Here is a 72,089-nt window from a genome sequence, read left to right on the forward strand (position 1 = left end):
GGTATGCAGTGGCGTGTTCACTAAACAGGTATACAGTGGCGGGTCCACTGAACAGAACAGGTATACAGTGGCGGGTTCACTGAACAGGTATACAGTGGCAGGTCCACTGAACAGAACAGGTATACAGTGGCGGGTTCACTAAACAGGTATGCAGTGGCAGGTTCACTGAACACAACAGGTATGCAGTGGCAGGTTCACTGAACACAACAGGTATGCAGTGGCGGGTTCACTGAACAGGTATACAGTGGCGGGTCCACTGAACAGAACAGGTATACAGTGGCTGGTCCACTGAACAGAACAGGTATACAGTGGCGGGTCCACTGAACAGAACAGGTATACAGTGGCGGGTTCACAGAACAGGTATACAGTGGCGGGTCCACTGAACAGAACAGGTATACAGTGGCGGGTCCACAGAACAGGTATGCAGTGGCAGGATCACTGAACAGGTATGCAGTGGCAGGATCACTGAACAGGTATGGAGTGGCAGGATCACAGTACAGGTATGCAGTGGGCTGAGGGCTCACTGAACAGAACAGGTATGCAGTGGCAGGATCACTGAACAGGTATGGAGTGGCAGGATCACAGTACAGGTATGCAGTGGGCTGAGGGCTCACTGAACAGAACAGGTATGCAGTGGCAGGATCACTGAACAGGTATGCAGTGGCAGGATCACTGAACAGGTATGCAGTGGCAGGATCACAGTACAGGTATGCAGTGGGCTGAGGGCTCACTGAACAGAACAGGTATGCAGTGGCAGGATCACTGAACAGGTATGGAGTGGCAGGATCACAGTACAGGTATGCAGTGGGCTGAGGGCTCACTGAACAGAATAGGTATGCAGTGGCAGGATCACTGAACAGGTATGCAGTGGCAGGATCACTGAACAGGTATGCAGTGGCAGGATCACAGTACAGGTATGCAGTGGCAGGATCACAGTACAGGTATGCAGTGGGCTGAGGGCTCACTGAACAGAACAGGTATGCAGCCAGGAAGAAGTTAAGCCTAACTAATCTTTCCCTATATGAGAGACTGCAGCAGCTCGCCCTACTCTCACTAATGCAGGCACACGAGTGGCCGTAATGGCCGCCGCTGCCTGCCTTATATAAGGGGGGGTGGGGCTCCAGGGGCTAGTGTAGCCTAATTGGCTACACTGGGCCTGCTGACTGTGATGTAGAGGGTCAAAGTTGACCCTCAGTGCATTATGGGGCGAACCGAACTTCTTCCGCAAAAGGTTCGCGTGCGGTACCCGCACGCGAACCACCTACGTTCGCGCGAACCACGTTCGCCGGCGAACCGTTCGGCCCAACTCTACTGACGATGCAGGAAGATGGATCCCAGCGACGTCCCCCTGATGATGAGAGTTCCCCGATCCATTTTCCTGGTGGTCGGGACACGTGACATAACATGATGGCACGCGACAGGCGTGAACGAGAATTCAAACGATCGTGCCACTGTGCACAGGAGTTGTCGGGGATCTTAACCATCTGATCTGTCGTTACAGTGGTTATGGATACGCATTACCGAACTTAGTTCCTGTAATCGCGCGCCTGTACCCACGTCTCAAGATCGCGGAAATAGTCACTCGTCACTCAAAAAAAACCGCCAGTCATCTGAAAAATCATTGTGGAAATTGGGCAATAAGGCCGCCTTTCTGTACCCTTACATGACCTTACTGTACCTGTTGGAATAAATTATCACTGAAGCATTGAGACTGGTGCCGGACCTGCTTTTCTTCTTGGTTGTCAATCATTGTAGAAATTGGGTAGTGGGTACGGATTTTACATAGGTGCAGTACTAGCAGGTTCTCACTCTGATTTGAGCTGTGAGTGGTGTTGCTTGCCTGATAGCAAGGGGGGTGGGGGGGGGGGGGGGATGAACTCAAGACTTATGCCTGGTACACACCATGTAATATCCCATCAGACTGACAGTAAATTTGACAATTTTTGGCAGGTCTGACCTGATATCTGATTGTTTTTTTTCCCGATTTTCTCATCACTTCTATACAAAATCAATCAGAAAACCAATCAGAAATCAGATCTGAAAATTGCATGGTGTTTATCAGACATTAGGGCAGTTAGCTAAGGATCTGTAGGCCCCGATGCAAGTTTTACAATGGGACCCCCCAAGCACTCTATACATAGCAATTGATGCCGCGCACCAAAACCTGCCAATGGCATTGGCAACTACAGTGTCAGAGGTGCAAGAAGGGGATGGGGAACAGTTTGTTAATGATTGCCACATTCAAAGTATCTATAGAAGTGATTATTATGAGCACAGGACCAATAGAGAGCTAGTAGTACTAATACTGTAGTTAAGGGAGGGCCCTTTGGGGCCCCGATGCGGTGGCTACCTCTGCACCCCCTATTGCTACGCCACTGTCTGTAAAGGATAGTGCTGTAAGCTGGAATAGACATGCAAGGTCACTGGGTCCAAATTCAAACCAGAGCAGCCCTTGTCCTCTTGACATGATGACCCCTTGGATCCCCACTGAGATAAGCAGACAACTTGTACAACAGCCACAACTGGGAAACACTATTCCAAGGCATGAAAAGGAAACTCATTGTTTCTCCACAGGTGTGACCACTGAGCTGTGTATGGCTGATTACCTTCTCCCAGTTCTGCACATCTGCTCATTACCTAGTTATCAACTAACTGTACGCGCTCTACTATAGATATGGGAAGCATTACAACAAAAACAATAGCAACTAAACAATATATCTAAATCTAATGGAAAAGCCACGCTATAAGTCACAATTTCTTACAACAAGTTTATGAAAGATTGCAGTCAAAGCCCAGTCTTTTCAGTAAAAGCAGCTCCAGACACCGGGACCCATAGCTCCTTAGCTACGCCACTGCTTACCAGATCCTATCAGACCCAAATTATAAGGTCTAATATAGTACAGAACAGATCAGCAGCTCTCTCTCTCTCTCTCTGCTAATCTCCCCTTCTTTCTCAGGTGTGCATCTCCACTGTACTTGGCTCTAGGTGGTTCAATCAGGTTTGTGCATATGGGCACTTGTTAGAGGGATCCAAGAGAAGTGGCTCGCTTTGTGTAAATACAGGACCCCATCCACCACCATACATCCGCCGCGCCCAACCGGTTTCACTTACGATAAGCTTCCTCAGGGGCCACCCTTACAATGAACTTGCTCAGGGGCTAACCTTACGATAAGCTTCCTCAGTGGTTATCCTTACGATAAGCTTCCTTGGGGCCATTCTTACAATAAGCTTCCTCAGTGGTTATCCTTACGATAAGCTTCCTCAGGGGCCACCCTTACAATAATCTTCCTCACAGGCCACCCTTACGATATGCTTCCTCAGTGGTTATCCTTATGATAAGCTTTCTCAGGGGCCACCCTTACAATAAGCTTCCTCAGGGGCCACCCTTACAATAAGCTTCCTCAGGGGCCACCCTTACAATAAGCTTCCTCAGGGGCCACCCTTACAATAAGCTTCCTCAGTGGTGATCCTTAAGATAAGCTTCCTCAGGGGCCAGCCTTACGATAAGCTTCCTCAGGGGCCACCCTTACGATATGCTTCGTCAGTGGTTATCCTTACAATAAGCTTCCTCAGGGGCCACCCTTACGATAAGCTTCCTCAGGAGTCATCTGATAATAAGCTTCTTCAGGTGGCTCCATGCTCTGGATGCACTGTTTGTTATATAGTACAGTATGTTAGCATAGGAACCCATAGTTTGTAGTTATGCCTCTGATGTGTGAGAAGGCCAGGAAAGGCCTGATGGTGCACAGCATTATGGCCACGACCGAGGACTCTAGCAAGCTGGACAATAGTGCTTCTCAGGGCCGGGCCGAGACAGAGGCGAGAGAGGCTCCAGCCTCGGGGGCCATTGTAGAAGGGGGAGCCCAACTCACTCAGCTATCATTCCACTATTGTGTTTGAATCAGAGAGAAATAAGAAAAGGAGATACATGGCAGTGACTGCAAGGAAGGCAAAAGCTCTATTTTGGAGATCAAGGAGTTGAGGAGGTTATGGGCCCTGGGGCAACTCTTAGTCTAATAGCAATCAGTGTGTGACGTCTGAGGTGGGAGGGATGGAGGGCGCACTTTGGTGTTTCAGCCTTGCGTGCTGGAGGACCTTGTCCTGGCTCTGGTGCTTCTGCTCTTACCTCCATATTAATGATAACAAATTACCAATTATACAAATCTTAAAGTGCATTGGAACTCTTGCAAAGCACACCATGAAAAGTCTTTATTCCACATATAGTTGCTGAAGAAATTCACTTCTCTGTGTTCTGTGTTTGTTTAGTCAGATCAAACTGTCTTATTAGTTCTCATCAGCAACTGCGAATAGACTGCAGGCACTCTGCCTAAGCAGCTCTTCTCATACAGTAAAAACTAAGGCTTAACCCTTTCAATGCTCCCTGAAAAAAGTGAAGCCAAGTTAAAACATCAGTTTTTTTGTTTAGGATTTCCATAAACTGTAATGAAGATTTTTTTTCCCTATAAATGTTATCATGTTGTGTCTAATCTTTTAGGACAGAGAGGAAGCTCTGAGTTTGGTCCCACTTTAAGTACCATATTACCGAATATGTCTGATATGTATGGGAGTCTGAGTGATCCACCTTAAAGCAAACCTGAACTGAAAATTAATCAAAATATACATACACACATCATACTTACCTCCCTTGTGGTCTGCTTATCAATCTCTTTCTCCTCTCCTGAATCCTGTTTGTCCTCTGTGATCAATGGAATTCTCCGTCCTCTATTTTAAAAATGGCCCCATAACAGCTTCCTGGTCAGCACACTGGTAAACTGTAACATCGCCCACTTGAGCCGAAGGGAAGTATGGACATTACCTTGCTCATCAGTTGTCCTTTCAGTTATAACTGACAGCAACTGATATATTTCTTGTTAAATCTGTTTTTCTTGTTATAGAAGGTATAAACAGCATAAACATGGCATGTAGTCAAACAGAAGAGAAACGATACACAATGACAACAAAGCTTGCTCTACAACATCAATGAAGGCATAACAGATGAGACCAGTTAGAATAGACTAGCTGCACGGTATAGCATGTCACAAAACAGAGCAACTGATATATTTAAAGAGGAACTCCAGTGAAAATAATGTAATAAAAAAAGTGCTTCATTTTTACAATAATTATGCATAAATGATTTAGTCAGTTTTTGTCCATTGTAAAATCTTTTAAATCCCTGATTTACATTCTGACATTTATTACATTCTGACATTTTTACTGTTGGCAGGTGATGTAGCTGCTGCATGCTTTTTAGCAGTTGGAGACAGCTGTAAACAGCTATTTCCCACAATGCAGCAAGATTCACAGACAGGAAACTGCCAAGAGTACGTACTCAGAATTTCTTTGTGGGAGGGGTTTCACCACAATATCAGTCATACAGCGCCCCCTGATGGTCTGTTTGTGAATAGGAATAGATTTCTCATGTAAAAGGGGGTATCAGCTACTGATTGGGATAAAGTTCAATTCTTGGTCGGAGTTTCTCTTTAAGTTCTGACAAAATCTTGTCAGAAATGAAAGGAATTTTTGTAAAAAGAAAATGATGAGCTTCTGAGAGGAACTGAAGATGAGATAAGTATGTCATATTCATTTGCAGGTACATCGTATGTTTATTTAAAATTTTACTCAGTTCAGTACCTTTAAAGTTTGAGAATAGCTAGCACAGACTTTGTAGGCTCGAGAATTCTTGAGACGATAAAAGAGTGATGTGCAGCATAAGATGTGACCACGTGGCTGGTAAATAAGGGGTATGGCAGCTACCCTTGGACCTGCTGACCTCAAGGTCCCCTAAGCTCCAGCACCATCTGTACCCTCTGCCAAAACACCCTGGGCTGCACTCAGTTTAATTGCATTACATGGCACAGAAGTGCTGCTCAGAAATTATCAACCACTAAAATGATTTAGTATTCTTAAGTAGGGCAGCAAAGTTGCCCCCTGAGTAAGACATACTTAGCTTAGAGTGTATTTTCAGCAGTCGCGCTGTTTAATATTGTAGTCATGCTCCCAGGCATACATTTGTTTAACTATTAAACATGTCCTCAATCATGAAACGTCTGTTCCCAAGCACTCGACTTCAGGAAGTGACATAAATCATGCAGGGCAGCCACCACTCTCAGCAGTAGCACAAGCACAACAATACATAACTCTGTGGTGGCAGTGACCCCTATCACCAGCATCGGGAGAGCCAGTAGCCTATCCAGAGGGGAAGGGAATACTGACTCATGTTATTGTTACCCTTGTTACCCTTTCACAACATTTTACTACATTAAAGAAGCATCCTCTGCCTCATAGTTCAGAATAGAACATATATTGGATGATAAGCTTCAAAGGCCCAGAAGTGTGGTATGTTGCTTGGTGGATAGTTAATGAGTGTAGTTTTATATACCTCTTGTAACTAGGCAAAATTGAGAAGGCCACACCCCCGGGACAAAAATTGTGGTCGGCCCCCCTGTTTAGCCAATTGAACCCCCCTCCCCCCAACAGAGCAGAACGTGGCAGCAGAAGTGGCATGCCTCACTTGTCAGTAGAGCGCGCAACATTTCCTCTTCACTCCTCCCTTCAGTAGTGCCATACAGTGTAATTCCTTGTGCAGGGACGCAACCAGACCAGCGCTACCATAGAGGCAAAGGAGCAATTGCCCCAGGGCCACAGAGCCAAGAAGTCTACCGCTCAACTTAACTGTTGCTTCCTAGGGGCCCAGCAAAGTCTTCGGCAGAGTAGCATCTCACCAGTCCCAATGGTGCACACCTCTGTCAGTCTGTGGCTCCCTGTGCTCCCATCCTTATCAACCACTGGCTTCATCTTCTCTGTGATCTGCGGGCCATGATATCCGATATTATAAAACCCCTGTGTCTCTGCGTCCCCCTCCTGTCCCCTCCCCCTACTGCGCATCTCTAGCATGCGGGCGGCCGTTGGGAAAGGAGGACGGGCCAGAGGGGGCGGGTGTGTGTGGTGCGCGTGGGTGTGCACACTTACATTACGGCGGTGGCTGCAGTCACAGGGGAGGGAGGGGGTTGTGAGTGAGGCCTAGAGTTTGTTATGTTAACGGGCTTAGATCTGCTAGTTATGTGATAATATACATCAGGTCATGGAGGAGAGGTGTCCCTGTGAGGATAAAATGCATGGAGTCACGGACCGGCAGAGGCGCACACCCGCTAGAACAAGTGAAACGCTGCTTTGCCAAAGACTCTGCAGGGTCCCCAGGGAACACAGTTAAGTTGGGTGGGTGGGGGGGGAGGGCAGGGGGGACAGCAGCTGGCTCAGGTACCCGGGAGGAAGTTTAGCTGTAACAAAGGGCATCTCATGCCGCTTTCTGGTTTGGAGCTGTCTATCAGGGGGGCCCCCGGATTTATTTTGCCTGGGAGCCCGATTGTTACTAGATCCGGCCATGGGTATAACTAGAGGGGAGCAATGGGGCTCAGAGCAGGGGTGTATCTAGAGGGGAGCAGTGGGGCCCAGAGCAGGGGTGTAACTAGAGGGGAGCAGTGGGGCCTAGAGCAGGGGTGTAACTAGAGGGGAGCAGTGGGGCCCAGAGCAGGGGTGTAACTAGAGGGGAGCAGTGGGGCCTAGAGCAGGGGTGTAACTAGAAGGGAGCAGTGGGGCCCAGAGCAGGGGTGTAACTAGAGGGGAGCAGTGGGGCCCAGGGCAGGGGTATAACTAGAGGGGAGCAGTGGGGCCCAGAGCAGGGGTATAACTAGAGGGGAGAAGTGGGGCCCAGAGCAGGGGTGTAACTAGAGGGGAGCAGAGCAGGGATGTAACTAGAGGGGAGCAGTGGGACCCAGAGCAGGGGTGTAACTAGAGGGGAGCAGTGGGGCCCAGAGCAGGGGTGTAACTAGAGGGGAGCAGAGCAGGGGTGTAACTAGAGGGGAGCAGTGGGGCCCAGAGCAGGGGTATAACTAGAGGGGAGCAGTGGGGCCCAGGGCAGGGGTGTAACTAGAGGGGATCAGTGGGGCCCAGAGCAGGGGTGTAACTAGAGGGGAGCAGTGGGGCCCAGGGCAGGGGTGTAACTAGAGGGGAGCAGTGGGGCCCAGGGCAGGGGTATAACTAGAGGGGAGCAGTGGGGCCCAGAGCAGGGGTATAACTAGAGGGGAGCAGTGGGGCCCAGAGCAGGGGTGTAACTAGAGGGGAACAGTGGGGCCCAGAGCAGGGGTGTAACTAGAGGGGAGCAGTGGGGCCCAGAGCAGGGGTGTAACTAGAAGGGAGCAGTGGGGCCCAGAGCAGGGGTGTAACTAGAGGGGAGCAGAGCAGGGATGTAACTAGAGGGGAGCAGTGGGGCCCAGAGCAGGGGTATAACTAGAGGGGAGCAGTGGGGCCCAGGGCAGGGGTGTAACTAGAGGGGATCAGTGGGGCCCAGAGCAGGGGTGTAACTAGAGGGGAGCAGTGGGGCCCAGGGCAGGGGTGTAACTAGAGGGGAGCAGTGGGGCCCAGAGCAGGAATGTAACTAGAAGGGAGCAGTGGGGCCCAGAGCAGGGGTGTAACTAGAGGGGAGCAGAGCAGGGGTGTAACTAGAGGGGAGCAGTGGGGCCCAGAGCAGGGGTATAACTAGAGGGGAGCAGTGGGGCCCAGGGCAGGGGTGTAACTAGAGGGGATCAGTGGGGCCCAGAGCAGGGGTGTAACTAGAGGGGAGCAGTGGGGCCCAGGGCAGGGGTGTAACTAGAGGGGAGCAGTGGGGCCCAGGGCAGGGGTATAACTAGAGGGGAGCAGTGGGGCCCAGAGCAGGGGTATAACTAGAGGGGAGCAGTGGGGCCCAGAGCAGGGGTGTAACTAGAGGGGAGCAGTGGGGCCCAGAGCAGGGGTGTAACTAGAGGGGAGCAGTGGTGCCCAGAACAGGGGTGTAACTAGAGGGGAGCAGTGGGGCCCAGAGCAGGGGTGTAACTAGAGGGGAGCAGTGGGGCCCAGAGAAGGGGTATAACTAGAGGGGAGCAGTGGGGCCCAGAGCAGGGGTGTAACTAGAGGGGAGCAGTGGTGCCCAGAGAAGGGGTATAACTAGAGGGGAGCAGTGGTGCCCAGAGAAGGGGTATAACTAGAGGGGAGCAGTGGGGCCCAGAGCAGGGGTGTAACTAGAGGGGAGCAGTGGTGCCCAGAGCAGGGGTGTAACTAGAGGGGAGCAGTGGGGCCCAGAGAAGGGGTATAACTAGAGGGGAGCAGTGGGGCCCAGAGCAGGGGTGTAACTAGAGGGGAGCAGTGGTGCCCAGAGAAGGGGTATAACTAGAGGGGAGCAGTGGTGCCCAGAGAAGGGGTATAACTAGAGGGGAGCAGTGGGGCCCAGAGCAGGGGTGTAACTAGAGGGGAGCAGTGGTGCCCAGAGCAGGGGTGTAACTAGAGGGGAGCAGTGGGGCCCAGAGCAGGGGTGTAACTAGAAGGGAGCAGTGGGGCCCAGAGCAGGGGTGTAACTAGAGGGGAGCAGTGGTGCCCAGAGAAGGGGTATAACTAGAGTGGAGCAGTGGGGCCCAGAGCAGGGGTGTAACTGGAGGGGAGCAGTGGGGCCCAGAGAAGGGGTATAACTAGAGGGGAGCAGTGGTGCCCAGAGAAGGGGTATAACTAGAGGGGAGCAGTGGGGCCCAGAGCAGGGGTGTAACTAGAGGGGAGCAGTGGTGCCCAGAGCAGGGGTGTAACTAGAGGGGAGCAGTGGGGCCCAGAGAAGGGGTATAACTAGAGGGGAGCAGTGGGGCCCAGAGCAGGGGTGTAACTAGAGGGGAGCAGTGGTGCCCAGAGAAGGGGTATAACTAGAGGGGAGCAGTGGTGCCCAGAGAAGGGGTATAACTAGAGGGGAGCAGTGGGGCCCAGAGCAGGGGTGTAACTAGAGGGGAGCAGTGGTGCCCAGAGCAGGGGTGTAACTAGAGGGGAGCAGTGGGGCCCAGAGCAGGGGTGTAACTAGAAGGGAGCAGTGGGGCCCAGAGCAGGGGTGTAACTAGAGGGGAGCAGTGGTGCCCAGAGAAGGGGTATAACTAGAGGGGAGCAGTGGGGCCCAGAGCAGGGGTGTAACTGGAGGGGAGCAGTGGGGCCCAGAGAAGGGGTATAACTAGAGGGGAGCCCACCTTGATCACAGGGGAGCCCAGGGTATGAGGGGACCCCAACTACTAACCTTCACTCCGATACAGGGGACTATCCTTCAGATCAGGTGTTTTTGTGGTTACATTTGTCATGGGTGTGAAGATCAGGGTGGCCACACTTGTTTTATGATGCTTGTGAGATGGGCTCCAAGGCCATAAACTGTAACAAGGAAACAGTGGCATAACTAAAGAGCTTGGGGCCCCAGTGCGAGTTTTACATGGGGGCCACAAGCACTCTATTGATATGGAGCCCCAAAACCTATTAAGGACAGCTGCAGTGTCAGAGAGGTGTATTTAGGGTAAGTAAATAGTTGGTTAAGGATTACCACTATGCAATGCACCTATAGAGATGTTCATTACCAGCATAGCACGAATTAAAAGCTAATACTATGGAGGAAGGAGGCCCCTTGTGGGCAACCTGTGCATCCTCTATTGCTACGCCACTGTAAAGAGTGGCAAGGGAAGAAGTATGAACATTGGGAGGGCCCCTTCAAAAGTTCGCTGGGGGACTCCATGATTTGTAGTTATGCCCCTGCTTGATGGATGACCCACACCTTTCCCGATTCAGTCCCATCAATTCATTTCAGCTGTTCCAGAAATGTGTGAGGAACTCAGCCCACCAGGACAGCATTGATACAGCTCTAGGCCATATGACTGGTCCTCTTTAGGATGGATCTGCTGCTAAATCCCATCTGTCTGTTAGGCTGCCGTGGTGGTCCTCAGGCAGGGGCCCCAACCGTCCCGTTTTCGCCGGGACGGTCACGGGTTGGGGGAGGGGTCCCGCTGTCCCGGGATACCCCCCCTTGTGTCCCGGCTGGCAGCGGGGCCGGAGGTGACAAAAATGATCGAGGCCCCAGCCGGCGGCTTTGGTGTGTGGGATGCAGGCATGGTCGGAATAGCCCATTTCCGTTTCCGGCACAATTCCGCATTCCGTTACCTCTCTCTCTCTCTCTCTCTCTCCATCCATCCATATCATGCAGTAGGGAATTGCAGATTTTCAAAACAGCGTATATACCATAGCTGGGATTTGAACCCAGAACCTAGTGTGTAGTAGGTATCTGTCTTAACCTCTAGACCATGACCCACACTACATGCTAAAGCTGGCGGTAGCATAAACCATACTTCCATTATGATCAATTCGATAGAAAAAGTAGCATGATTAAGGATTTGTACTTTTTGAAAAGCATGCTTATATACCATAGCTGGGATTTGAACCCAGGACCTAGTGTGTAGTAGGTATCTGTCTTAACCTCTAGACCATGACCCACACTACATGCTAAAGCTGGCGGTAGCATAAACCATACTTCCATTATGATCAATTCGATAGAAAAAGTAGCATGATTAAGGATTTGTACTTTTTGAAAAGCATGCTTATATACCATAGCTGGGATTTGAACCCAGGACCTAGTGTGTAGTAGGTATCTGTCTTACCCTCTAGACCATGAACCACACTGCATGGTAGTAGGTATCTGTCTTACCGGGTCTACATGAAAAGGGCGCCGGTAAAAAAGGGCGCCTGGTGGAGCCCATATATATACCAACTTCGGCTACAAAAAAGGCGCCTAGTGTAGCCCTTATAAAGTTCGGCTACAAAAAAGACGCTTGGTGTAGCCCATATAAAAACTTGGGCTACAAAAAAACCAAGGCGCCTGGTGTAGCCCATATAAAAACTTCGGCTACAAAAAAACTCGGGGATGTGTTAATTACTATTCCCCCTCCAGGCCACCATGGATAGTGGGGGAATGAAATAATTCGGCTTCTAGCGCTTGTAGCCCATATACAAACTTCGGCTAGAAAAAAACTCCGGGATGTGTTAATTACTATTCCCCCTCCAGGCCGCCATGGATAGTGGGGGAATGAAATAATTCGGCTTCCAGCGCTTGTAGCCCATATAAAAACTTCGGCTACAAAAAAAAGTCAATAATATGGGCTACAGAGGGGCACCTTACTGTAGCCGGAAAAAATATGGGCTACAAAGGGGAGCCCGCTTGTAGCCGAAAACCTTGTAGCCGAAAAAATATGGGCTACAAAGGGGAGCCCACTTGTAGCCTATATCAAAACTCGGGCGCCCTTTTCTACACCTTGTAGCCCATATTTCCAGAAACAACATTGATGTCTATGGCGGCGCCCTTTTCATACAGGCAGCTCGGGCGCCCTTTTCAACCGATCCCGTCTTACCCACTAGTAAGGCTGAGGCTGGAGAGGCTGCAGCCTCAGGGCGCAGTGTAGGAGGGGGTGCACAATTCATTCAGCTGTCATTCCCAATTGTGTTTGAAGCAGAAAGAAATAAGAAAAGGTGATACATGGCAGCGACTGCAAGCCAGATAAGTAGAGATTAAGGTGTTGGGGGTGGGTGGGGGGGGGGGCCCTGGGGCACCTCTTAGTGTAATAGCAATCAGTGTGTGACAGCTGGGGTGGGAGGGATGGGGGGGCGCACTTTGCTGTCTCAGCCTTGGGTGCTGAAGGACCTTGTCCCACCTCTGACCACACTACATGCTAAAGCCTGGCCCTGAGTGTGGTTGATGGTCTAGAGCAGTGGTCCTCAAACTAAGGCCCGTGGGCCGAATGTGGCCCCTTAAGGCTTTCTTACCGGCCCCCCACACAGAAAATGTATTGCTTATAAATGCAGTCAGCTACATCTTTAAATATTGGTGGTCCACATATGGAATAGCAGTGCAGCACCCCCCATCCACATGAAAGCCAGAAAGCAGAAATTTTGCTGGTTTCCAATCAAATTCCACATCAGGTGACACTGCTGTCCAATTGGCTTGCAGATTGTCACCTGGGTATGCTTCACTGTCTGGTCCGCAAAGACTTCTACATCATTTTATGTTTACTCCGGCCCACCAGCGGTCTGAAGTATGTTGACCCGGCCCTCAACCCAAAATGTTTGGGGACCCCTGGTCTAGAGGGTAAGACAGATACCTACTACACACTAGGTCCTGGGTTCAAATCCCAGCTATGGTATATAAGCATGCTTTTCAAAAAGTACAAATCCTTAATCATGCTACTTTTTCTATCGAATTGATCATAATGGAAGTATGGTTTATGCTACTGCCAGCTTTAGCATGTAGTGTGGGTCATGGTCTAGAGGTTAAGACAGATACCTACTACACACTAGGTCCTGGGTTCAAATCCCAGCTATGGTATATAAGCATGCTTTTCAAAAAGTACAAATCCTTAATCATGCTACTTTTTCTATCGAATTGATCATAATGGAAGTATGGTTTATGCTACCGCCAGCTTTAGCATGTAGTGTGGGTCATGGTCTAGAGGTTAAGACAGATACCTACTACACACTAGGTCCTGGGTTCAAATCCCAGCTATGGTATATAAGCATGCTTTTCAAAAAGTACAAATCCTTAATCATGCTACTTTTTCTATCGAATTGATCATAATGGAAGTATGGTTTATGCTACCGCCAGCTTTAGCATGTAGTGTGGGTCATGGTCTAGAGGTTAAGACAGATACCTACTACACACAAGGTCCTGGGTTCAAATCCCAGCTATGGTATATAAGCAGGCTTTTCAAAAAGTACAAATCCTTAATCATGCTACTTTTTCTATCGAATTGATCATAATGGAAGTATGGTTTATGCTACCGCCAGCTTTAGCATGTAGTGTGGGTCATGGTCTAGAGGTTAAGACAGATACCTACTACACACTAGGTTCTGGGTTCAAATCCCAGCTATGGTATATAAGCTGTTTTGAAAATCTGCAATTCCCTACTGCATGATATGGATGGAGAGGAGGAGAGGAGGAGAGGAGGAGAGAGAGAGAGAGAGAGAGAGAGAGAGAGAGAGAGAGAGAGAGAGAATGTGCCCCCCAGTGTCCCCCTGTATGCAGAGATAACAGCGCAGCGGAGCGGGCAGTCTTACCATTCCTCCTCGTACCGGGCATCTCTCTTGGTTCCATCTACTTCCTGTGACGTCACAGGAAGCGGAGAAGAGATAGAGATGCCCGGTACGTGAGGAGGAATGGTAAGACTGCCCGCTCCGCTGCGCTGTTATCTCTGCATACAGGGGGACACTGGGGGGCACATTCGGAGGGAGGGAGGGACAATATTATCCCCCAGACCCGCATCCCACACACCAAAGCCGCCGGCTGGGGCCTCGATCATTTTTGTCACCTCCACACCCATGGGCACCCTCACCCATCTCTTTAATAAATAATTGCATATATATATATATATATATATATATATATATATATATATATATATATATATATATAATGATTGACTAGGGGTGTGTCAGGGGGTGTGGTTGGGGGTGTGGCTTAAGTGTCCCGGTTTCTCATCTTAAAAAGTTGGGAGGTATGCTCAGGGCAAGATGGGAAGGTTGTTAGGGGGAAACTAAGTCTTGTGTGCATATTCACCTTACTTCTTACAACATGAACAGAAGCAGTAGCATAGCTTAGGAACTCTGGGCCCCAGTGTGAGTTTTCCATTGGACCCCCTCAAGTGTTCTATACATAATAATTGATATGGAGCACCTAAACCTGCCAAGGACAGCTGCAGTGTTACGCTAGGTGCACACCATACAATTTTGTGTTAGATAGATGGCTCAATAGATAATTTCCGACATGTCTGATCTTATTTTCGATCGTTTTTCTGATCGATTTCTCCTGTGTACCCAGCATTAGAGAGGTGTAAGCTGGGGAGGAGAACAGTCTATTAATGATTACTACTAATCAAAGCACACATAGAGGTGACCATTACCAGCTTAGCACCAATACAGAGCTAACAAAGTGGTTGAAAGATGGTCCCTCTGGTCCAGGGGCCCTGGTGCGGTTGCTACCTCTGCATCCCCTGTTGCTACGCCACTGAACAGGATATCCTGTTCCAGCCCCCAGACTCACATTACTTTACCAAAACCAGACATTCCCGTGTATCTCTCGGCAATGAGGCTGTAAACTTGGTTGCCTGGCAACGGCAGCCTTTTCCTCAGGTGGTCCAGCTCCCTGCAGGCAGACAAAAATAGGGACTGGCTACATACATGCCTGGACTACCTTTGTGTTATGTGTAACTTTTCAATGTAACACAGTATGTTAGTGCCATGTAAATATCGGAAATAAATAAACACGCATTTTAAACTGAGTAACAGAGTAGTCTACTTCACCATTTGCAAGAGGCGCTGATTTTATAAGGAAAACATTCCACTTCAGCCATTCGTCACTGATAGACGGAGATGAGGGCGGGCGGGGCGGCCAGCGCTGTGCTTACATCTGGGGATGATGGCCAGTCTGTCAGTGTGCAGATGGGGCTGATCTGGGATCAAACATGCCTGAGGATGTGCCGAATGATTGCCGGGCCTAATCAGTTATTTCTCCACTGAAATCTGTACAAAGCCTCTTCCGCCGCGCAGGGTGGTCCGATGTGGTAACGCGGCTGCATGCAGATTTCACTGTAATACGTTCTCTTTGTATAACTTGTACAGTCCGTAGTATATTACCAGTTGTATAAAAAAGGCAATATTGAAAACTTTTTACCCTATAAAAAAAGTAAAAAGCAATTTTGCCTACGGGCATAGCTAGAAATCATTGGGTGCTTAAGCCCCCCTCCCCCCAAACAATTATAAGGCACCTTTGTCCCCCCTTCCTCCACACACGCACCAATTTTAGATATAAAGCATTGCCCCCCAGTATTAAGTAGACCTCCAGTATCATTAGCCAGAAGTACCCCCCCAGTATTAGATATCCTCAGGTAACCTCCAGTATCGTTAGTCAGAAGTACCCCCCAGTATTAGATATCCTCAGGTAACTGTGAGAACGCGGAAGAGCCGCCGCCATGATCCAGCGGCAGGCGGCTCTTTCCGCGCACAGACGCGTCCCTCACACGGAGAGGCAGCCGCCTCTCCTCAGCATGAGCCGGCTGTCTCCGGGCAGGGACGCATGGAGAGTGCAGAAACCGCCGCGTCGGACGCGGCGGTTGGTCCGCATGCCCCCGCTGCGGAGTCACCGCAGAGCGGGGCTGCTGTGGCTGGGACTCGTAGTCCCTCAGGATTTAGAGTGACGCGCGCGCGCGCACTCAGACAACAATTTATGACATCCTGAAGGGAGTCAGCTGACCAGGCTGGTCAGCTGACTCTAGCACCTCTCCCCATTGGTCCAACACTTAGGGAGGTGCTGGAGAGGCACACAGGTATATATATTGCTGGCTGTTCACTTGCTCGTTGTCTGGCGTTGCGTTCACATACGTGGGAGCACCCAGATCCGTTAGTCAGATCCGTTAGTGTGCCGGGACCAGCTGGAGCTGTAATCCTACACTAAGCTAGATTCTATTGATAGCTTAAAGTACTAGTTTGATTGTGATTATCTGTTATGACCTTTGCCTGCCTCGACTATCCTCCTGAACTCTGACCTTGTACCTCGTTATATCTGATACCCCGTTGCTGAACCCTGCCTGTACTTTGACTCCGCTTCTGCCTCCTGAATTTGTACCCCGATATTTCTGACACCCCGTTGCCGAACCCTGCCTGTACTTTGACTCCGACTCTGCCTACTGATATTGTACTTATCTGTCCGTCTGTTTACGACCTGGCTTGTCCGACCTCGAGAACCGACCTCACGATTGGAGGCGGTTCCCTGTCCTGTTAGTGACACTTCCGCCTGAGTGTCACTTTCGGGCTTTCCTCCCCACTGTCAGTCTGACTCCTCCCGTCTTGGAGAGCTCAGACCTGCGGAAGGAATCTGTGCAGTCCTCCTTGCTGCACTGAGGCTTGTCCTCTGTATTACTGTTGCACCAATCACAACACTCTACCCAGGTGACCAGAGGTTAGCTAGTATATTGGATTATCGGTGATACTGCAGATCACATATAATCTGATATACGTCTGTATTTCCCGTGATACTGCAGATCACCGGTAATCAGACCTCTCTGTGCTTCACCGAGCGTTACACAACGCCAGACCACCAAACAGATGGAATCACGTGCGGATCCTCTGACTGTGCTTGCCACTTCGGTGGATAACATTCATCAAGCACTGGGCCAGCACAAAGCCTTAATCGATGCCTTATCAGGCTCTGTGAAAACCCTCCAGACGTCAGTTGATTCCGTACGATCCCCTAATAGCGATGACATACGTATGCCTGTACCTGAGAAGTTTTCCGGCCACAAGTCTGACTTCCGGAATTTCAGGAGTAGAGTGTTGTCATATTTCGAATTGAGACCCCGATCCTCGGGGACTGAGACCCAACGGGTCATCTTTATTAAGACGTTGTTGACTGGGGACTCCCAGTCCTGGGCATATAACCTGCCTCCTACCGATACCGCTCTGACCTCGGTAGAGGAATTCTTTAAGGCCATGGCCATAATCTACGACGACCCTGACCTTGCTGCGTCCTCAGAGCGGAAGCTCAAACTTTTGCGGCAAGGCAGAGGTTCGGTCGAGGATTATGCGGCAGAGTTCCGTAGGTGGTCAGTCACCTCTAGGTTTGACAATTTTGCCCTAATGGACTACTTTTTGTCTGGATTGTCTCAACGTTCAGGTCTTCAGGGGAGATTACACCCATGTGCCTATTTTTCCCGGAGATTCTCTCCGGCAGAGAGAAACTACGATATAGGCAATAGGGAGCTTCTAGCTATCAAGCTAGCTTTCGAAGAGTGGCGTCATTGGTTGGAAGGTGCGGAGCACACGATTACGGTTTATACCGACCACAAGAATCTCGAGTACATCGAGGGGGCTAAAAGGTTAAGCCCTCGGCAGGCTCGATGGTCGTTATTTTTTTCGAGGTTCACATTCTTGATTACGTACACTCCAGGTAGCAAGAATACCAAGGCGGATGCACTCTCTAGGTGTTTCGAGCCAGAGACAGCACAGCCCTCGAGTCCTGAATCCATTATTCCACAAAAGTCGGTGTTAGCCGCTACCGAAACTTGGGAGAACTGGAGAGAAATTTTGGGTCCTTTTCAACAGGATGTCCCAGAAGGGAAGCCCGAGGGAGTTTTATTTATCCCATTGCCCTTCCGTCTCCAGATTTTGGAGATGGTCCACTCACACAAGAATGCGGGACATCCTGGGGCGTCTAGAACGCAGGATCTCCTGGCCAGGTGTGCGTGGTGGCCCTCTCTGGCAGCTGACTGCAAAGAATTTGTTAGGGAATGTGCGGTGTGCGCAAAAAGCAAACCCTCCCGGCTGGCATCTGTTGGTACTCTGCAGCCTTTGCCCACCCCGAGTGAGCCATGGACCCATTTGTCCATGGATTTTGTGGGGGAGCTTCCTAGGTCAGAGGGCAAGTCGGTCATATGGGTGGTAGTCGACCGCTTTAGTAAAATGGCCCATTTCGTGCCCTTGAAAGGACTCCCCTCGGCCCAGGAATTGGCCGACCTATTCATCATCCATGTCTTTCGGTTGCATGGCATTCCGGAAGACATAGTATCCGATCGGGGAGTCCAGTTTGTCTCAAAATTTTGGAGGGCATTCTGTCACCAGATGGGCATGGGGCTGTCATTTTCATCGGGCTATCACCCACAGACAAATGGCCAAACTGAGAGGGTTAACCAATCGTTAGAGCAATTTTTACGTTGTTACGTGGCTGAAGCGCAGAGCGATTGGGTCAAGTTTTTGCCCTACGCAGAGTTTGCACACAATAACTTAAAGAGTTCTTCCTCGGGTTTCTGTCCATTCCAGATAGTGACCGGGAAGTTACCTAAGTTTTCTCCGTTGCCGGTTGCGTCCAGTACGTTCCCAGCCTTGGAGGCCTGGCAGAGGACATTTAGGGACATGTGGTGGACCATAAAAGACAACCTTGTGAGAGCATTTCAAAGTCAGAAAAGTCAGGCTGACAAAGACGCTCATTAGAGTGGAATTTTCAACCAGGAGATTTGGTTTGGGTTTCAACTCGCCACCTGACATTGAAACAACCTTCTGACAAGCTTGGTCCCAGGTTTGTGGGTCCATTCCCGGTAATTAGGAAGATTAACAAAGTTACCTATACCGTTGACCTTCCCACCTGCATGCGGGGGGTAAGGTCCTTCCTCGTGTCCCTTCTCAAACCCGCAGTCCAGGTGGGTCCTGCTCCTCCTCCTCCCGTAATGGTGGATGCCCAACCTGAATATGAAGTGGAAAAAGTTTTAGATTCACGCCTGGTACAGAACTCTGTACAGTACCTCATACATTGGAAAGGGTACGGTATTGAGGAGAGGCAATGGGTACCTGAGAACCGTATGCATGCAGAAGACTTAGTGAGGGAGTTTCATGCTTTACATCCAGAAAAACCTGGAAGGAGCTGTCCGGAGTCCACTCCTCGGGGGGGGGGGGGGGGGGGGTACTGTGAGAACGCGGAAGAGCCGCCGCCATGATATACTATCCAGTATAGATAGTCAGAAGTACCCCCAGTATTAGATATCCTCAGGTAACCCTCAGTATAGGTAGATATAAGTACCCCCCAGTATTTTATATCCTCAGGTAGCCCCCAGTATAGGTAGCCAGAAGATCCTTTCCAGTATATGTAGTCTGAAGTAGTGCCCTCCCAGTATAGGTAGCCAGAAGAAGCCCCACCCCCTTAGTAAAGGTTCCCCCCTCATTATTGGTACCTACAGGGGATTCTCAGAATAGGTAGTCAGAAACAACCCCCCTCCCCAGTATAGGTACACCCCCAGTATAGGTAGTCAGAGGTAGCTAGTGTCACTCCTCCTCCTTCTGCCTGGCCCACCTCATTCTCGCTGCTTGGGTCTGCGCCCCTGAAGTTAGGTCATTGCTGCATGGCTTCATGGTCTCTGTGATCCACTTAGCTCCACCGCCAACTACATTCTGTTCTCAGGCTCCACCTACTCCAGTCCAAATGTCCTTAAGAGGCACTGAAAATTACATAATGAATTGCTTATTGTTTACTATATTTATTTATAGATTATTTAGTCAGTGTTTGTCCATTGTCAAATATTTCTGAAATTTATTACAGCTGGTGACATAATTAGCCCTGCCAGATGATCTCTTCGGAATGTTCTATGCACAGAGGGAGACATTGCTTGCTTGGCATTTGGAAAAAGCCATTATTTCCCACAGGGCAATGAGGTTCACAGAGAACAAACTGTCAGGACCATGGTCATGACATCACACTTTGGGAGGGGTTTCAACACAATATCAGCCACACAGACCCCCTCTGAGGATCAATTTGAGAAAAGGTAAAGATTTCTCATGGAAAAGGGGGTATTGACTACTGATTGGGATGAAGTTCAACCCTTGATTAAACTTCCTCCTTAAATGTTTCCCTCTTTAAATGTTTCAACCATGTAATGGCAAGGATTAGTCTAGACATTGCAAGGAGCTACATAGAGATGAGCCGAAATTTTCGAAATTTCGAACTGCTTTAATTACGAATGCGAAATTTAACATTACGACCCAAATTCGTAATTTCGTAATTAATTTTCAAATCGTAATTTACAATTTCGTAATCGAAATTTCACTCCCGTAATGACGAATTTCGTGTCTCCAACCAAAATTTTACTTGTTCAGGTTTGTAAGGGTTTCTATCCCTCTAGATGCCTAAAATGAATAGCACAGCCAGTCGTCGTCCTCCTCCTCCTCCTCCTCCTTCTCTCTCTCTCTCTCTCTCTCTCTCCAGAGATTTGTAGTATTTCAAAACCATACTCACATTCATGACATGTCCAGGGATCAAACCCAGGCCAACCACATGGAAGACAGCTATGCTCACCACCATACCACCAAACACACACTAAATAGACTGCTAACCTAAATCTTACTTGTAGACAGTCATATGAGACACATGCTGGGTGCAGGGCTTTGTGATTGGACCATGCGATAGAGTGAGGTGCAAAAATGAAATCATGCCTAGCAGAGGATGGTTTCACAGTGCTAAATGCTAGCCTGGCTGTGGTGCAATTGGTTAGTGTGTCTGGCTGGTAACAGCAAGGTTACAGGTTCGATTCCATCCAGGCATGTCTTTTCCTTTTGAGTTCAACAGTTGTCCAAACACCGAGCACAAAGTTTTGCATGCGTAAAGTTTTACGCACGCAAAATACCCCATGGGGTTCAATGGCGCAGCGCGCGCACGCAAAAGGAAAAGACATGCCTGGATGGAATTGAACCTGTAACCTTGCTGTTACCAGCCAGACACACTAACCAATTGCACCACAGCCAGCCTAGCATTTAGCACTGTGAAACCATCCTCTGCTAGGCATGATTTCATTTTTGCACCTCACTCTATCGCATGGTCCAATCACAAAGCCCTGCACCCAGCATGTGTCTCATATGACTGTCTACAAGTAAGATTTAGGTTAGCAGTCTATTTAGTGTGTGTTTGGTGGTATGGTGGTGAGCATAGCTGTCTTCCATGTGGTTGGCCTGGGTTCGATCCCTGGACATGTCATGAATGTGAGTATGGTTTTGAAATACTACAAATCTCTGGAGAGAGAGGGAGAGAGGGAGGAGGAGGGTTGGTTGGTTATTCATTTTAGGCATCTAGAGGGATAGAAACCTTTGCAAACTTTAAAATACTAAATTTCGTAATCGTAATTACGAAAATTTGCGTAATTTGCGAAAATTACGAAATTTCGATTACTGCTAAAATCGTAATTGTAGTAATTTCGCGAAATTTCGGAAATTCGTAATTAGGTCATTACGCTCATCCCTAGAGCTACACAATGAACATAGTGGTGATTATCTCTGATGACTTTTCCACCCTGGAAGCTCTGAGGTAAGTAACCTTTCATGTTGTGTCTCAGTAGAGAGTGAGGCCTCCAGTACTGCGGCACACACCGCCACATTCCATGTCGATGGGCCATGACGCTATTGAAGTCATGCTTTTTCTGCAACTTCCTTTGATACACTAGTTTCTCTCAGAACTCAAAGCATAAAAGGATTTCCGCTATAGAGCTATGCTCTCTGGTTTGTAAGCATCTCATCCGTGTAGGCATGGTTTTCTCCCTAACTCCCCCCCCCCCCCCCCCACACACACACACACACACGCACATACACAAACTATAGCAGCTTTTTTTCTATGTCAAGCCATTGTGCTACTTCAAAAAAGCTTAGGGGCTCACCTAGGTCCACAGCAACGGATCTGAACAAGAGCAGCAGCTGCAATGTTTGGAATAGCCTCTACATGAATGACTAAAGGTGTACATACATTACTCAATTTTGGTAGACGCTACTCCCCACCAAATCTTACTAAAAAAAGTCAGGTGACCATCAGTGGTGGGCAAAACCTGCTTTCTTGCCTAGGGCCCCATTTCATCTTAATCTTTTTCTGTGGGGGATACTCTATTATATTCCATTGTATTCAACCAATGGAAATTGGTCAATATCAGGTCGAATCGACCAATTTACCCGATTGAAAATTTTGGTCGATCGTAAAGGAATCTGCTACATGATTTTGACACAGAATCGATTTTCGGTGTCCGATCATGGAGGCACAACATCGTTCAGATCAATTAGTGTAGGAGAATCGCCAGTATCTGGCTTGCAGTGTGTGGGACACTAGTCGATTGACTTTTGATCAACTGTAGTGATGGTGATGCGCTGGTGATGCGCTGATCCCACTTTTTTTGCGCAATTCTCAATTTTACTGGTAGCGCGCCCAGGCTATGCATATGCATAGGTAGAATTTAGTTAGTGTTAGGTCCCCTCCCATGGAGGAAAGACTTCTTCGACAGTGGGAGGGACGAGTACCTAACAAATTGCAAATTGTTAGTGAAACTAACATCCTCCAAGTGGTAGACAGGTCATGTGTATGCTCATTGTGTATTTGAATCCCATGAGTGGGGTGTGCACTTTTTGCAGGTAAGCATTCATCTGTTTTTAAGTAGCGCTGTTCATTTCTTTGCTATGTTTGATTTATTTCTGGTCAGCTGCTCCCACTTAATAGTTTTCCTTTGGTGTATATGCAGAGCCTCTGTTTGGGTTCAAGGTGCGTTTGCAGTTTCTGGGGGGGCTCAGCGCATCTCTGAGCTGAGGCCATTCAGAGGCGGCCTGGTGATGCGCTGATCCCACTTTTTTTTTTTGCGCAACTGTAGTTAATTGCTTAATCACTCAACGGAAAATTGAGTAATAATCTACCTTAAGGTGTACCGAATACCTTAAGGGGTCTGAGTCTGATCTGTGGACTATGCCAAATGAGTTGAGAATGGCCGGAGACTAGATAACCCCTAGAAATACAGCAGTTTAGTTTTATCCAGCACTAGAATAACCTATTTTGTGGGTCTAATACCAGAGGCATAGCCAGGGTTTTCAGTGCCCGTGGACAAAGACTAGGGTTTTTGTGCCCCCTCTGGTCACGCAATAAAATGGGCGTGGTCATGCAGTGTAATGTGGGCGTGGTCATGGGTAGAGCCAAATGTACAAATACTGCACAAGATGGCAGTATAAGTAGCCAAATGTGCCCCCCTCCACCATATAGGTAGGTAGCAAGATGTGTTACCCTTCCCCATCCCCATTTAGATAGCAAGATGGTCCCCCCTTTCCCCATTTAGATAGCCAAATGTGCTATTCCCCTCCCCCCCTCATAGATAGCTAGATGTGCCTCTTTTCCTCCCCCCAGAGATAGCTAGATTCTTCATTTCAGTTTTGAGAAGTACAATTAATTTTTCTGATTGATTGAAACATTTGAAGCTGAGCAATGTACCACACACACACACACACACACAGGCACACACACAAACAGGCACACGCACACACACACACACACACATAGGCACACACAGGCACACACACATACACATACCATACACACGCACACACCATACACACACACACACCATACACACACACACACACCATACACACACACACACACACACACATACACATACCATACACACGCACACACCATACACACACACACACACATACACACACACACACACCATACACATACACACACACACACCATACACACACACACACACCATACACATACACACACACACACCATACACACACACACACACACACACACACACACACACACACACACACACACACACACACACACACCATACACACACACCATACACACACACACACACACACACACACACACAACGTTAGCCCCTCTAGATCAAAGTTTCATTAACGCTGGTCCCCCACTCTGCAGCTGCACTACGTGCTATCAATATTATGTGAGCGCTTTGGGCTCGTGGGCTAGAAGTGCTATTACTGGATCTAGTCCGGAAGTCATGTTATGTGGATCAGAATGTCAGACAAAGTTTGACACTTTAGTCCCCCTCGGCACCATGCTGCACAATAGGGTAATTATGCTTTTGCACATGCAATGGGGTGGAATTACAGTGCGCGACCTGGTGCCATTCTCCTTCCTTCCTGATGCCAGGTTGTCTCCTCTGAGAGGTTCACCCATGTCCTCCTTCCTTTCCCCACACAGCAGAAAAAAAGTAAATGCTGGGGGGGACTTGGGGGACCAAATAAATGGATTGGAAAGGCTTAAAGTGTACCAGAGATTAACGTTATAGGCATATTTATACTTACCTGGTGCTTCCTCCAGCCCCATGAGGTCTGTTCGGCCACTATCTGGCCCAGTAATCTGGCCAGTCATGGCCAGTCATGCCCTTAAGCACATTTATGGCTTGGCCGTGGACACACCCCCGTCAGGCCCCTGTTCCCAGCTGTGGGAGAGCGATGGGGGTGCGTGCGCAGCCAAGCCGTGCATGTACTTAAAGGGAACCAGAGATGAACGTTTCACATAAAATAAACATATCAGTCGATAGCTTGTAAAGAATAAATGCTCTACCTGATAATTTCGCCACTCTGGTGTGCCCTTTTTAGTGTTTTTTATCCATTATTGCTGCAGGAAAAATCAAATATGGCCGCCGGCTCATATCCCTTCTGCTTCTGGGTTATGAGTTGTTCTGGATGTGCTGTCTAGGCTATATGAGACTAGGCTTCTATCTAGGCTATATGAGAAAGGCTGTAGCCTTTCATCTGTGTGCTTTCATTTTGGTATGATGTGCAGCTGCCTGTAGGAAGTCTCTCTCATAGGAATGAAACTGCAGTCATCATCAGTATCTATGCAGACAGAGCGCACACAGATCACACAGATCATATTGCCACACGTGTCTGTTTCAGAGATTCTCTCTCAGCAGCAGCAGCCCCTCCCATGTCATCACAGCTCTCCGTATGCAAAGCAGGAAATCTGAGCCAGGAGGTGACAGGCTTGGGCTTGAAAAGGCTCCACAGAAGAGTGACTCAGCTATAATTATCTCAGGTCAAACCTAGACTGAGCCAGTCAGGGATTCTTATCACAGCTGCTAATAGACTAATTAAGCAGATAAGAATGAAACTAAAAGCAGGGTAGGTGTTTACTGTCATGTTCCCACTGATAAATGTAATAAAATACACGAGGATGCTTTGTCTCTGGTTCTCTTTAAGAGTGTGGCTCAGGCTGGCCAGATTACTGTTACAGATTCAAAAGATTGGCTGGAGGATGGCGAGGGACCCCACAGACCTCATGGGGCTGGCAGAACCCCCAGGTGAGTGTAATTAAGCAGGTTGTTTCTGTGCATGACGCTCAGCACTGAGTGCCGTAACTAGGGCCATAACAGCAATAATATGCTGCGCGGGACGCGTAAGGATAATCCGGGGCGGGGCTCCAGCGGTTGCTGGACCCCGAATTACATCTCCCTCTGAGTTGCTAAAACTGTAAGGGGGAATAGCATTTAACGGTGCAGGGAGGGTCGACTCGTCATTCGACGGCGACGCACACATACATACAAATGTGAAAATATGCCTGTAACATTGATCTCTGGTTTTCTTTAAAGAATTGGGGACAGACGATCAGTAGGGCAGCCGGGGAACAGGCATTGTTTAAAAATACTGGTAACCCAGCAGACAATGAGTGACAGTAGTAAAGACCAGTCAGAGATTCTATCTCTTTTGTACTCTACAACAAAGTTTTACCTGATGAGTGTCTGCCTGGACAGGAGGTGATGTAAGTTCTCACAGTTGGGGACCTACAGCAGGAATAAAAATCGAAAAGATTTTATGAGGAGTGTCCTGTCAATGAAATTTGGGTGACAAACCTCAGGAACTGGGAAAGGCAAAATAAACAGAAAACACCAGGAGCACCAGATAGTGTAGTATTTCCAGGCAATTAAATAATGTGTGAAACAAATACTACTCACAAAACTGGGTTACTGTACTGTAGATCTGAGGAAGCCGACATGTCCTGCAAAACGCTTTGTCTTTCCCTGTGTCCAATAATATAATTTTCTTCATACCTCCAATCTGGGGTAAGATTGTTTCATTACCCACTTTTACCAATTGCATACTACATTGGGACTCCTCCCATTCTCTGTTCTAACCTTTTACTTCATTATCCAACATGAAAAATATATATTTTTTCCTTTGGTGTTGGTTTTAAAGTTTACAAATTTAAGCACAGGCCTATTTTTTCATCCCACAAAAAAGCTTTTGTGCCTGCATGTAGTGGTGGCTTTGTCACGTTTACAGGTGCATTAAGGCACTGGATGTCTGTGGAGCATCGAGATAAGGACAGAGAGAGAGCTGAAGTAATGCAAGGTGGGGAAAGTAACCAGTAGGCCATGAAGAGCGGACAATGAGAAAGAGGCCATTGTCTCAGGATGTAATGGGCTACATTAGTATTCAAAGATTCCTACATATTGTGAACAGAATGGATGTCTCGTTTGTGTGAAAAGAATGTATTTAACCTTGAAAGAAAGATTCATGAATCCAAACAGGTCAGCTTATAAGCAGAACAGAGTATCACATAATGCAGATTCCTCTGTGTCTGCTCTCCTCTGTTAGGTGCCTATTGTCCATCCGAACAAAGTCAGTTTTGTCTCTGGATGATCTCAGAAAAGGCCGGGACACAGGCCTGTCAGAAAGGCAATGCCCCAGTTTGGGATTCCCATTAAACTCTATTCTTGTCCTGTGACCTATTTTGTTATAGGGCAAGACAGTCTGCTGGTGGCAGAGCTCCACAGTGATGAGATCTGTGCTGGAAATATGCCCTAGTCTGCCTCAGAACACGTCCTACATTACAGAGGGATTCAGGACTAGAGACGGCCCGAACGGTTCCAGTCGAACTTTTGGGGGTCTGCGATTGCGTAGATCCGCAAACTTTTCCGAAAGTTCGGTTCGCCCCCATAATGCACCATTAGGGTCAACTTTGACCCTCTACATCACAATCAGCAGGCACATTGTAGCCAATCAGGCTACACTCCCTCCTGGAGCCACCCCCCCCCCCTTATAAAAGGCAGGCATTGCCAGTCATTTTACTCACTCGTGTGCCTGCAGTAAATAGAGAAGGGACAGCTGCTGCTGCTGCAGACTCTCATAGGGAAAGATTAGTCAGGCTCTTGTAGGCTTGTTAGCTTGCTCCTTGCTGATTCTTATTGCTAAAATAGTACCCCACAACAGCTCTTTTGAGAGCTAATCTTATTCTTGTGATATTTTTTTTTCTGTGTGTCCCACTGACACTTGTGTTGCATAGACAGCCTTGATAATTCATACTGTGTGTGCCACTGCCAGCCAGGCCCAGCACATTCAGTGAATACCTGTGTGTGTAACAGGTGCACATTGTAATACCCAGTACTGCATATACCTACCTACCTGTTGTTCACAGTGCACCCACCTACCTACGTGAGTTGAGCGCATGCAGTGTCACTGTGTCTGTCTGCTACGTCTGTGTGTGACAGGTGCACATTGTAATACCCATCACTGCATATACCTACCTACCTATTGTTCACAGTGCACCCACCTACCTACGTGAGTTGAGCACACGCAGTGTCACTGTGCCTGTCCACTACCTGTCTGTGTGTGACAGGTGCACATTGTAATACCCATCACTGCATATACCTACCTGTTGTTCACTTCAGTGCACCCACCTACCTACATGAGCACACGCAGTGTCACTGTGCCTGTCCGCTACCTGTCTGTGTGTGACAGGTGCACATTGTAATACCCATCACTGCATATACCTACCTGTTGTGTTCAGTGCATCCACCTCATCACTGCATATACCTACCTGTTGTGTTCAGTGCACCCACCTACCTACGTGAGTGCACGCAGTGTGATATACCACTCCGTGCATACCTGTTAACTGCACCTGTGTGACTGCACATTGTATTAGTCAAGTCAGTGCATACCTTTCACTTCATCCCCCACGATATGGACACAACGGACAAAACAGGCAGAGGTAGAGGCAGGCCCAGAGGAAGGCCACCCGGAAGGTCTGTGCGAGGTCGTGTTGATGTGATTTTGTGCGGCCCTGGCCCAAAGTACAGTGCTCAGAAGAAGGCACGTCCCATCAACTCCCAAGATTGTCAGGACGTGGTTGACTATTTAACACAGAACACCTCATCTTCCACAGCCACCAGCGCTACTACAAGCACCACATCCATTGCATTTGACACTTCACAGGAGTGAATTGGTGGGGAATTAACTGATTCACAGCCATTATTGTTACAACCAGATGAAGGCACTAAGCAAGTTACACCACCTCATATGTCTGAGTTAGGCGGCAACACTATGGACGTAACGTGTTAGGAGGAGGATGATGAAGTACCTGCTGTTGGTGCAGTTTTGGAGGTGTCTGAGGCAAGCGAAGCTGGGCAGGATGATTATGATGATACAGATTCCACATGGGTTCCTAATAGACAAGATGACCAAGGGGACAATTCAGAGGGGGAGTCAGAGAGGAGTAGGAGGAGACGAGTTCCTGAAAGAAGCAGGGGGAGCTCATTGTCAGAAACAGCTAATGGCAGTGTCCGGCGCCATGTATTGTCACCTATGTACAGCCAGCCAACATGCCCTTTAACGTCAGCTGCTGATGCCACCATAGTGCAATCACCCCAGGGGGGCTCAGCGGTTTAGACATTTTTTTATGTGTCTGCCTCAGATCGGAGCAATGCCATCTGTTCTCTCTGCCTCCAACAATTGAGCCGTGGAAAGGCCAACACTCATGTAGGGACAAGTGCCTTACGAAGGCACATGGAGAAAATGTACAAACTGCAATGGGAAGAGCACCTGAGCAAAAGCAGCACACAAAAGAAAAGCCACCCTTCTTCTCCTCTTTCTCCTTCAGGGGCAGCATCTTCAGCCACTTTCTCCCTTGCACCTTCACAGCCACCCTCCTCCACTCCGCCTCTGACCTTGAGCGGTTCCTGCTCCTCTGCCCACAGCAGATAGGTGTCCGTGAAGGAAATCTTTGAGCGGAAGAAGCCAATTTCTGCCAGTCATTCCCTTGTCCGACGTCTGACAGCTGGCGTGGCGGAACTGTTAGCTTACCAGCTGTTACCATACAAGCTGGTGGACTCTGAGGCCTTAGTAAATTTGTGGCCATTTGCACACTGCAGTGGAAGATACCAGGCCGCAATTATTTTTCTAAAAAGGCGATACCCAAACTGTACCGTGAAGTTGAGAGGCAAGTGGTGACATCTCTGGCACACAGCGTTGGGTCAAGGGTCCACCTGACCACGGATGCCTGGTCTGCCAAGCACGGTCAGGGCAGGTACATAACTTACACAGCCCATTGGGTCAACCTGGTGAACAATGGCAAGCAGGGAGTGTGTGGCTGTGCAGCGGACCAACTTGTGACACCTTCACGGCTTGCAGGCAGGCCTCCTGCCACCTCCTCTCCTTCTGCTACATCCTCTTCGCTGTCATTGTCCTCCTCCTCCTTGGCTGAGTGGCATTTCAACTCTACTGGTGCTGCAATCTCCTCTCCAGCTACACAGCCCCATCTCTGCCTATGCTGCATGCCAGGTATGACGGTGTCACACCATATTAGACATATCTTTCCTCAAAGTGGAGAGTCACACTGGACCAGCTCTCCTGGCTGGTTTCTTGGGGACTTTTGACCCCTCCAGGTGTTAGACCCCTTGAAACATCTTTTCCATCACTTTTGTGGCCAGCATACATTTTTCTAGTTTTCAAAGTTTGCCTCCCCATTAAAGTTTATTGCGGTTCGGGAAAGTTCACGCAAACCAAACTTTCGTGGTAGGTTCGCGAACCCGGTTCGCGAACTTAAAATTAGAGGTTCGGGCCATCTCTATTCAGGACTTTGTAAAACAATCACGGCCTTAAAGTGGTCTGAAAGTCAGCATTTCTACTTTGCTCTAAAAGATTCCTCACAGCTAGAAAGCTACTATCCCAGAATTTTTGTTAGCAGAACATCACTGAAATGGTTAAACAAAGCACAATGTCCTACTATTTAGCTTCAAATCCGCACTATCTTTGTTTACATTCCAATGTTGTTACAATGTGTGTAAACACAGTGTAACGGAAAAGGAGCTCTCTGAGAAGCTCTCTCTGCTTCAGACACACACACAGCTCAGAACAGCTAATTAGAAGATGTTAATATATAATAAAAAGCAGTTTGAATAAAATGCAGTGGCAGGTTTCAGGGCAAGATAAACTAGACTTTGGTAACTTGTAATTTGTAAACAGACAATATTACTTATTGCACAATATTGCACAAAAGCAAATATGAAAACTGTATGAGTAATAAAAAGTAAGAAAACACGTTTTTATTGAATGTTATGTTGGAGTTTCAGACCACTTTAAGGAATAGAAAGATTTAAAGATAATGAAAAAAAAATCAAGCAAATACAGTAAAACCTCCCTTTCAGAGCTCAGTTACCCAGCAGTCTCAAGCAACCATAAAAAAAAATCCTGGTCTTGCAGGATGTATAAATCTACTTCTTTATACAGTAATAAACTTGTTACATTTAAAGTGGAACTGTCTGTAAACACTGTAAAAAATAAGAGTTTCACTTACCTGGGGCTTCTGCCAACCTCCTACAGCCAACGTGTGCCCTCTCCGTCCTGCACTGATCCTCGGTTCCCCTGCCGCGGCTCACTTTCACTTCGCGCAGTTCGGGGCCCTGGCTGCTCACATCCTTGTTCACGCTCCTGTAGCCGGACGCGTACTGTGCAGGCGCAGTAGAGATTTTCTCGTACTGCGCCTGCGCAGGGTGCTCCTGGCTTCAGGAACGCCCACTAGGATACTTACAAGTCGCCCTTCATTACGGGAAAAAATGAGAGCTGTGGCGGGGGAAGTGAGGATCGGTCCAGGACGGCGAGGGCACAGATCGGCTGCAGGGGGCTGGCAAAAGCCCCAGGTAAGTGAAAATATTATTTTTTACAGTGTTTACAGTTCCGCTTTAAAGGGAACCTTAACTGAATGGGGGGTAAAGAGTTTCACTTACCTGGGGCTATTACCAGCCCCCTGCAGCAGTCCTGTGTCCTCGGAACCGCTCTGGAATCCTCCGGTCCCCCGCTGTCACTTAGTTTCGTTTTTGACGACTCACCAGTCGGCCGGCCGCCATGCGTATTATTGGACACATTCCCTACTGCAATTAGCGCTGTTGCGGACCGCAAAGCGTACAAAAATACGCGTCGCCGCATTCCGCACACGTAGATATGCGGCAACGCGTATTTTAGCGCTAATTGCAGTAGGGTATGCGTCCAATAATACGCATGGCAGCCGGCCGACTGGTGAGTCGTCAAAAACAAAACTAAGTGACAGCGGGGGACCGGAGGATTCCAGAGCGGCTCCGAGGGCACAGGACTACTGCAGGGGGCTGGTAATAACCCCAGGTAAGTGAAACTCTTTACCCCCCGTACAGTTAAGGTTCCCTTTAAAGTGGTCTGAAACTCCGACATTCAATAAAAATGTGTGTGTTCCTACTTTTTATTACTCATACAGTTATCATATTTGCTTTTGTGCACAAGTAATGTTGTTAACGTGGAGCAAGAATTGAACATAGCTGAATCCCGTCTGAGGGCCAGGGGTTACCGAGGTTGGTGTATTAAGAGGGGAAGAGCTCGAGTAGCGAAGAAATCTAGATCTGATTTGGTCAATCCCAGGGAGCCACAAAGCCCGGAGCCTATTAGGCCCACGTTCGTTGCCACCTATTCAACTGAATATAAGCAGGTTACCAATATCATCGCAAAATATCTCCCGATGCTTCAAGCAGATACAGGTCTATCTACAATCCGAAGCGATGGAGTAAGATATGCAAGCAGACGTGCTCCAACCCTGGGGCAAATTTTGTCCCCCAGCTTGTTCAGCACGGGTGTTACAGGTAAAATTTGGTTGACCACTGTCGGTTCTCATAGGTGTGGTCTGGCAACCTGTAGGTATTGCCATGTCCACGCTAGGTCCAAGACTGCTGTCTCTGCCTCGAGCGGCTGAAGTTACCCCATTTCACAGCTTATCAACTGTGTAACCAGATATGTCGTGTATCTCATTTCCTGCGGAGTCTGTTGATTGCAGTATGTGGGGTGTACTACAAGGCCGTTGAGGTAGAGAATAGCAGAGCACTATCTAGGGGCAGATTGGCATACTTTAAATATTACCACCGTCGCCAAACACTTTCGTGAGATTCACGGAGGGGATATGACTAGCTTCTCTTTCTGTGGGATTGAGAGAATAGTGCCGTCTAAGAGAGGAAGGGAACTTTATAAAAGAGTACTGCGAAAGGAAGCAGCGTGGATTTTCAAACTAAACACTAGAGTCCCACATGGTTTAAATGCGAGATGCGATCGGGCCACCATTTCCTGATTACTTGTCCTCCCCCCTTGGGTTTTGCTTTATGGATTATCAGCTTTGTCCATCTATATTGTTCCTTCTGTGATTTTGGTCCCCTGCTGCCTGTTGCTTCCCTTTCTCCCCTGGGAGACCTTGGGTAACATGCTCCTGGTTTTTAGTTTGTGTATATAATTTTTTCTGCATATGCAATTTTAATGTTATATGTTGTATGATTGTATTGGTTTGCATGTGTAGGTGGGAGGCAATGTTTTTGGGCACCTCCTCCCAAACTTGACCATTCCCAGATTGGGATGGTTTTGGGGCGGGTGCCTTGAATTGACATCCCTATTTATATGCCCAAGCTGCCATTTTTGTGTGAGCTATGATTAAGGACGGTTAGTCCAAAACATGTCAGCTATATGATGCCTGCCTAGCCTGTATTTCTGACATGTCCACAATAAAGGTCACTTTCAACTGACAAGTGTGGACCTTCCCGTGTGCTGCATCCTTGGTTTTGCTAACCAGGTCGAGCACTGCGGTTGAAGCGGTGGAGTAGAGCGGTGTTCCCCTTGCAACTGAACTTATACTGTGCACAAGTAAGCTTAAAGAGAGTCTGAAGCGAGAATAAATCTCGCTTCAGACCTCATAGATAGCAGGGGCAGGTGTGCCCCTGCTAAACCGCCGCTATAGCGCCGCTAAACGGGGGTCCCTTCACCCCCAAATCCCCTCGGTGCAGCGGGGGAGTGCTTCCTGGTTGGGGCAGGGCTAACCGCCGCAGCCCTGCCCCACGCGCGTCTGTCAGCGCGTATCTCCGCCTCTCCCCCACCCCTCTCAGTCTGCCTTCACTCAGAGGGGCGGGGGAGAGGCGGCGATGCGCCGCTGATAGACATGACTGGAGGCAGGGCTGCAGCCGTTAGCCCTGCCTCCAGGAGTGACCAAGTCTGTGACCAAGTGTCGCAGTGGGGGGTTTGGGGGTGAAGGAACCCCCGTTTAGCGGCGCTATAGCGGCGGTTTAGCAGGGGCAGACGTGCCCCTGCTAACTATGAGCTCTGACACGTGATTTATTCTCGCTTCAGAGTCTCTTTAACTCCTGTCTTTAATAACTCTTCTGAGCTGTTTTACAGTTATCACCATGGTGATATAATTGTGATAACTGTAAAACAGCTCAGAAGAGTTATTAAAGACAGGAGTTAATCTTAGTGAATTGAGGCCAATTCTGTTTACAAATTACAAGTTTCCAAAGTGTAGTTTATCCTGCCCTAATAACTGTCATTGCATTTTATTCAAAATGTTTTTATTATATATTAATATCTTTTAAAGGACTTCCGAGGCCAAAATTAATAAAATCACACTGTACCTTTTTTTTATCAGAATCCACGGAGGACGTCCTGCCCGTCCTCTGCTCCGTTCCGCCATCAATGCAGGTTTTTCCGTTCCCCTATGGCTTGGCCCGACCCCACCGAACGGGTCGCATCGATTCCACCTGTAAGATGGCCGCCGCCATGCTCCACGGCTGCGCAGTACGCTTTGCCGCTAGCGCGACTGCGCAGCCTATTGCCCTACACTTGGGAAGCATGCCGGGACCTAATACGCGGCGGAAGGCGGGCAATAGGCTGCGCAGTCGCGCTAGCGGCAAAGCGTACTGCGCAGCCGTGGAGCATGGCGGCGGCCATCTTACAGGTGGAATCGATGCGACCCGTTTGGTGGGGTCTGGCCAAGCCATAGGGGAACGGAAAATCCTGCATTGATGGCGGAACGGAGCGGAGGACGGGCAGGACGTCCTCCGTGGATTCTGATAATAAAAAGGTACAGTGTGATTTTATTAATTGGCCTTGGAAGTCCTTTAATGAGCTATTCTGAACTACAGTGGTGTGAAAAACTATTTGCCCCCTTCCTGATTTTCTTATTCTTTTGGATGTTTGTCACACTTAAATGTTTCTGCTCATCAAAAACCGTTAACTATTAGTCAAAGATAACCTAATCGAACACAAAATGCAGTTTTAAATGATGGTTTTTATTATTTAGTGAGAAAAAAAACCTCCTACATGGCCCTGTGTGAAAAAGTGATTGCCCCCCTTGTTAAAAAAATAACTTAACTGTGGTTTATCACACCTGAGTTCAATTTCTGTAGTCACCCCCAGGCCTGATTACTGCCACACCTGTTTCAATCAAGAAATCACTTAAATAGGAGCTATCTGACACAGAGAAGTAGACCAAAAGCACCTCAAAAGCTAGACATCATGCCAAGATCCAAAGAAATTCAGGAACAAATGAGAACAAAGTACTGTAATTGAGATCTATCAGTCTGGTAAAGGTTATAAAGCCATTTCTAAAGCTTTGGGACTCCAGCGAACCACAGTGAGAGCCATTATCCACAAATGGCAAAAACATGGAACAGTGATGAACCTTCCCAGGAGTGGCTGGCCGACCAAAATTACCCCAAGAGCGCAGAGAAAACTCATCCGAGAGGCCACAAAAGACCCCAGGACAACATCTAAAGAACTGCAGGCCTCATTTGCCTCAATTAAGGTCATTGTTCATGACTCCACCATAAGAAAGAGACTGGGCAAAAACGGTCTGCATGGCAGATATCCAAGGCGCAAACTACTTTTAGGCAAAAAGAACATTAAGGCTCGTCTCAACTTTGCTAAAAAACATCTCAATGATTGCCAAGACTTTTGGGAATATACCTTGTGGACCGACGAGACAAAAGTTTAACTTTTTGGAAGGTGCGTGTCCCGTTACATCTGGCGTAGAAGTAACACAGCATTTCAGCAAAAGAACATCATACCAACAGTAAAATATGGTGGTGGTAGTGTGATGGTCTGGGGTTGTTTTGCTGCTTCAGGACCTGGAAGGCTTGCTGTGATAGATGGAACCATGAAATCTACTGTCTACCAAAAAATCTTGAAGGAGAATGTCCGGCCATCTGTTTGTCAACTCAAGCTGAAGCGATCTTGGGTGCTGCAGCAGGACAATGACCCAAAACACACCAGCAAATTCACCTCTGAATGGCTGAAGAAAAACAAAATGAAGACTTTGGAGTGGCCTAGTCAAAGTCCTGACCTGAATCCTATTGAGATGTTGTGGCATGACCTTAAAAAGGCGGTTCATGCCAGAAAACCCTCAAATAAAGCTGAATTACAACAATTCTGCAAAGATGAGTGGGCCAAAATTCCTCCAGAGCGCTGTAAAAGACTCGTTGCAAGTTATCGCAAACGCTTGATTGCAGTTATTGCTGCTAAGGGTGGCCCAACCAGTTATTAGGTTCAGGGGGCAATTTCTTTTTCACACAAGGCCATGTAGGTTTTGAGTTATTTTTCTCACTAAATAATAAAAACCATCATTTAAAACTGCATTTTGTGTTCAATTATGTTATCTTTGACTAATAGTTAACGGTTTTTGATGAGCAGAAACATTTAAGTGTGACAAACATGCAAAAGAATAAGAAATCAGGAAGGGGGCAAATAGTTTTTCACACCACTGTATGTGTGTGTCTGAAGCACAGAGAGCTCCTTTTTACCTGTTATGCTGTGTTTACACACATTGTAACAACATTGGAATGTAAACAAAGATACTCTTATCGCCAGTTTGGATGCAGATTTGAAGCTGAATAGCAGGACAAAGTGCTTTGTTTAACCATTTCAGTGATGTTCTGCTGAAAAAAATATTTCTGGGATAGAAGCTTTCAAGCTGTGAGGAATCTTTTAGAGCAAAGTAGAAATGCTGACTTTCAGACCACTTTAAGTCAAGAAATTGTATCATCCTGATTCAAAACTTCTCACTTTTACTTATGGCAAACACAGTACAATACTCTATTTCAACTACTTATTTTCAAATTTTATATTGAACAAAAACGAATGATGATAGGAAGGTCCAGTGTGGTTTGAATGATAAAACAACATATTTTGCTTCTGAATTCTTTGTGATATGCATGGCGAGGGACGTGGTGGGGGTGTGGTTAGAGGTGTGAGAGGGACATGTCTTCAAGTGTCCCTCTTTCTTATCTCAAAAAGTTTTTAGGTACGCTGAAACTACAGGTTTGAATGCAGGCGGCTTGCTGTACCATGTCAGCTCTGCAAAATGTCCAAAATTACTCATTCATTTTAACGTTCACTGATCATTTTGACTAGGATCCAGGTCCGGCCTTAGGTTTCACAGCGCCCTGAGCGAAACCTGATTTTTGTGCCCCCCCTCCCCCTTCATCCTTTTCCCACGTGCATATACACGCACGCACGTATACACACACACAGGCCCATATGCAATTCCCCTTTTCTCCTGAGATATCTCCTAGAACAGTGGTTCCCAACCTTTTTGATGTCGTGACACATCACGCCAAATGCTCAGATCTCCGTGACACGTCACGTATATATAATAGAAAAATACTATTAATAACAATGAATGGATGGAAAGAGTGCATTATCATGAATACACTTAAAAATGAAGGCTAGAACCTTTCAGGAATATTAATAAAAACAAATCAGTGGGACAGTTAGTCGCCTCCTCCCCCATTTAGAATGATAGCACAGCACTGACAAATTTGCACCACGCATTATAGCTGCAGTGCGCCCCCTCCCCCCCCCCTCCAAAATGCCCTCAGACTCAGTATAGATAGGTAGCCAGGTATAGGTGCCCCCAGTATAGGATCTTATGTATAGGTGTCCTAAATATAGGTTGCCAAGCATAGGTGCCCCCAGTATAGGAAGTCAGTTGAAGGTCTCCATCCCCCCCATAGGTAGCCAAGCGTAGGTGCCTCCAGTATAGGTAGCCAGGAGTAAGTGCCCTCCCTCAGTATAGGTAGCCAGTTAAAGGTGTCCCCAGTATAGGAAGTCAGGTGTTGGAGCCCTCAGTATAGGCAACCAGCTATAGGCACCCCCTTGGAAGCCGGCGCCCTGAGCGACCGCTCCGCTCGCTCATATCAAAGGCTGGCTATGCTAGGATCCAATTAGCTCCCTGCTGCCTGTCCATTGAAAAGGTCCCTATTCAATACAGTTTTCCAAAGGAGTTTTTTTCCGCTCCTAGGCCCATTTGAAATTAACTTTTTCTCCTGAGTTTTCTCCTAGGAGATAATTTATCATCTTGTATTTTAAAATAGTTTTTCAGAATTATGCAATTGAAAAGTACCAAAAAGTGCCTCCAGTAAGCAAGAAAATACTCAAGATATATTTGATATTACTTTTATTACCTACAATTTAGAAATTTGCAATTGCTAAGTGTTGAGAAGTTATTTTGGCCTCAATTCACTAAGCAGTTCAGACTAGTCTACAGATGGTTTTCAGTCTACTGATGGTTTGGTGTAATGTTTAAGGTCTCTTTCATACTATACGCGCTGCTGTGCGCATTTTGGCAGCGCATATAGTGTGTGACACGCAAAAACGGTATAGACAGCCCTTCTACCGCTCCCATCATATGCGCTGCGCATCGCACTACTGCATGCATTTTCGGGAATCGCAGCGCAGAACCCAGTCACTGCAGCGCATAGTAGCGCAGATGGCGTGCGATCGTACGCGTTGCGTATTGATCGCACAGCCATCTGCGCTGAATAATGTGACCGAGGCCTTAGACCTGTTTTTAGACCTGGTCTAACATTCAGTAATTACACAATTCACAAAGGCAAACAAGGAGTAACCACGCCCACTTTTTCTGACAGAGATTAGACCAGCTGATTTCTGTAGGTAAAGTAATTCTGTGAGGTATTTTAGATGTGAGGATCTAAACCTTTTGAATTAATTATGCAGGAGTTTAATTGCATGCAGAGGAGAGCTCATTAGAGGAGAAGGATGTCAGTCATAGCTACGCGTTTGTGAATTGCATCTTTTGAATCATTTCCCCTGCTTTACTGACCTTATTACCAAATGGTTTAGACCAGGTCTAAAAACAGGTCTAAAACATTGGGTAATAGTGAATTCCCCTTTGATGCAATTGACCAAATCATCAGTAGACTAAAAACCATCAGTAGACTAGTCTAAACTGCTTAGTGAATTGAGGCGTTTGTGGATAAGCTGAAACATGATATGCTAGGAGAAAACTCAGTAGAACATTTATTTGAATAAGGGCCACGGAGTTTCATTCAGCTTCACAAATAGCCTGTTCTGGTCTGGCTGTCGTTTGTACTTTTAAATGATGTGTTACAATGTTGTTTGATTAGAGAAGCTATTTGTATTCTACACGGAAAGGAACAAGCATCAGTGACAGGTATAGATACCTGCAAATAATACATCCTAAAGAATGATTAACAAGATGACAACAGGTGTTCTGTCACAGGTAAAGCCTATAGTACTCTTCCAACAGTGAATCTATAGAAAAAAATACCATCTTTGACCACTAGAGGGTGGAGGTAACTAATAATCTGGATTCTCCTAGTATGTCCTTCGCAGCTAGTTTGAGGATTTACACATACTCCACACTATAAGTCCTTTGAGGTTGATTAGCGCTTTCTGAGCGCTTTTTTAAAATGTCTTGCATTCACTTTCATTAAAATCGTGTTAAAAATCGCTGTGATTTTTCACGTTTGCACGATTGCCTAGACAAAAAAAAATCACAATTTTAATGAAAGTGAAAGGGAGAATTTTTAAAAAGTGCTCAGTAGAGATGGCCCGAACGGTTTGCCGGCGAACTTCCGGGCATTCGCGATCGCGGAGAACCGTGAACTTTACCGGAAGTTCGGTTCGCCCCATAATGCACCATTAGGGTCAACTTTGACCCTCTACATCACAGTCAGCAGGCACATTGTAGCCAATCAGGCTACACTCCCTCCTGGAGCCACTCCCCCCTTATAAAAGGCAGGCATTGCTGGCCATTTTACTCACTCGTGTGCCTGCAGTAAATAGAGAAGGGGCAGCTGCTGCTGCAGACTCTCATAGGGAAAGATTAGTGAGGCTCTTGTAGGCTTCTTAGCTTGCTCCTTGCTGATTCTTATTGCTAAAATAGACAAGACAAGACAAGACAAATAACATTTATATTGCGCTTTTCTCCTTGCGGACTCAATAGCAGCCCACAACAGCTCTTTTGAGAGCTAATCTTGTTCTTGTGATCTATTTTTTTTTCTGTGTGTCTCACTGACACTTGCCTTGATAATTCATACTGTGTGTGTGCCACTGCCAGGCCCAGCACATTCAGTGACTACCTGTGTGTGTGACAGGTGCACATTGTAATACCCATTACTGCATATACCTACCTACCTGTTGTTCACAGTGCACCCACCTACCTACGTGAGCTGAGCGCATGCAGTGTTACTGTGCCTGTCCGCTACCTGTCTGTGTGTGACAGGTGCACATTGTAATACCCATTGCTGCATATACCTACCTACCTGTTGTTCACAGTGCACCCACCTGCCTACGTGAGTTGAGTGTGCGCAGTGTCACAATAATACATTGACTAAAAATCATTTAGAAGTGCCCTCATTTTTTTTCCCCCCAGACTCGTGTTCAATGCAATGTTTTTAAAAAACATCACATAGTGTATAACTAGTTTAATGTTTAGTTTGGTTTTTTTTGGCAGCATACTGTATCTTCATAAATAATTATATTTTATTTTTCCATTTGATTTGCATGGAGCACTTAATACGTCTAAGTTAATTAGAACAGAATATGTAAACATCTTCTTTGATAAAAAAAAAAAAGTTGACTTGAATTCCTGTTTTGACTCCTTGGTACTGTAAAAAACAAAAAAAACATTAAGCAATGTATGATTAAATAATATCAGTATTTGGCTTGCAGGAAAGATTTCTAGCGCAATCAATTGAAATAGTACCCTACATTTGGTGAAAAGGTACTGTCAAAATTAATTTGAGTATTTTTTTATTTGCAGGGGGTTTAAAAAGCATTTTATGACAAGGGCCCATATGCAATTCACTTTTTCTCCCAAATTTTTTCCTTGGTAATATTTTGAAAACTTGTCATTAAAATGCCTTTAAAACCACCAGCAAGCAAGAAAATACTCAAAATAATTTTAATAGTATTTTTAACCTACATTCGTACATTTTCAGTTGCAAGGTGCTTAAAGGGATATTTAAGCCTGGCATATAAAATCAGTTTTACTCACCTGGGGCTTCTACCAGCCCCCTGCAGCTGTTCCGTGCCCTCGCAGTCACTCACGGATCCATCAGTCCCCCGCAGCCAGCTAGTTTCATTTCGTCGACAGGCCTGGCCACGCGTAGCCTTCTTCGCGTTCCCGTTTGCAATAGCAGGACGCTTTTGCAGACAGGAACGTGAAGAAGGAGATGCAAGGCCAGACCTGCATGTTGACCAAAAACAAAACTAGCTGGCGGCGGGGGACAGGAGGATCCGCGACTGACTGCGAGCGCATGGGACGGCTGCAGTGGGCTGGTTGAAGCCCCAGGTGAGTAAATCCCCAGGTGAGTATTCCCTTAAGAATTATTTTAAATACAATATTAAAAATTATTTCCTAGTAGAAAACTCAAGAGAAAAAGTTAATTGCATAATATGGGCCATGGTGTGACAATATCACCTAGGAGCAAACTCAGAAAAAAGTGAATTGTATATGGGCCATTCCCCTTTTCTCCTGAGTGTTTTTCTAGAAGATAATTTTTCATCTTCTCTTTAAAATAACTTTTTAGCACTGTGTAATTTAAAAAAAGTACCAAAAAGTTGGTGAAAAGGTATTATCAAAATTATTTTGAGTATTTGATTGCTTGGTAGTGGTTTAAAAGGCATTTTATTGAAACGTTGTTAAAATATCACCTAGCAGATAAAGTTAATTGCATATGGGCCTTTGTCTCAAAAACTATTGTAATTACTGCTTGTAGTCAACTCAGTTACAGTAGCTTGGAAAAGGCAACATTTCACAACTCATTGTGCAATTTCATGATAAAGCTGGTAATGTACTTTTCTACAATGGTTGTGTGTTATTTAAATGATCTTTGAATTCTTTTTCTTATTTTTCTAACAAAGATACTTATGGCCTTCAATTCAATTCTCCTTTTCTCCTATGTTTTCTCCTAGGAGATAATTATCTTCTTTTTAAAAATAACTTTTCAGCACTCTGGGCCATATGCAATTAACTTTATCTCCTGAGTTTTCTCCAAAGTGATATTTTCAAACTTGTCAATAAAATGCCTTTTCAAACACCAGCAAGTAAGAAAATACTTAAAATAGTTTTGATAGTACTTTTCCACCTACTTTTTGGTACTTTTTCAATTACAAAGTGCGGAAAAGTTATTTTAAATAAAGATGAAAAATTATCTCCTAGGAGAAAACTTAGGAGGAAAAGTGAATTGCATATGGGCCTAGAGGTGTGAAAATATCACCTAGGGGAAAATTAAGAAAATGTGAATTGAATCAGGCCCAAATGTATCTTCTATGGAGTTACTCTGCCAACACAAAATATTGAGGGCCAAAGGCCATTAACTTTTTCTCCTAAGTTTTCTCCTAGGCGATACATTTTAATCTCTTTAAAATAACTTTTCAGCACTTCGGAATTGAAGAAGTATCAAACTGTAGGTAAAAGTGTTTTTTAAAATTATTATTTTAGTATTTTCTCACTTGCTGGTGGCTTAAAAGGCATTTTACAACAAGGGGCCGTGTGCAATTCACTTTTTCTCCTGAGTTATCTCCTAGGAGATAATTTACATGTTCTCTTTAAAATAACATGTAAGCATTTTACAATTGAAAAATCAACCAAAGGTCGGTAAAAAAAATTACTATCAAAATAGTTGAGTATTTTCTTGCTTGCTGGTGGTTTCAAAAGTATTTTATGACAAGATATGAAAATATCACCTAGGAGAAAACTTGGGAGAAAAAGTGAATTGCATATTGGCCTTAGTATTATAATTATAAAGTCTACTTTTTGTTGGACACCTTCAAGATAAGAAAGTCACAATTCAGCAATTCACTTTTCTCCTAAGTTTTCTCATGGGAGAAACTTTTTCTTCTTCTGTTTAACTACTTGAGGACCACAAGGTACACAACCCCCCCCCCCCACACACACACACACACACACACACACACACCCTAGTGACCAGGTCGTTTTTTACAATTCTGCACTCTGCTTACAGGCAATTGCTCGGCCATCCAACTTACCACCCAAATGAATCTTGCTTCATTTTCTTGCCACCAATAGAGCTTTCTGTTGGTGACATCTGATTGCTGCTTATCTTTTTTAATTAATTTTATTGTATTTTTTTAAATAAAAATCACTATTTTCCTTTTAATTCATCCCTCCCCCTGAGATCCATTACCTGTGATTGCCTCTTATAGGGATCACGTTGCAAGCCTCTCCTGGGGACAGCTCAGTGACAGAGCTCCCCATACAGCAATGCACTAGATTGCAGTGCAGTACAAGTATTTGCGGCTGTTTTTTTCTTATATGCAGCCTGCCAGCTCTGATCACGGCTGGCAGGCTGTTTACGGAGCAGAGCTCTGTAACTCAATGGGATGCGTGATCCCCACTAATCTCTGCCTTCAGGACTTGACGTTGATTGGCATTAGGCGGTCCTGGGGAAGCCACTCTGCAGCTGCCGATCGGCGTTAAGTGGTTGCAGAGTGGTTAAAATAACTTTTTAGCATTTTGCAATTGAAGAAGTACCAAAAGTAGTTTAAAAATACTGTCCAAATTATTCTGAATATTTTCTTGTTTGCTTGTAGCTAAAAAGGCATTTTACTGATAACATGTGAAAATATGAAAACTTAGGAGGAAAAGTGGATTTCATATGGCCCTATGGCCCTTCTTCAATTCACTTTTTCTTCTACATTTTCTACTAGAAGATACTTTTTCATCTTATGTTGAAAATAACTTTTCAACTCTTTGCAATTGAAAAAGTACCAAAAAGTAGCTGAAAACTTAATATTGAAATTATTCTGAGTATTTTCTTGCTTGCTGGTTTCTAAAGGGCATTTTATTGATAATATTTGACAATATCACCTAGGAGAAAACTTAGGAAAAAGTTGAATTGCATAAAGGCCTATAGGCTAGTTCTTAAAGTGAATTTTAAAACTTAAAGTGAACCGAGTAAAATTATATAAAATAAACACATGATGTACCTGCAAATGAACATTACATACTTACCATACTGTCAGTTCCTCTCAGAAGCTCACCATTTTCTTCTTACAACAATTCCTTCCAGTTCTGACAAGATTTTGTCAGAAGTGAAATATATCAGTTGCTGTCAGGTTTATATATAATTGCTGTTATCAGTTGCTCCCAGTTACAACTGTAAGAACTGGTGTGCAAGGTAATTTCCAAGTTTACTTATGGCTCAAGTGGGCAATATTACATTTTAACAGTGTGCTGATCAGGAAGCTGTTATAGGGTAACGGCCATTTTTAAAATGGAGGACGGAGAATTCCATTGATGATAACAGTGGAGAAACAGAATACAGGAGAGGAGAAAGAAACTGATGAGTAGACTATAAAATAGTAATCTCTGATAATGCATTATATCATGACTGCATCCAGACAATGAAAGGTTTACAGCCACATTTGTAATTCCCTAATTGGCTGGTCATGATTGTGTGTTCATTTGTCATGTTTGCTTCCTGTTTTATTTAACATAACTTGTCCTTTAGAAAGAAATTGGTACTTACCGGTAAGTTTTATTTTTTTTGTAAAATCCCAGTTGTAACCTAAAAAAAAACGAAAAATGAAACATAAGAATTAGTATTGTATACTTAGTTAAATTTTATTTTTTATTAAAAACAACGTTGCATATATACTTAAATAAAAATAATATTTATGTTATCCACCACAGAAATGAATGGTTGCATATGTAGTTTTTTACATCTATGTTTAGCCTGATTCTACTTTTTAATCCCTGTGTTTATTTTGAAAAAAAATGCATACCAATGAAACCAAGCAGGCTGATTTCAGACCCTACAAATATTGAAAGGGGCACTACAGCGAAAAACTGTAAAATGTAAAATATGTCTATACATATACAAATAAGAAGTACGTTTTTTCCAGAGTAAAATGAGCCATAAATGACTTTTCTCCTATGTTGCTGTCACTTACAGTAGGTAGTAGAAATCTGACAGAAGTGACAGGTTTTGGACTAGTCCATCTCTTTATAGGGGATTCTCAGGGATATATTTATTTTCAAAAGCACTTAGTGAATGGCAGTTGCTCTGTCTAACTGCCGAACAACTGTGTAGGGAGCAGGGAAAGCTGGCCAGCATCAGTGTTTAAATCCTTTTTAGGGAATATCTTTATAAAGAGTAAAAGCCTTGCTAAAAATCCCCTATGAAGAGATGGACTAGTCCAAAACCTGTCACTTCTGTAAGATTTCTACTACCTACTGTAAGTGACAGCATTATAGGAGAAAAGTAATTTATGGCAAATTTTACTCTGGAAAAAACGTACTTCTTATTTGTCTGTTTGCACACATTTTAAATTTTAAAAATTTTCGCTGTAGTGCCCCTTTAACCACTTGCCGACCGCACACTCATACCGTGCGGCGGCAAAGTGGTAGCTGGAGGACCAGCGACGCAGTTCTGCGTCGCCAGGTGCCTCCCTAATTAATCAGGAAAGGCCGCTCGCGCGAGCGGCCGTTTCCTGTCAGATCACGGAGCGGGTCTCTGTGAATAGCCTGCGAGCTGCTGATTGCGGCTCGCAGACTAAATGTAAACATAGGAGACACATGTCTCCTTTGTTTACATTGTACGGCGCTGCTGCGCAGCAGCGCCGTAAGGCAGATCGGCGATCCCCGGCCAATCAGCGGCCGGGGATCGCCGCCATGTGACAGGGGACAGCCTGTCACTGGCTGCACAGGACGGATAGCGTCCTGTGCAGCCCCGATCACCGGGGGGGAGCAGGTAGGAGAGGGAGGGGGGAATTTCGCCGCGGAGGGGGGCTTTGAGGTGCCCCCCCCGCAACACCCAGGCAGGCAGAAGAGATCAGACCCCCCCTGCACATCATCCCCATAGGGGGGAAAAAAGGGGGGCGATCTGATCTCTCTGCCTGCTACCTGATCTGTGCTGGGGGCTGCAGAGCCCACCCAGCACATATCACTAAACACAGCGCTGGTCCTTAAGGGGGGGTAAAGGGTGGGTCATCAAGTGGTTAAGATTGTATGTACTGTATACACTCTAACGGGTAGATTTATGACAGACTTACGCTATTCAATATGCATAAAATTCACATTTTGATATTTTGAACATGCTTGCCTCTACAACTAAAAGGCCATATGCAATTCCCGTTTTCTTCTGAGTTTTCTCCTAGGTGACATTTTCACATCTTGTAAACAAAAGGCTTTTTAAACCACCAGCAAGCAAGAAAATACTCAAAATAATTTTTATAGTACTTTGTCATCTACTTTTTGGTACTTTTTCAATTGCAAAGTGCTGAAAGGTTATTTTAAAAAGGAGCTGAAAAAATATCTCCTAGGAGAAAAAGTTTCCATTGATTGCATATGGGCCCAGGGAGTTTTCTCCAAGGAGATCATTTTCATATTCTCTTTCAAATAACTTTTAAGCATTTTACAATTGAAAAAGTATTTATATGTTGGTGAAAAAGTACTATCAAAATTATTTTGAGTATTTTCTCACTTGCTAGTGGTTTAAAAGGCATTTTATTGACAATTTCAAAATATCACCTGGGAGAAAAGACAGTTAAAAAAAATCAATTGCGTAGATACGGGCCCAGGAGCCGTATGCAATTCCCCTTTTCACCTGAGTTTTCTCCTAGGAGATAATTTTCCATCCTCGAAAAAAGATAATAAATAAGAAAAGAAAATAACTTTCCATCACTTTTTAAGTAAAAAAAAAGTACCAAAAAGTAAGTGAAATAGGACTATCAAAATAATTTTAAGCATTTTTTGCTTTTTGGTGGCTTAAAAGGGCATTTTATTTATACATTTAAAAATATCACACAGGAGGAAACTCAGGAGAAAAGTGAATTGCATATGGGCCCGTGTGTTTTAGTGCATGGCTTTTCAATCTTTTCACTAATTGTACCACTTTTATCACCTGAAAATGTACAAGTACCACCCGTGTGCCTGCGCAGTAGAGCGCACCCAATCATGCTCGGCTGTTTCCAACAGAATTCAAGCGGAGAGCTGCTGCTGCGTATGCGGGTATGCCGACAAGGAGATCTTTGGGTGTCCTATCACTGGATCCCCTCTACTGTGGAGGAATGGGGAAGCCCCTTTAGCCCTCAAGGTCCTCGCTGTGCTGCCCTGCAGAATAGTTCAGACCTCAGATCAGCAGTAACCCGACTGACACTATGCACCATTCACCTGGCTGTCTCCTCACCACTGACCTGAGGTCTGAAGTATGCCACAGGGCAGCACAGCGAGGAGTGAGCGTGGGGGAGCTGAACGTTGTGGAGGCAAGATGGGACCAGGACAAGTGGCAGGCAAACCTGAGGTGTACCACCTGGCCAACAGCAAAGTACCACTGGTGGTACGCGTACCACAGGTTGAAAAGCCCTGTTTTAGTGTCCTTTAGCTCAAAACTCAGTAAACCTCTTCACTATAAACAAGCTGGAAAAGTCAAACTTGCAGCATTTTTTTTTACTGCTTTTGATCAGTGAACAGTATTAGAAACATCTGGAATTGTAAAAGGATAGATCTCACTGTATCTTTTTTTAACATCAAATGTGATGAAAATCTATTCAAACGATGACATTTGTAATTGCTATAATGACTGAAAATATAAATCAAAATAAATCAAATATAGATTGGTAATTTCCCAGGAATGGGGATAGGGCTGCATGGTGTGAAGGAGGTATTGCATAGCTATGCAGGCAGCACTGTGGAGTAGCAATTAGGGGTAGTGGTCTCGCCTTGCATCCCTAGTTCGAATCCCAGCCTGGGCAAAGTTTGTATGGTATCCCCATGTCTGTGTGGGTTTCCTTATGGCACATCAGTTTCCTCCCACACCTCAAAAACCTACAGATAAGTTAATAGACTTCCCCCTAAAATCGGCCCTAGACTACGACACATACATAGACATATGATTATGGTAGGGATTAGATTGTGAGCCCCTCTGAGGGACATTTAAAGAGACACTGAAGTGAAAAAAAATGACGCTATAATTAATTGGTTGTGTAGTACGTATATTTACTAGAACATTTGGAAAAAACAAATATTCTCATATTTTTATAACATTTTATAACATTGCATCATTCTCTATTATTTGCAGTTTACACACTACGGAGCATACTAAATGATTTTGCAGACTATTGACCTGTCCTCTGCAAAAGAAAAAAAACAATACAAAGACTGACAGAGATAATAAGCCTCAGAAGACAAAGCTCTCTGCGACTTTGAAAGTCATGGAGCTCAATGGCCCTTTTGCATAGATAACAACTGGAGTTTCTTAACTTTTCCTTTACTGGAAACAATATTAGACGTATCTCTCTACTCCTAATGTTTAATTTCTTAGCTGTACTACACATACAAATCATTATATCATATTGTTTTTTCGCTTCAGTGTCTCGTTAAGTGACAAGACAATATATATATAAATAAATAATAAAAGCTTTGTACTGCATCAGGGTTTGTACTGCATCAAGGATTGCAGCTGTAAATATGTAATGGATATCAGACAAGCTTTCTGGTTTCTGCTAAAATCTTTCTAATATCTATACAATATCTAATGGCACAGATAAAAGATTGATATCTGGAGGAATCTGGAGAAAATTTACAAACACCTGAACTACCACTAATCTAATATTTTATGGCCACCTAAACAGATCTTGATGTCAGTGAGTAAGGAACTGCATTCTGCAGCTGATTGCACACTCTCTGGCTGCTCTCTGAAATATATAAGAAATCCCTGCCACTCCTCTCCCATATCATTGGCTACTCTGTATCATGTGATGCAGAGAGCCTGAAACTGTGACGCCTAATGTGACTGGCTTCTTTACCGCTGATCACATTGCAAAGCCCAATCTCCCATCCTTCCTGAATGCTTCAAAGATTGCATAAGGATGTTGATGAATCAAAAGCCATCATCAGAGCTGGGACAAGGTCCTTCAGCACCCAAGGCTGAGACACCAACGTGCGCCCCTCCCCATCCCTCCCACCCCAGCCGTCACACACTGATTGCTATTAGAGTAAGAGGCACCCCAGGGCCTCCAACCACCCCAACACCTTAATAGCTAGTTATCTGGATTGCAGTCACTGCCATGTATCCCCTTTTCTTATTTCTCTCTGCTTCAAACACAATAGGGGAATGATAGCTGAGTGGGTTTTGCACCCTCTCCTACTCTGCGCCCTGAGGCTGGAGCCTCTCTCGCCTCTGCCTCGGCCCGGCCCTGGCCATCATTATAACTATTGATAAATATGCCTTAGTTCAAACCCATACATCACAATGCAGACATTATTACCAATGAGTTATAGTGTAATATTCCCACATGCATGATATCTCGGCCTTCCTGCCAGCACAGTGAGTGTTGGGTATCTCAGCTAAAGGTTTATTACTGTAAAACATTGTAACATTTGTTTGTTTTTAAATCTTTTTATTGTGGCACACATACAACATATCAGTTATACACAAAGACCAATAGCTTACTGGCCACACTTTATCAATAAAAAGAAAATAAACATAGCACATGTCATATACAGATGATGTAAGGCGTTATCAGTGGATTTTACCAGTTTGTGACAATGTCAAACATATGTATGTATCTCATTATATAAGTCTATAGTGCTACAGGAAATTAAACATATCTAAGTTGACCATCCAACAGGTCAAAATAAAAAGAGATCTAGAAATATATATATATATATATATATATATATATATATATATATATTTTTATTTTTTTTTTAATTTTTTTTTTTAAGTAGTAAACTATAAAAAGAAATATAAACATATTATTATTATTATTATTATTATTATTATTATTATTATTATTATTATTAAGTATTTATATAGCGCTAACATCTTACGCAGTGCTGTACAGTATATATATATATATTAGCTTGTCACTAACTGTCCCTCTAGGAGCTCACAATCTAATCCCTACCAGGAAATATAGAAGAAATTATTCCACCCATGCCATAGGGTAAAAGGAATTATTACTTAACACATTTTCATATACTCTGGAAGGGAGTTGGAAGCATTTTTTTGTGATATCGTATAACATCATTTAATGAAAGTTCATCAAACAATGTTTAGAGACATGTGGCGATTGCAACCATCGTGCCGGCTCACTGAACGAGTGATTGCTCAGATTCCCATTGACGGCCCGAGTACATTTAACAGTAGGCAGAAAAAAATCTCAGATCTGACAGGTTTCGGACTAGTCCATCTCCTCATGGTGGATTCTCAACTCAAGTGACAGCAACATAGGAAAAAAATAAATGTACAGTATAGTGCATTTTATTCTGGAACAAATGTACTTTTTATTCATAGGCAGCGCATGCATATTAAATTTTTTTGCAGTAGTGGTTCTTTAACTGATTAGTACAGGTGATAATCCTCCAAAGTTGCAATGCTTCCTTTGGTGTGCAGGAGACTGCACATGCAGCAAGTAATTATTGGTTAATGTGGTGCTACTAGGCAGCCACTTTTCAAGGAACTGTAAAATGTACTGATTTCTGTCTTGGGGGGAAAAAAAGCTATTTGTGTGTCTAGGCTGAAAAATTAAATGGAAAAATCATTTTAATAACATTAAATTACAATGTAAGTTGTGCTCAGCTGACAAACACCATAGTAATTTTTTAAAGAAGAATTTCCTTTAAAAGTTGGTCTTTGAATTTTTTGTTTTTGCTCTTTTAAGTCTTAGATAAAACATGAGAACCAAGGCTTATGAAAATGATTCCCTTTCATGTTCCTTTATTTATGCAGTTTACATACTTCATATCTAAACAATGTAGCAGATAGCTTATTAATAATAGTTATTTTCATTTTTCAAAATGTCAATTTAAAAAGAAACTGTAAAAAAATGATACTTCTAATTAATATAATTAATAGCATATACAATATAGAAATAATATTGATATTGTGTAGTAACATTTTTTTTAAACAATTTAAACAGTATACAATGGATTTAAACATATTTTTTTAAACATTAAGGACCTCTGTCGCAAAAATCTTAAAATGTATAATATATGTACACATATACAGACAGGCCCGCCATCAGGGGGGGACATCCGTGACTCCCGTCACGGGCCCGGCCCTGCAGGGGGGCCCCATCCCCGCCGCGGCCCTGGCGGGTGCCGCCCGGCCGCCGCTCAACCCCCCATGACCGCTGCTCCCTCCCTCCCTCCATCCCTCTAACCGCCGCCGCCTCCACCTAGTCAGACCCCGATCAGACGGCGACAATAGTGCGGGCGCTAGGACCCAGCGCCCGCACTGATATGCGGAAGTGACGTCACTTCCGCATATAGAGCGGGTGCGTCCAGCGCCCGCTCTGGTCGGGTCGCCGCTGATCTTGAGGTCTGACGCTGGGCAGCACTCACTGGCAAGGTAGGGGAGGCAGCGGAGGCGACGGCGGCGGCAGCGGCTGGGGGGGGCGGCTCCCTGTCACTCGCTCACTAGCTAAAGGGCCTCCCTGTCACTCACTCACTACCTAAAGGGCCTCCCTGTCACTCACTCACTACCTAAAGGGCCTCCCTGTCACTCACTCCCTACTTAAAGGGCCTCCCTGTCACTCACTCCCTACTTAAAGGGCCTCCCTGTCACTCACTCACTAGCTAAAGGGCCTCCCTGTCACTCACTCACTACTTAAAGGGCCTCCCTGTCACTCACTCACTACCTAAAGGGCCTCCCTGTCACTCACTCACTCCCTAAAGGGCCTCCCTGTCACTCACTCACTCCCTAAAGGGCCTCCCTGTCACTCACTCACTACCTAAAGGGCCTCCCTGTCACTCACTCACTATTAAAGGGCCTCCCTGTCACTCACTCCCTAAAGGGCCTCCCTGTCACTCACTCACTAGCTAAAGGGCCTCCCTGTCACTCACTCACTACTTAAAGGGCCTCCCTGTCACTCACTCACTACTTAAAGGGCCTCCCTGTCACTCACTCACTACTTAAAGGGACTCCCTGTCACTCACTCCCTAAAGGGCCTCCCTGTCACTCACTCACTAGCTAAAGGGCCTCCCTGTCACTCACTCACTACTTAAAGGGCCTCCCTGTCACTCACTCACTACCTAAAGGGCCTCCCTGTCACTCACTCACTACCTAAAGGGCCTCCCTGTCACTCACTCACTAGCTAAAGGGCCTCCCTGTCACTCACTCACTAGCTAAAGGGCCTCCCTGTCACTCACTCATTAGCTAAAGGGCCTCCCTGTCACTTACTCACTAGCTAAAGGGGCTCCCTGTCACTCACTCACTTGCTAAAGGGGCTCCCTGTCACTCACTCACTACCTAAAGGGGCTCCCTGTCACTCACTCACTACCTAAAGGGGCTCCCTGTCACTCACTCACTACCTAAAAGGGCTCCCTGTCACTCACTGCCTAAAGGGCTCCATGTCACTCACTGCCTAAAGGGCTCCATGTCACTCACTACCTAACCTGGGGGTCCCTGTCAGAATCCAGGTGAGAGGTGTCTACCATAATAAGGGGGCATTCTGCCTATTTATGTGAAATGCTGTCTATTTATGTGCCTCATGACTGCTGAATTTGTCTTGTTGGGGGCCTAATGATTGAATTTTTACTTGTTGGGGGCCTCATGATTTGTTGGGAGCCTCAAGATTGCTGAATTTGTCTTGTTGGGGGCCTCATGATTTGTTGGGGGTCTCACGATTGCTGAATTTGTCTTGTTGGGGGCCTCATGATTGCTGAATTTGTCTTGTTGGGGGCTTCATGATTGCTGAATTTGTCTTGTTGGGGGCCTCATGGTTTGTTGGGGGCCTCATGATTGCTAACTGCGAGACTATGGGAAAAGCTGAATCATTACCATATGAGACAATAGCATTAAACCTACTTTTTTAGCTTTTTTAAACAGAAAATAAAACTGGGAGGTTCTAAAAAAATGATGGAGCACTTCCTCCTTCCGGCTTGAAGGAGGAAGTGCTCGATATCGAGGCTTGCAACGCGTCCATTCGGACACTTGCACCTCGTTGAAACGCTGGGTGGAGAACGGCGTTCTGGGTAATTAACCCCGCCGCATCTAGCCACTCAGCTGTGGCAATTAGAGCTAACTTGAATCACGAGTATCCACCGTGGTTATTCGTGATTAATTTGTGGACAGCAAGCCTCCAACTAGCTCTGCCAACATGTAATGGCTACGCACATTTCTCAGTTTGTGTGGGGGGGGGGGGCCCGGACTGATGATTTGTGAGGGGCCCCAAAATTTCTGATGGCGGCCCTGTATACAGATAAGAAGTACATTTCTCCCAGAGTAAAATGAGCCATAAATTACTTTTCTCCTATATTGCTGTCACTTACAGTAGGTAGTAGAATCTGACAGAACCGACAGGCTTTGGACTAGGCCATCTCCTTAGAGATTTTAAGGGTTTTCCTTATTTTTAAAAGCACTTAGTGAATGGCAGTTGCTCCGCCCAACTGCTAAAAAGGTGTGCAGCGAGCAGGGAGGCTGGCCAGCATCTTTGTATAAATCTTTTTCAAGGAGTGTCTTAATAAAAAATAAAGGCCATGCTAAGAATCCTCTATGGAGACATGGACTAGCCCAAAACCTGTTGGTAATGACAGATTTATACTACCTACTGTAATGCTAGGTACACGCCATACAATTTTGAAATCGATTATTTCCACCATGTCCGATCTAAATTTCGATCAATTTTCCAATAGATTTTAGATTTCTGTTCACTTCTGTGGAAGTCATTTGGAAAATAGATCGGAAAATCGATCGATTTATAAAATTAGCCTTTGACAAAGTTTTAAAAAATATTTTGAAAACTTGATCCCATCACTAAAACTACATAAGGCCTTGGACACACTAGAGTGCTTTTTGGAGCAATTTGGAGTTTTGAGAATTGCCGGCGCTTGTAAAAAAGCTTTGCTAATGCAAGGCTATGATGTTGAGCCCACTCGAGCGATTGCTATTCTGGAAATCGCAATCGCACAACTTGTAGCATTATGGGAGCATTTGTACTCATATCCATTATATATGAGTTAGCTTAATCGCCCGAAAACGCAGCTGCAATCGCCTGCAAAGCACTTACCCAAATGCTAGTGATTGCAATAACTTGTTTTGCAATTTCTAGCGTGTATCAGGCCGAAATCTTTGTTATTTTAAATAAAAGAGCCTCTTTCTTATAAATAAAAATAATGAATAAGAAATCACACTCAAATGTGTACTTCCTTTGACATTGCAAGAAAAAAGGAAATAGCAACTTGGGACATAAACTTATTCTGTGTGCTTCTCATAATGAGACAAGCAGAAAGAGCCTATTGTTTTCAATCAGATAAACATTTAAGTGACATAAATTATTTTATGGTTATATTTGTATAAGAGCCTTCAGGCATTTACTGTGACCTTTGCTACCAAGCTGTTGTGAAATTTGGAAGTGACTTATGAGCTTACTGGACTTGTTTACATTTTGATCTGACATGCTTTCTAATATTTAGTTATTTTTACATTAAAGGGGCACTACAGCGAAAAACTGTAAAATTTAAAATATGTGCAAACATATACAAATGAGAAATACTTTTTTTATAGAGTAAAATGAGCCATCAATTACTTTTCTCCTATGTTGCTGTCACAGTAGGTAGTAGAAATCTGACAGAAGTGACAGGTTTTGGACTAGTCCATCTCTTTATAGGGGATTCTCAGGAATAAATTTATTTTCAAAAGCACTTAGTGAATAGCAGTTGCTCTGTCCAACTGCCAAAAAACTGTGTAGGAAGCAGGGAAGTTGGCCAGCATCATTGTTTAAATCCTTTTTCGTGAATGTCTTTTTAAAGAATAAAAGCCTTGCTGAGAATCCCCTATGAAGAGATGGACTAGTCCAAAATCTGTCACTTCTGTCAGATTTCTACTGCCTACAGTAAGTGACAGCATTATAGGAGAAAAGTAATTTATGTCTCATTTTACTCTGGAAAAATGTACTTCTTATTTGTATGTGTTTGCACATATTTTACATATTACAGTTTTTCGCTGTAGTACCCCTTTTAAGAAAATTTCTAAGTGTGAAGGTTTTCACTGTTTAAAAATAAATGAATAAACAACTGAGTAGTATATATATATATAACAACAGATCATGTCCGGTTGTAACTTGTGACTCTATGTAACAAAATATTATTATTATTATTATTATTGATTTATAAAGCGCCAACATATTCCATGGTGCTGTACAGAGTAGGAAAACAAACAAGGGGCACATGATACAGACAATGTACATCGAATATGGACACTGGTCCAAGTTACAGAACTGGTGGTTACAATGACAGAAGTAGCATGATGAATGAAATATATAACAGACTACAAGCTATGAAATGAACATCAAAATCCAACACACAAAAGGGTGAGTGAGCTCTGACATTGCCAGATTACAATCTAAAGGAATGGGGGGAATAAGAAGTGGGGAGGTATGCCGTATACATAAAGGCATAGTGCCTGTTAAAGAGGAACTGTAACGACAAAACGGCCCCTGGGGGGTACTCACCTCTGGTGGGGGAAGCCTCCGGATCCTAATGAGGCTTCCCACGCCGTCCTGCGTCCCTCGGGGGTCTCGCTGTAGCCCTCCGTACAGCCGTGACGCAATATTTACCTTCCTGGCTCCTGCGCAGGCGCTCTGATGCCTCTCGGCGTCGAAGTAGGCGGAAATACCCGATCGCCGTCGGGTCTGCTCTACTGCGCAGGCGCAAGTTTCCGGCGCCTGCGCAGTAGAGCGGACCCGACGGAGATCGGGTATTTCCGTCTATTTCCGTGCCGAAAGTCGCCACAGCGCCCCCGCTGGAGCCAGCAAAGGTAAATATTGAACTGACAGTCGGCACAGTCGCCGGCTGTTCGGAGGGCTGCGGCGAGACCCCCGTGGGACAGAGGACGGCGTGGGAAGCCTCATTAGGATCCGGAGGCTTCCCCCACCCGAGGTGAGTACCCCCCAGGGGACGTTTTTGTTGTTACAGAGTCTCTTTAAGGTTATCTAGAAAAAAGTTAAACTTGAGAGGTTGAAGGCAGAGGCGTCACTAGAAATCCCTGGGCTCCCCTCGAAACTTTGTACCCCCTTCCCCTTCCACCCTCGCTTTCTGCACAGGTAAGGTAAACTGAGAATTTTTTTATATTCAATTATTCAATTGGCATGTGCACACTTACATGTGTTTTTCCCATGCAGATAAAAACAGAAAGCAGTGAAGCACTGGGAGCATTTTCTTTATCAATTACATTCGCTTCTGTGGTATAACATACACATGAGGCACGGATGTCTGCAGTTGCATGGAGACAAGCAACAGTTGAAAGTCTCCAGCAACGACAGTTGTATACAAGCGACGATTGTATACACGCAGCAGCAACCTGTTTGCAACATAGCGGAAACTGTTGCTCAGCAACTTCTGTCGCAGGTTTAATGAACTGTCGGACTCACGAGAGTTACTAGAGACTAGCATACACACGAGACTACACGACTGGAGACTAGCATCAGTTCCTGCAACAGCTGTTGCCGGCGATTGGCCAAGTCAATCGCCTGGCGACAGCTCTGATTAGCAACAGTTCCTTGCGCGCCTCATACACACGGAGGACCTGTTGCCGCAACATGCGCGCGCCATGTGTTTCCAGCAACAGCTGTAGCCCGTGTGTATTGGCCTATAACGTGCATGTTTCACACATACAGATACACATAGGGCTTGATTCACTAAACCGTGATAACTCAAATATCACACCTTATCAATGATATCACACCTTATCAAAGATATCACACTTTATCAAAGTTAACACGCCTTATCAGAGTAGCATAGTGAGCGCTAATTGTAAGAGGGAAACTTACAATTAACCCCCTTAAATACTCTTTCTCATAATTGGATTCACCTATGTATGTAGGTCAGGGGTCACTGAGCTTACCAAACCAATTTGAGTTCCAATAATTAGTTCTAAAGGTTTTGGAATCAATAAAATGCCCAAATTTATGTACCTGCCTAATTTTATTTAAACAATTATTGTGCACTTTCTATAAATCCAATAAACTTCATTTCACTACTCAAATATCACTGTGTGTGTCTACTATACGATATATTTAACTGGCATTTTTTATTGCAACAGCCAAAGATTTATACAGGAAAATCATGATGATTAACAACATTGCCCAAACTTTCGCATCCCACTGTATTATTGTTTTTAGTGTGCTATTAGAAGAGGAATGGCTCTAAATTCCCTCTCAGTGGGTTTGGGAGTTGCTGCTGTATAAAGTAATATTTATTTATCCTTGTCAGCACCCAGCAGATAAGTGGCATCTCTCGGGGACGGGGTGTGTCCATGCAGTGAGGTCACTCATGGATCCATTCCAAGGATGAAGCAGGCACATGGCTATTCCTGTACTCAGCAGAGGTCTGACATCTTCCGTAGAGCATGGAGACCCCGCTTTTCCAGTTGATGTCATGGAGGTTAGTGTCACATTCTGCTCATCCTGCCCGAGAGGCGAGGCCTTCATACTAGGGAACCAATTATGACGAGTGAGTCATCAAAGAACAGATGGATGGTGTAAATATCGAGAGCTGGAAAATCAAATATATACAAAGTGACTCACGGTCATCCTATCGCCCTTCACAGAGTTCTCTCAATAACAAGGAACATTGCAGATGAAAGGTCTGGGTGAGCAATACTTATCTGATCTCTTCATAGGACATTCCCGGGAAATCCTTCCATTGGTGGAGGTTCTGGCAATTATAAATAACTCTTAGATCTATATTTAGCATCAATGGATCCATGTGGCTGCGCCACATTTACAGCTGATCTCCTAACTCAGCTATAACTAGCCCAGGCTATCTCTCCACCTCCTATCCATTCCCTGCCGCTGATTAAGAGTCTTTGAAGTATTTCAAGTACTTAGTATTTACATAGCACAATCTAGTAGTCCTATTACCCTACCAATTTTTTGGGGAATTACTTAACTTACCAGTATGTTTTTGGGATGCAGGGATGCAGGAGGAAACTGAAGGGCCTGGAGGAAACCCGTACACACTCCAGATTCAAATCAGGGACATAGTGCTGCAAGGCAAGAGTTATTTATTTATCTACTGTGGGATGCTCCCTAGCCCCGTGTCTTTATGGGGGCCTAAATCTTCTCAAACCCTGTGTCGCAGAATCAAAGGTTGAGGTACCTGCAGTGATGTCACTTGATGTAGTCCACTAATGTAATTTCATCTCCTGGCTACATCTCCAGGGATACACTGCAGCGGCCGTGGACATGTGACATCACCATGGCTACTTCGAGCCGCAGGTACTTCAGCACAGGGACAGAAAAGATGGAGGACCTCATATAGATGGGGCAAAGGAACAGCTGCCTGTAGGTAAGTAAGTGCATGCTGCCACCGTTTACAAACTTCCTTAGAGAGAAGTTAATCCTATATAATAAAACCTAACGGTCCCTGCGTACTACTGTCCCTGTGTCTGTGCTTCTTGCTACTGCGCATGTGCGCAGCACGGACAGCCCAGACAGCGTTGGGACAGGAGGACGGGGCCATGTAGCCGGGTGGAAGGGTGCACATGTGGCAGGTGCGCGCGCATGCGCACTGACATGCGGTGGTGGCGGCGTTAAGAAACAGACCTAGAGCCCGTTTTCAAACGGAGCTAAGGTTGCTAATTTTATACAAATGTTTATTTTAGGTGCTTTGCTTCTTATTATCAGGGTCAGTTAAGGCCACACCAGGGCTCTGGGCCAAAATTAACGGGGGTGGTCACCCCAGGGCCCTAGCCTGCTGCTGTCTCCTCAAGTGTAAAATGTCCCGTCCCCCCCAGTGCCTGTCCCGTTGCTGCAACCTCCGGGTCTCATTCGCCGTCATGGAACCAGGGTGTGACGTCACATATGCAACTTGGTGGCACTAGGGGGTGACTGTGGAGACATAATCTAATGTCCCTGTCATTACCTAAAAGTCCCTGTCATTGCCTGAAAGAACCCTAATGTCCCTGTCATTGCCTGAAAGAAACCCCCACAAACAAGTAAAGAACATCCGAATTCCATGAATCTGGTATTCTGGCCCTGTAAGCAGTAGTGTAATGTAGGTCAGCATTTATAAGGTTGTTTATCTATGAGTTGGTGCCAAGACGACAAGCAATGAACCGAATACAGTGCTATCTAGGCTCCCACAGAGAGTGTAACAGCTGACAAAACATGAAAGGCAATTAACACAATACGTATATAGCAATACAATACAATAATATTTGTAAAGTGCTTTTCTCCCATAGGACTTAAAGTGCAGAGATGGCCTGCATGGTTCCTGTGGAAGGTCATGCCACAAATTTTCACATCATTTGATGCCCATGCACAAAGATGATGCCCCTTCATGTCCAACTGCTCATCCAGCTTTGCAGTTGACAGAGAAGCAATACAGAACAAGGTGTAAAGTGGTGGCCAATCAACAACCTCACAAAAACAGGCAATGATTAAAAACAGATTAACAACAAAAAACATGTCAATGATGAGTTGGAGTCATTGATTTCCTGACAACAATGCCCTTTAAGACAGGAAGTGGGTGCTTAGTGTCTCTAAAGACTGTTTTTTCCAGGAAATACAGATGTCACCACAAATATTGGCAACAGTATATCAACCTCCAGGGGAATACATGGAACTGGATGGAGTGTAGGCTGGGTGCTGCAAGTATCAATGGCAACCTATTTCACACGGGTCATATCCCTCATATTACTTTTTTTTTAATACTATGAACAACAACAATAATAATTATTATTACAATACAAGTTTCCTTATTCGGAGACAAGTGGAAGAAATCCAAATGCTCTGTAACCCCCTCAGACACACTCACTGGTGATGGATCTGGATAAGCCAAACCATCATAAGCAACAAGAGAAGGATCCTCAGACTTCAGATGAGTTTGTAGAAAGCTGGACAACTTTATTGCAAAAATCCACAAAAAGACATGGACATCCACAGGATCAAACTGACGCGTATCGTGCTCAGTGTATGCCCTTAGTCATAGTTTCCTAATTCGGAAACCCAGATAATGCCATCCAAAGCAGTTCAGTGCCTTTATGAGTCACGGAGTTGCGTTCCACGTCACAATTCATGTGACTCCAATGCTTCAAGAAGTAAGAAGCATCAGAGTGATGTGGTTCATGATGTGGAACACAACTCCGTGACTCTCTCCGAACATAAAGGTGCTGAACTGCTTTGGCCGGCATTTTCCAATTTCTGAATAAGGAAACCTGGATCCGAACAACAACACTAATAAATATCACTGCAATAATAATCTTGCTCCTGTTGTTCTTCCTTTTTTATATTATACTATATGCTTATTTATTTTTATTGTTGCTTTTCAGTGGTTGGTGCTGTTTTTGTGGCTGTTCTTATGTATTTTGTTATTTACAGTACTTTTCTTTTTTTGTTTTTTTAAAGCTGAATACTCACCTCACAAGGCAGGAAGATGGATGCCAGCGATGTCCCACAATGGCGAGCATTCCTCGATCCATCTTTCTGCTGGCTGGTATACTTGACGGACCATGACGGCACAAACGATAGTTGAAGCGATCACGGTACTTTGCGCGGGAGTTGTCGGGGATCTTAATCCGCTGCGACGGTCGTTGTCCCAGCGCGTCACCAAACGTCATTCGCGTAATCGCACACCTGTACCCACACTGCAAGAACACGGGAATGATCGCTCGTCTCTCCAAAAAAAGTTGGTCATTGGAAAAATCGTCAGAAAAATCGCGTATTGGGTACAGGCCTTTAGACCTAAACTTAACAGATCAGTCATAACAGGACATGTTTGGGACTCCGAGCAGTAAATAAAATCAAAATCTGAACTTACCTGGGGCTTTCTCCAGCCCACTGTAGGTTAGGAGGTCCCTCGGCGTCCTTCTGGCTCTTCTCACAGGCCCAGCTCAGAAATGGCTCCCGGCGACACTGGGACTGTCGGGCTCCTTCTTCTGCAAAGATGACGTCAGTTGTCACCACGCCGGCCGCCTCGCATCATCACGACGGCTGGAGTGACAGTACGGCGCATGCGCGATTAAACCACGCATGCGCAGTACTGTCACGCCGGCCGCCGTGATAAGTTCAGATTTTGATTTTATTTACTGCTCGGAGTCCCTTTAAGGATCCAAGAAAGAATATCTGTCCATAGATTATATTGTATGAATGTCGAATTATTGTGGCTCTGTACAATTAACAAGCTGACACATCATTGCATTCCAGCGGTTCTGGAGGTGTGGCCAGCTTACAGGGACAACAAGGGATAATTTGCATATTCAGCAGTGATGCATCGTCGGAGACATTATATGCTCACTCCAACCTGAACTATTGCAAATACCTTCTGTTTTAAGAAGGCAAACTTTTGTTTTGCTTAACATTTTAGTAAGAGGGCTTTTTGGTCATTTGTAGCCCCTTCCACACTCCCAGGAGTTGTGGTTCACCATGAGCTTTCTGGGTAGTCTGAGTCCATAGATTACAGCAGGAACTGGAGAGCAGCAAGATTGTGACGAAATGGTGATTTGATCTAGTTTTTGAAATTTGTGAAATGGATATTTAAACTGCATATTAGATTTTTTTTCCCCCTCAAAGATTATGTTTTACAGACAAGGCACAACATACCACTAGCTGTGGAAGAAAAGTAATATTAGTGCCATTATGTATTCCTCTAGAGCAGCAGCCTGTGTCTTTTCATTGGACGTCAATGTGTTTCAAGTCTATTTTTCAAAGGAAGGTTTAAATGGGTCCACAAAATGTTTGTGTTGACCTCCAGGGTCTCTGCAGTACATGAACAGCTGTTTTAAGTCTCCGGGCCTCTGACAATCCTGGGTGAGTCCAGTGACAGGGCTTCCCGATCCCACAACAAGATTAACACAAATGGGAAAATCTCTGAAGGTTTTGGTTTCACTGACATTGATGGAGAAGTCTCGTTCAATTCATGTCAAAGCTGGTGGCACAGGCAAATATTTGTCCTGGCCGTGCCTGAAGTCATTTGCTGCCTGGTCACCAAATACCGAAGCTTCCTTGTCCTTTTAAGTTGATAATCAGTCACAGCCCCGAAGAGGGTTATGAACACAGTAACAAATATCTGAATTATTACCATCCAAACAAATACTGTAGCTTTCACGATATGAGCTACAACGAGCTTCATCTTATCACTTTTGATCAGAACGTAACTATTACAGCCCGACTAGAGTCTAAACTGAGTGAGACACATTCTCAAAGTAGTCATGTTGTCAAGGCTTAATTGTAAGTGTCGTAAGTATCACCTTTAGAGCTGAACTTTTAATTCAAAAACCCATTTTATAGCTAGGTTTCCCTGTGGCTGTGGACATATCCATACAGGCCTAAAGTGTACCCTTGCCGAAGCTCGGGTACAAAAACAACATACTATCCTAAGAGGGAAGCCTCTGGATCCTGTAAAATATTAGTAGATAATACCAATCTCTTACGATCCTTCTTTACAGTTGAACAGTAGAATATTGGTTAATTTAGTATGTATGCCCCACCTACTGCTAACAGTAAACCCGGTAATTAACCCTCCCACAGCCGGCCTGGCAATCAAAAAGCATAGGGTTTGACATCAGTGTGGCCAAATCCCAGGGCACTACTGCTCGCAGCAAGTGGCTATATAGCTACTCGTAACTAAACCCACACCATCCCAGTACAGTTCCATCTGCAAGAAGGCCCAGGGTAATCCTGCTTGCTGGGCAGTCCAGGTGAGTGTTGTTACAATTCTACTTACAGTACTTGTCTATGCTCGTTGCAAGGGTTAATAATGCAGTGCTTTATCTCTGCAGTCGGGAGTAGAAAAGTTAGTCCTAAAACCCCTATGTAGCTTTGCAAACACTTATGGTAGCAAGATAGTGATATAGTGATGAAAAGTTCAAAGAGTCACCATTTCTCTGTGTGGTAGCTGAACAGACAGCATTCACGTCAGTGTGACCTTATAGGTGGCTGAAATATCAGGCCTTTAAATTAGGATAACAATCAGGACAGCAGGAAAAGTTATTTAGAATCAGTTCCTAATCCTAACTAGGACTTATTATTTAGGACAGCAAGTTATTTATCTCATATATTTTTCCCCCTTCAGGTTTGCTTTGTTTTCCTATGGCAATACTAATACCATGTTTGCCTCAAAATAAGACCTACCCTGATGATAATCCCTAGCATGATTTTTCAGGATTTTTAAAAATGTTTGAAATATACGGTGAGTCCTACACCAAAAATAAGCCCTAGTTACAGTTCAAAAAAGGAGACATTCATGATGGAATTCAGAAGAGATTGGATGATGTTCCAAAATGACTCTATTTGAAAAAATATTGTTCAAGAAATGTAGATTGTTGTTCATTGAAAAAAAAAAAAAACATCTTCTGCACATAAAACCTAAAGCGTCTTTTGGAGCAAAAGTAAGGGCCCGTTCAGATCAGAAATGCGGATGGCCATGCGTGCGGAACGCGTGCGGACCGCAACGCGTACGAACGCATGGCCAACCGCGTTTGTGTGCGTTGCGTGGCTGATCCCATCACTGAAAGTGAATGGGACAGCCACGCGGTTTTGCAAAATCTGCGTGCAGCATGCGTTCCCGGACCGCACAGGTCCGGAACGCATGCAGTGTGAACATCAGACATTGCACTCTATGCAATGTCTGATGTCGTGCGTTTTGGCCACCTGCACGCGTTTCCAAAACGCGGCTGGAAACGCGTGCAGTGTGAACGGGCCCTAAGTAATATTAGGTCCCTTTCTTATTTTCGGTATTTTTGTGAGTGATATACTCACACTTGCCCATCTTCCATTCTCAAGTGAAAAAACAAGATAAACAACACTCATCTAAACAGTTATTAAAGTGTACAGACTGACCACATCTAGGGCTGGTTTAAGCTGCACTGGGGCCCGGGGCAGAAGTAGCCTGCCCCTCCCACCAAAGTCAGCCCCTGGGGCCCCCAAGCTGGCCCACTGCACGACCAAGGGAGAGCCGCTAGTTGTGTACGGCATTGCAGAGCTGCCTAGGCGTCCGCACAATAGCCCCCACAATCCCTTTCATCACCTACTGCTCATACCAGGTGACCACTCCTAGCCAATGAGCGGTCATCTGGTACAAACAGTAAGCAATGCAAGGGATTGTGGGGGCTGTAGTCCAGATGCGTACGGCCTATGCATCTCCTATGCAGTGCAGCAATGCCGTACAGCCCGCCACACATATTACAAGGGTTTCGGAGTAGTCGGGCGGCAGACCACCTGGAGTTCCAGGCGGCGCAGCGGGGCTCTGCTGTGATTACCCCTTTTGCTTTAATGGCAGCGACGGCCCTGACCACATCTGATGTGCAAAAATAACATCTAAGTTTCCTAATCATACATGCCTTCATGCCACAGAGACATTTTGCCCTACTGGTGCCCTGGGGGTCATACAAGGTTACCAACTCTCTCTTACAAATCAGTTACGCTGTGTGCTGTAATGAAGCTTATAGACAACGGGCGGCCTGGCGATCTCATTGAACCTCCGCTGGTAATCTTATATCACGGGTGTGCCAGCGAGTCAGAAATTACACAATTTATTGGTGCTTCAATCATGGCCTTTTTTAAAGTGGAAAATGATTATGAAGGCACAAGTGACAATCGACCTCAGTGTGGAGGGCTCTCACAGCTGCTGCGATGACAGGGGGCTTCAAAGCCTTACCAGGAATGCGCGGCGCGGATGTACGGCGCTGGTGGCAGCTGTACTCCGCAGAAACGGGTTTTAATCCTCCACCATTTAATCGTAAACATCAGTTCAATTTGTCTCACATTGCTGAGGACAAGACAGCCGACAGCAATAAATAAGGGGGAGCATCTCAGTGTAAGACTCTCGCCTGCCGGTCGCGTTCAGCGAGTTGGATCATCACGATTTCGTGAAATGTCAAAGTCATTTTCGCGATTATGATCTTGAAATGAACTATGATTTCACAAGTAATATTGATTTTGCATAATTTTTACAAATCATGTGAAATTACGTTTGCAAAATTCACTAGAATGTTTTGAATATACTATTTGCAAAGATGCTTGTATGTGCGAAAAATGAATGGGCACGCGGGCGAAAATTCATCTTTACCAAACGTATTGACGTCAATGAGCATGAGAATTTTCATCAATGGCCATTGGATTTTCGTGTAGCGAAATATTTATGCAAAAGTACACTTAGACTAGGTTCACACTTGTTTTAAAAACGTATTCTTGGCTCCGTTTTTTGTCCCGGATCAAAAACGGAGCCAATGTTAAAAATAGCATCCTTCTTCACTTAAAAAAAAAATGATCGGTCTTCGTTCAGGGAGATCAGTTTTAAAAACCTGAACGGACAGTCCAGATTTGCAGCATTTTCCCGGACTGTGATCGCTCCGGGATACAAGGAGGGGTAGTGAAGGGCAATGTAAAAACAGATCCCCCTATACACAGGCAATTTTGGACACAGAAAAGGATCCGTTTCTGTGTCACAGCCGGTAGGTGGGGATTGGGCAGTCATGCTGGAGGTGGAAGCAGCTAGGACGGGGGTGACAGCGGGTGGCGGGGAGGGGTGATGCCCCCCCTCCCTCTCGTGGGTACCCCGTCACCCTCCCCGCCAGCCGCTGTCACCCACGTCCTGGCTGCTTCCCCTCCATTCCCCCCCCCACCCCCCCCCCCTGAGCATATGTTTCCACAGACTGGAAACATATGCTCCAAACATATTTAAAAAGTTAAAAATGGAGGATAAAAAAAAAAATCAAACCGGATCCGTTTCAACGGATTCGATCTGTAAACGGAGTAGCATGGACCTAGCCTTAGTGTGCAAAAAAGTAGCATCACCCCTTATTTACAAGTAAACCAGTCCAACAGTGACGTAGACTGACGTAATAATGCAGAGTTGCTTGTATAAGGAACGCTCATTTTTGGGTGACGTAGTTATCAATCATGGAACTTAATGTAAACATGTGTAATGCTGGATACACACGGTTCGTTCCCACATCGAATGCGCCGCTCAATTCCCGACGAATCGATTATTCCCGAACATATCCGAGCGCATTTCGATGATTTTTAGGTCGATTGTAATGTAAAGTATGGCAAATCGACCTAACGATCCATCGAAACGCGAATCGGACATGTCGGAAATAAACGAATCGACGGGAATCGAGCGGCGCATCGACGGGAATCGAGTGCGGGAACGAACCGTGTGTATCCAGCATAAGAGACGTTGAACAGGGGATGATCGTCGGTGCAAGAAGAACTGGTGCTAGCATCTCTGAAACCACAACTCTTTTAGGTTTTTCTCACCCAACAGTATCTCGGGTGTTTAGAGAGCGGCAGTTGAGAAAAAAAAACTTCAAGTGATGAGGACTAGTCTGATCAAAAAAGGCTGGTGAATAAGAGAGGTAAAATGCAAGTAGCACGCATAGTCCCTAGCAACAGAGGATAGATCGGACATTTGAGGGAATTGATCCCAGCAGATGGATTGACTCTGCCATGAAATGAATGAGAAAATCGATAACAATATTAACCATAACTGTATTTTCTTCGAAGATTAGTTTTCAGAGATCATTCTCAGCTCCTAGGTCAGTATGCCCGGGATTTTATTAAGGGAATTAGGAATGTACAGATACTAGATTCTCGCCATTAGAGAATAGAGTTGATTGTTTGCGATTGTCTCTTGCAAAAATCTAGAGTAGATAAAGTTGCCCCATAACATTGTTTAGTGAGGAATTGCTAAATGACTTATGATAAACTAACGCTATTGTTTTTTACTGTTTTTCCTGCTGCAAGTCACTTTTAACTCATCTGCCGCTCATCATTACCCCAGCTGACCAGCCAACCTCCTCAGAATTTGGACCAGGCTCATTTCACACTAGCGGACTGCATCGCGGTACTCTGCACCGCTACTCCCCTATCGCAATGGCTAATCTCTATGAGATTGGCCACAGTACCCTGATGCGACATGATGCGATGGAAGTCCTTCTGGCAATGCAGAGGCGACACAGACACTGCAGTGCATTGCTGAGCGGTACCGCTTGGTGCACAATTGCATTGGAGCCAATGGCAACACAACAATCTTTAAAGACACATGCACATACCAGCGGAAGTGTGCACTTGACTTAAAGACCACCTCCAGCCAAAAATAGGTCTGAATGGCAATATGTATATGTAGTCTAGGCACTGTGTACAGTTAGATGAACATATACAGTAGAGTTTACATCTGGTACATCACATTGGATAGAATAGACTCAAATTTATATCTGTAAGTAGCACTTACTTATTCCTCCTGAAGCTGAAAGCATTGTGACCACCTCTTCAACCTGGTTAACTCCCCTGCCCCTCCCTCCCCTGCTGTCTGCCTGCCTGGGTCAAATTACTTCTCTTTTCCCAGTGTGTAGGAGAGAGAAGACACCAGAAAACTGCTGCAGCCTTTCTTATGTCTATCTTCTATAATTCTTATTTCAGATGCCTGTCTTTCTGCCTAGATTAGATCACATGGACATGTGGTGGAGTTATGACATCAATTCCCCAGCATCCTTTGCACCTATAGTTTAGAAAGAAAAAAAAGGCCCAGGGCCCAATTTCACACTGGGGGTGGGGATTTCAAGACCATATGTGGACTACGGACCCTGGGGGTGAGAAAATCCCACTTTATTATGTGTGATTTTATATATCTTGGCAACTTATTAGGTTTAAAGCAAACTGCAATTTGTAATTTAGGTACTCTTTAAATTAAATACTCACCTTGCAATGAAGGAAGATGGATCACAGCGATGTCCCAGGACAATGAGCGCTCCCAATCCAACTTCCTGCCAGTGTGCGATGTCACGCGATGGCCCACAAAGGGCGCAAACTAGACTTCAAGTGATCGCTGTAGTCATCAGGGATCTTAGGCTCCCTGCACACTGAAAATCCGATTTGCGGTTCCGATTTCGATTTTGATTCCGATTCCAATTTGCGATTCCAATTTTCCCTGAATGCTATCAACAGAAAAGTGCAGAAAAAATACAGCATGCAGTCACGATTAAAAATTGGAAATCGGAATCGCATGTAAAGAACGATTAAAAATCGGAATCACATGCAGTGTGCAGGGAGCCTCAAACATCCGCTGTGGCGGTGGTTATCGCCACGCGACCCTGAACAACATATGCGTGCCTGTACCAACATTGCGAGATCGCGGAAACAGCTGCTCGTGGCTCAAAAATAAACATCGGTCGTCGGGAAAATCGTCGGAAAAATCCTGAGGTGGGTACGGGCCTTTAGAGGACAGATGCAAGTGACATCTGATGTCACTTGCATGCAGATTTTCCTGTTGGTGCTATCTGCTGCATGGACCAATCTGCATGCAATGGTGCAGCGTAATGCGCTGCGGTAGACTCTTCTTATGCACGCAAATTTGCATTGCACCATGTCTGCAACCAGCTTGAACTGGACTTTAATACTAATAACAACGCTCCAATTGTTAAAGGGAAGGTCCAAGCAAAAAAAAAAAATGAGTTTCACTTACCTGGGGCTTCTACCAGCCCCATGAAGCCATCCTGTGCCCTCGTAGTCACTCACTGCTGCTCCAGTCCCCCGCTGGCAGCTTTCTGACCTCAGAGGTCAGGGCCGAATTGCGTACATTTTTACACATTCCCGCTTGTGCAGGAACATTAATGCATACATTTTTACGCGTTAGTGGTGCAACGCGTACATTTTTGTTCCTGCACTAGCTGGAATGCGTAAAAATGTATGCAATGTGGCCCTGACCTCCGAGGTCAGAAAGCTGCCAGCAGGGGACTGGAGCAGCAGTGAGTGACTACGAGGGCACAGGATGGCTACATGGGGCTGGTAGAAACCCCAGGTAAGTAAAACTCATTTTTTTTTTTTGCTTGGACCTTCCCTTTAAAGCACATAAAAGTTTTAAGAAACCTGGAAAGATCAGTAATGAAACAAAGAAATCATTTTGGTATGTTGCTTTCCTAAAGTGGTGGCACCTTAGGCCCCTGCCTTGTGGCCTTTGTCCAAATCGAGGCCAACGAGTGAATTAGCAGTGGCTCAGCCCTGAGCACTCTGAGCGTGTAACATTTCATTCAGAATAGAATGGTCAAGTGTCACCAGTGGCAAGAACATCAATGAGGATTAGAATAGAAAAGTGACCTTTGGAAGCTGTTATCTGCTGGTCATTTGTAACTCTGTACAGGGCAGCTTATGTCGGTTCTCTGAAACTGAACTGCAAAGCATCCAAATGGGCAGCCTATCAAAGAGAATCGCTGATATCCACCCGCGAGATAATTGTTTCGGATTAACCCGGACTACCTGGAATCTCGCTCAGAATGTTGGGACCCTCAAACAAGGAACCAGCTCTGGGCTGAGTTATACTGGTTCATACTGCCCATGAGGTCATGCCTGCCATACAAGTATGGGCAACAGAAATCTAATGTTTTTTAATTGGAAATCAAACCTGAACTGGAAATAAAAAGTCAAAATAACCATACACAGGTCATACTTACCTTCTGTGTAGTCTACTATTAAATCTCTTTTTCCTCTCCTGTGTCCCATTTGTCCACTGTGATCAGTGGAATTCTCTGTCCTCCATTTTAAAAATGGCCATTACCCCATAACAGCTTCCAAGTCAGCACACTGTTAAACTGTAATATCACCCACTTGAGCCATAGGGAAACATGAACATTACCTTGCACATTCAGTTGTAACTGACAGCTGCTGATATATAACTGACAGCAACGGGGTATATTTCATTTCTGACAAAATATTGTCAGAACTGGAAGGAATTTTACTCGTTTCAGGTTCCCTTTAAGCATGCAGTCTTGAGGTCTCTTTAGTGGCATTGTGCTTGGGCTTGGGGCAATTATGAATTTGCCCTGAATATAGTTTGGCTCTGTAATATTAACAAGCTGACACATCATGGCATTTCAGCGGTTCTGGAGTGTTTATTTATCATCATGGACAACAAAGGATGGTTTGCATATTCAGCAGCAGTGATGCATTGTGGGACACCTCAGAGCTCACTCCAACCTGAATAATCACAAATACCTTCTGCTTTAATAAGACAAACTTCTTTTTTACATATCATCTTTCAGCTCCTGGTGGATTCAATGCAGCGGAGCTGCAGCCACAAGGCATGCTCAGTAGGCAGTAGTATTAGCGCTGATGTCTTCTGCAGCGCTGTAGGGAGTATATTGTCTTGTCACTTAACTGTCTCCCAGAGGAGCTCACAATCTAATCTCTACCAAAGTCATATGTCTAGTGTATGTATAGTAGTTAGGGTATATTCAGTAAGGAGTACAACTTGACCAGAGGTTATTACTATTATTTAGTATTTATATAGCACCTACATCTTCAGCAGTGCTGTATATACTGTCCCTCAGAGGGGCTCACAATCTAATCCCTAGCATAGTCACATGTCTGTGTATGAGTTGTGTAGTGTGTATTGTAGTCTAGGGCCAGCATAAGGGCTCTTTCACAGTAAGACGTTGCGTTTGATGCGACGTTAAGGTCGCATAACATGCCTCTAACGCAACGCATGTTAGTATTGAAGTTGGACGTTATATTGAACTGCGTTATGCGTCTCTTGATGCGTAATTTTTGAAGCATAGTGATCGAACGAAAATGGTGCATGTGTCAAATTTAAAAAACAAACAAACCTTACTGAGCATGTGCAAACATTCTAACGCAGCTAAATACGAGTATAACGTACAGCATGCTGCACTTTCATTTAACGTGCAGTGTTCTACTCCTACGCAACGTGTGCAGTGTGAACAGCACATTGATTTTTCATTGCTGTGAGTTAGGCTGCGTTACGGGCTGCTATAACGTGGGACTTTAACGTCTTACTGTGAAAGCAGCCTTAGGGGGATGTCAATTAACTTATCTGTATTTTTTAGGGATGTGGGAGGAAATCAGAGTTGCCAGAGGAAACCCACACAGACACAGGGAGATCATACAAACTCTGTGCAGATAGTGCCCTGGCTGGCTGGGATACGAAGCAGGGACGCAGCGCTGAAAGGCGAGAGCGCTAACCACTACGCCACCGTGCTGCCTCTTGAAGCAAATGCTGTACTTGTCTGATATGTGTTAAATGAGATGGACAAAAAAAAACAGAAGAAAGAAAAGCAAAGAATAAAAAGTAAAACTCCTTCAAAGGTCAGATTATTCCCAAATGCATAATCAGAATAGGTTGTATACACCTTGTATAACCCCTTTAACTGCCCCCTAAAACATGAGACATCAAAGCTGTAAGCAAGAATGTGCACTGGGTCTCTTGGTTCACATTGCCCAAATGGCCAATGATTAGCCTGGGATGCAGAATGAATGATGCTTCTGCTGGTGTTGTGTTTAACAACACTCAGTGGTATTGTATTCCAGATTCCTGGACAGGGGAGGAATGTGTTAGCTCAGCTGATCCCAGACACTGGCTGTGCAGACATTCACACCTTCCCCTCCTGTGTGTGACAGCAGCCACCTCTTATCAGACAATGGCATATCCAGATGTTTATCTGACCCCATCAGAACAGAGCACTCACTCCAGGGGCCTGAGAGACTCACAGCCACCCTCCCCATTGTTCACCACATCACAGGTTAATGAACACATAGAGAATAGATGATCAGGTGCTACCTGACTGCCCTGCACTAACCATTCTCTCGGCTAATAGCACCTGCCAGAAGGCCAAAGTTGGTTGTAATTGCACAGGGCTTGTTTAACCAGCGTGAGCGGTTGTTTTATTTTAGGCCCCTTTTATACTTGCATTGCAAGTGTGTGTTGCGTTTCCCTGTTTTACCACAGCGCAACGCAACGGCAATGCAAGGCAATGGGGCCTAGCACACTTACCTCATCGCCTTGCGCCAGAAGTTTCCGAATCTCTGCTGAGCCAGTGAAATGTCAATTCCGCGTTCCACGTTTTAAGTCAATGGGTGATGTATACCTTTTGAAAAGGTTGGCAGCGGCCTTGCGACATGCATGCTTGAAACGACGGGAATCTGACGGGCATCCCCGGTAAGCCCAATAATGTACTTCCTGTCCAACAGGGAGTACGTTGGGCCATCTCTGACAAGGATCTAGCCTGTGCAGTAGTCCCAATGTGTCACCAAGTGGTCCGGATCCGGAATGCCAAATCGTCTTGGCCAAATGTAAAGCAGAACAGCCCTGTTTCTATTGGCATGCAAAGCGTGCAATCATCCGGGGCGCTGGATTGAGCGGCAGAAGTGGTGGCGCAGCAGCAGGGGGGGGCATAGTAGTAATAACTCACCTTCCTTCAGCCAATCCCCCGCAGCTTCAATCTCTTTCCTCTCCCAGCGTCCGTCGCATGGTAACAGCGCCCCCTGTGATGGCGTGACAGATGTCGGGAAAGGAAGGAGATTGAGGCTGCGCGGGATTGGCGGAAGGAAGGTGAGTTATAACTGCTATATCTGCTCCCCCCGCCGCTGCAGTGCACCTACCCAACTAACCTACACTGGAGGCACCTACCTATCTAACCTATACTGGGAGCACCTACCTATCTAACCTATACTGCGGGCACCTACCTATCTAACCTATACTGCAGGCACCTACCTATCTAACCTATACTGCAGGCACCTACCTATCTAACCTATACTGGGAGCATCTACCTATCTAACCTATACTGCGGGAACCTACCTATCTAACCTATACTGCAGGCACCTA

At 45.4% G+C, this 72,089-nt stretch overlaps 1 long non-coding RNA gene across 1 annotated transcript; it reads right to left on the minus strand.

The window, feature by feature from the left end:
* Positions 1 to 40,064: 40,064 nt before the first annotated feature.
* Positions 40,065 to 55,729, minus strand: LOC137563289 (uncharacterized). Its single transcript, XR_011030309.1, has 3 exons — positions 55,636 to 55,729; positions 44,056 to 44,094; positions 40,065 to 40,167 (listed from the first exon to the last, which is right to left on the minus strand). It is a non-coding gene; the product is annotated as an uncharacterized lncRNA (long non-coding RNA).
* Positions 55,730 to 72,089: the final 16,360 nt, after the last annotated feature.

This window comes from Hyperolius riggenbachi, chromosome 1 (assembly GCF_040937935.1).
Source record: "Hyperolius riggenbachi isolate aHypRig1 chromosome 1, aHypRig1.pri, whole genome shotgun sequence".
In the NCBI taxonomy this organism is placed as follows: Eukaryota; Metazoa; Chordata; class Amphibia; order Anura; family Hyperoliidae; genus Hyperolius; species Hyperolius riggenbachi.